The 70,996-nt window shown below is 45.6% G+C and overlaps 4 protein-coding genes across 7 annotated transcripts in view; 1 reads left to right on the top strand and 3 right to left on the bottom strand.

The window, feature by feature from the left end:
- Window positions 1–186, bottom strand: part of LOC133445775 (E3 ubiquitin-protein ligase TRIM21-like) — a 40,288-nt gene extending 40,102 nt beyond the window's left edge. For 3 of the 4 annotated variants that reach the window (XM_061723207.1, XM_061723232.1, XM_061723224.1), the window contains exon 1: window positions 1–164. This exon is cut by the window's left edge and continues 347 nt beyond it. The gene's annotated coding sequence lies outside the window, so the exon portion shown is untranslated. The other variant, XR_009782786.1, reaches the window with a different exon arrangement.
- Window positions 187–7,866: 7,680 nt separating this feature from the next.
- mrps28 (mitochondrial ribosomal protein S28) lies at window positions 7,867–8,671 on the top strand. The gene has a single exon (XM_061732872.1). It carries the CDS (start codon window positions 7,889–7,891, stop codon window positions 8,435–8,437), a length of 549 nt encoding a protein of 182 aa, XP_061588856.1. The 5' UTR covers window positions 7,867–7,888; the 3' UTR covers window positions 8,438–8,671.
- A 4,987-nt stretch (window positions 8,672–13,658) lies between these two features.
- Window positions 13,659–37,247, bottom strand: LOC133445772 (calpain-1 catalytic subunit-like). Its single transcript, XM_061723193.1, has 22 exons — window positions 37,172–37,247; window positions 31,810–32,062; window positions 31,634–31,703; window positions 28,847–28,965; window positions 27,903–28,036; window positions 24,398–24,566; window positions 24,165–24,248; window positions 22,398–22,483; window positions 22,247–22,321; window positions 22,011–22,171; window positions 20,255–20,424; window positions 19,484–19,495; window positions 19,172–19,383; window positions 19,044–19,083; window positions 18,886–18,951; window positions 18,722–18,779; window positions 17,431–17,495; window positions 15,249–15,317; window positions 15,061–15,139; window positions 14,864–14,977; window positions 14,346–14,404; window positions 13,659–14,263 (listed from the first exon to the last, which is right to left on the bottom strand). The coding sequence occupies exons 2-22, from the start codon at window positions 32,047–32,049 to the stop codon at window positions 14,237–14,239; spliced, it is 2,109 nt and encodes a 702-aa protein (XP_061579177.1). The 5' UTR covers window positions 32,050–32,062; window positions 37,172–37,247; the 3' UTR covers window positions 13,659–14,236.
- Window positions 37,248–41,249: 4,002 nt separating this feature from the next.
- On the bottom strand, window positions 41,250–70,758 carry LOC133445763 (calpain-2 catalytic subunit-like). Its single transcript, XM_061723179.1, has 21 exons — window positions 70,457–70,758; window positions 67,960–68,029; window positions 62,263–62,381; window positions 61,818–61,951; window positions 59,858–60,026; window positions 58,971–59,054; window positions 58,817–58,902; window positions 58,672–58,737; window positions 58,434–58,594; window positions 56,860–57,029; window positions 56,769–56,780; window positions 55,049–55,260; window positions 54,761–54,797; window positions 49,093–49,158; window positions 48,928–48,985; window positions 48,784–48,848; window positions 47,482–47,550; window positions 47,311–47,389; window positions 42,891–43,007; window positions 41,487–41,545; window positions 41,250–41,409 (listed from the first exon to the last, which is right to left on the bottom strand). The coding sequence occupies exons 1-21, from the start codon at window positions 70,691–70,693 to the stop codon at window positions 41,386–41,388; spliced, it is 2,094 nt and encodes a 697-aa protein (XP_061579163.1). The 5' UTR covers window positions 70,694–70,758; the 3' UTR covers window positions 41,250–41,385.
- Window positions 70,759–70,996: the final 238 nt, after the last annotated feature.

Below are 70,996 nucleotides of genomic sequence, written 5' to 3'. Positions count from 1 at the left end.
AACTATATTCCTCCTCATTCCTGCTGCTTTACAGTTCGGACGCTTCCTCTGCTTGCTCTCTGCTTGATTTGCTTGTGTTATTGATTTTATGCTGATTTTTCCCAGATGTCTTCCTTCTTTCCGTGTGAACTTACCTGTGATAGATTTTGGACACAAGAGCAAGCTAACACAAACCCTGATTCAAATGTCTGACGGCCCCGCCCCCCGACCAATCACTGGCGCGGAGGGTGGTGACGTCGGAAATAGTCCCTGCTCAGCCCTGATAGAACCTCGCTAGAATGGTTACAGAAAAATGTATCGGCTTGGAGCGGCTCTACCCGTCTCAGCCCTAGTGCAAAAGGGCAAAACGGGGCCGTGGCGGGTAGAACCGAGTTAAAGCGAGACTAGTGCAAAAGGGCCATTTGTGACTATTGTGAACTAATTCAGCCCCAAACTACCAGAGGAGGGCAGTAATACGCCTGGATGCGTTGAAACTGCCAGAAACACAAAAGAAGAAGAAGAAGAACCCAGAGTAATGGTATTGTGGAGGTTATACAGAACTGGAATTACTGTGCAGTTTTGTTGGGTTCCTGCCCACATGGGTGTTGATGGCAATGAGAAAGCAGACAATATTGCTAAAAGAGCATTGAAATTGAGTAGTGAGGCAATTGTGGAAATTTCTTTTGGTAAAGGTGAAGCAAAATCATTAATTAGAAAGGCAGTGAGGGACTCATGGCAAAAGGTGTGGGACAACGGTGTAAAAGGGAGACATTTTTATAGCATACAGAAGTCAATTAAGAAGTCAACCACTGACCAAAACACCTGCAGAAATACTGCAAGAATGACATAGCAGCAGTTAAATGCAGCCTTCTGTAAGCTTTAAATATCCACTGGGCTTACCTACATCAAGTACATCAAAACACAACAATAAAAAACAGTTATCTGAACTTATCAATATGATTCTGTCCTTCACAGGATAAGTAAAATGGATCACTGCAAAAATTCAAAATCTTAACAAGAATATTTGTCTTATTTCTAGTTAAAGCGGCACTATGTAACTTTTCCACCTTAATATCATATTTCCAGAGTCATTGTGATGGTACATCAACTTCCAACAGGTTTAATGACACCTCTGTCATGGTCTGAGGGGTCTGTATCGCCTTCACTGGCACTATGTAACTTTGAGGAGCATGGTAGGAACCCTGCCACACTAAAAAACTACAAATATTTACGACTTTGACTGCTTTACGACATACGTCACTTCCCCCTCCTTCCCGATTCGCAGTCGAGATGAAAATGGGCGGGGCGTGGAGCGAGAGCTCAGGAGAAGCTGGTAACCCGTTGCTGTGTTGTGGCTGCAGCAGCTCCACACAACAGACGTGGGGAAAAGATCGCTAATGGTTTAACTTTTCACCGCTTTCCTGCTCGGAGGCAGAACCACGCAGGCCAAGTATCTGATATAACAGAGTAAAAGAGTGAAAGAGTCGTCGGTTCGGTTGGATCGCGGCTGTAACGACCAAACACCTTCCACACAGTAAACCACAAACACTCACACAGACCGGGTCGGATCAAAACACGGGTTTTATTCCCCACTTCTCCAGCTAAACGCAGTTGCTGGCCAGCTCTCTGCGGTGCAATCAACCCCAATCTTCAGATAAAACTAGTTTGTTGAGGAAAAAATATTAACTCTTATTTGTAGCTACAGAGGAAAAAAATAATCTCAAGAGGAAAACAAAAATATTGCTCACGCCTCGGAGCCTCTTCAGCATAATATTCATCGATTTCATGTGACGTCACACAGTACTCGCAGCGCCATCTTTAGGACCGACTTTCAGCATGCCGTCTATCTGTTGTGCCGTGGGATGCGACAATAATAAGTCTAAAAAAACGGGATTGACCTTTTATCAGTGCTTTAAGTGGGCCGTGGGATATTGTGATGTTTAAATGTTCTTTTATTTTCTTCCTTTCACTCGTGTTGAAAGCCGGTTGAAAGCGCTGTAGGAAACAGTCACGGATGAGGAACGGCTGATCCAGTTAGTTGAAATGAGAAGTTATCTATGATTCCTCCTCATTTCACCACAAAAACCACAATAAAGTGGCAGAAATAAATAATATCCTATTATTATATAGGTCCCAGAACATCGGACGGGAGGGAGAGAAAAGGTCCTGTAAGTGGGGGGTGGGGGGGAAACAATTAATAACTGCGTGTGGTGACGCAATCAAACAGCGAACAGCGTGGAATGAGCGGCGTGTTCGTGGTGTTAAATGCAGCCAGCATGTCAGATCATTACTGAGATGTGGGGAAAAAGCAGAGGACACGAGAAATGATCCAGGCTGAGTTGGATTTGGGAGAGCCGCTTGGTGATGGAGACGTCACGGGACGCACCGCGCAGGAGATCGGGAGCGCAAGATGAACATTTGCATTAATAATATAATAAATCATATTTTATATTTTATGTTTTAATAAAGTTTTATGGTGACATGATGATATGCTTTTACTTTCTAGAGTAGTAACGTTACTGAAAAAGTGAACTGCCTTCTTACTTTTCATTACATAAACGTATCCTGTGCAGGCAATTCAATGCTGATGCTCTTCATCAACAGACTGTCACTTACCTTTCCTGTTACCACCAACATTTTTTTGGCCTCCACATGATGAAGTTTGGCATCTTTAACCCATCATGATGTGAAGTAGCGGTAAGCTTTGGTACTTTAAAAGCTTTGAGAGCTTTGCCGGTGTATGGAGAAGGATTGTGGACCAGGTAGATATATATGTCCGCAAACGACAAATCTGGCAGGTTTTTGGCAGACTGGAGTGGAGTCAGTAATTGATTAGATATTAGATACGGATCGAAACCTAAAGTGTCAATTTTCTGTAGATACCGTTGCTGTTCTTCGGGAGTTAAGTGAGTTATTAGGTGAGACGTCATATTGGCTGCACGACGGAAAGGTCCGCGGTCGGTCCTCAAGATGGCGCTGACAACAAAAAATGTCACGTGACTGAAACCCATGAATAGCAGTCAAAAAAGAAAAGAAAAGAGAAGTAAGAGGGATACAAAACATACTGTATGTTGTACTATTATACAAATTTATTGAAACACATGGCGAGTCAAACATTTACCAAAGCAGCTGCCAAACACTCCTAAACAAGGTAGTAAGACGTGGGTTGTGCAGAACTGCGGCAGTAAATCCTTTCTAAAGAGTGCAGCTCCGACGAGGAGCTCCATTCTTTAGTAGGGATTTAATATGGATCCAAAGCACTTTGGTTTACATGTACCATCAGGTCTGGCTCCTATTTACCGCAATCATTGTTTTGTCCCTTCTTACTCAGATCCAACATTTCGGGATTGGCATGAGAAAGGTCTACATTCTGTCAGTAGCCTATACATTGATGGGATTTTCCCTCAATTTTCTGATCTGGCTGCTAAATTCACTCTTCCAAACTCCCATCGGTTTCGTTATTTTCAGGTTAGACATTTTGTTCAGAAACAATACCCGCAATTCCCTAGTCAGCCCCCAAACTCTAGTTTAGACCCGTTTCTATCTCTGAAGACAGACTCTAAGAGGTTGATTTCTATCATTTATAGAAACATTTTTGCGGTTAATCCAACCAGACTGGACTCACTTCGAACTGTGTGGAGTCAGGACTTTGGGACTGATATCACTGATGATCAGTGGGATCATATGTTAGATCTGGTACACGCATCTTCTATATGTGCAAGACACTGTCTACTTCAATGCAAAATCCTACACAGGAGCCGAGCCACTACACCAATGCAAGATTAGCGAAGATTTACCCAGATAGGGCTGACTCATGTAACAGATGTAAATTATCACCGGCAGATTACATGCATATGTTTTGGTCATGTCCGAAATTGTCTTTATTTTGGTTGGGGTTGTTTGATACGCTGGGGAGGGTTTTGGGTAGCACAATTGACCCCGACCCCCTCACTGCCCTCTTTGGAGTACCACGACCAGTGTTGGGGGTAACGCGTTACAAAAGTAACGCAATTACAGTAATGTATTACTATTTGCTGTAACGCAGTAATATAACGCATTACTAATAAATTTTCGGTAATATTTTACTCGTTACAATCTAAGTAACGCGCGTTACAACGCATTTTAACCCGTTTAGCTGTTGTTTTTTAAAGAATTCACCAACACCGCGTCCGCGAGACATCCCGACAACAGAAAAAGCGTTGGGAACGCGGCGCGGCGGAACGTAGCGCCGCTGGACACTGTTTGTGTGGGGACTGTTTAGCCAGTGAGCAGAGCCGGCAGGGAAAAGTCAACAGTGCGGCGTGTCCGCGTGTAACTTAAATCTACCATGGTCTCAGCGTTAGAGCTCGGCCAAGTGAGGCTTTATTAATATATGGGCTTTATACATTTATGAAATATATATGAGCGCGGAGTCGGCGAGGAGCTGCGCCCGGCGAGGAGCAGGAGCCGGGCTCACAGTCAGTCGCGCTGTGAGAGCGGATTTATGGTTCCGCGTTAAATCGACGCAGGGCTTTCGCCGTAGGGTACGCAGTAGTTCGCGTAACCCACGGCGTATGGCCTGCGTTGGTGTAACGCGGAACCATAAATCAGCCTTAAACCACACCTGCAGCCCATCAGGAGGAGAGGTTAAAACAGCTGCGAGTTGTTGATTGCTGGTACGTTTTGTTAACTCTGAGAGAAATATTGGTTTGTTTGTTAGCTTGCTGGTGTTTTTTTTCTCTCTGGGAGTTATTTATGAAGAAGTTCTGAGTTCCGTGTGAGCAGTATTCGAGTTGAGGGGGGATGAGGGGTGATGTGATGGCACCCCCCCTGAAATTAAAACGGTCCAAATCACCCCCTCCCCCTGAAATAAAAACGGTCCAAATCATCCCCCCCTGAAATAAAAACAGTCCAAATCATCCCCCCTGAAATAAAAACGGTCCAAATCATCCCCCCTGAAATAAAAACGGTCCAAATCATCCCCCCTGAAATAAAAACGGTCCAAATCATCCCCCCTGAAATAAAAACAGTCCAAATCATCCCCCCTGAAATAAAAACAGTCCAAATCATCCCCCCTGAAATAAAAACGGTCCAAATCATCCCCCTGTAAAACTGTCATCCCTCCTTTCCATCCCTTATGTCATTTCATCAATGAATGTGGTTTTACTGCTATTTCAACATTTAGAGTCATCACCAGAAAAATAACACCAGAAAAATAACTTATTTGACAATTTTCACCTGTTTCAAGTAAATTTTCACTTGAAATAAGTAGAAAAATCTGCCAGTGGGACAAGATTTATCTTTTTTTGCTATTTTGTTGAAAGTAACTCAAAAGTAATACACAAGTAGTGTAACGCATTACAATTCAGATATAGTAATATTGTAATGTAACTAATTACTTTCAAATGACAGTAACTAGTAATATATAATGTATTATATTTTGGATGTAACTTGCCCAACACTGACCACGACACACTGGGATGCCTAACACTGCAAAACGAGTCATAGCCTTCACAACTTTACTCGCTAGAAGGCTCATCCTCCTCAAATGGACACATACGCTTCCGCCCACACACAATAGATGGATACATGAAATCCTCAGTGGTGGACAGTAACGGAGTAAATTTACTTGAGTACTGTACTTAAGTACATATCCAGAGGATTTGTACTTTACTTGAGTATTAGATTTCTTTGGTACTTATTACTCTTACTTGAATACATTTCCAAGACAAATATTTTTACTTTTACTCGAGTAAATTTCTAGGAAGGCTGAAAAGTACTCGTTACTTTCAGGTCTGCTCTTTTTTCTTCTTCCCTAAAATCCTATTGGACACAAGCTGTTTTTGTCAAAGGAGGAGACCTATCACAGTGCACGCTCTCCACTGGGATGTACGTAAAGCGGAAATACATCAAGCCTCCTCAAAACGATTCCGCCAAAGTAGCCTGCGTTTGTCAAGACAGAGCTGCAACAATGGCTACGCCTGCGTCAGGAGAAGAAAGACAATCCGCTGAGTCGTCTGAGTCTGATAATGAGCCGGACTCGGAGCAGGGACTTTCACAAAATCCTTGGCCGTATCTTAACTCAATGTTTGAGTTCGACCGAGTAAAAAACGAGGGCACAGACAAACCACAGACATTTACAACTTAAACTTTACAACTTAAATTAATTTCGAAAAAATATAGTAATTTACTGATGTGGAAAATAAGAAATGTACTCTTACTCTTACTTTTACTTAAAGTAAATTTAAAAGCATTTACTTTTGGATACTTAAGTACCTTTAAAAGCAAGTACTTTTCTACTCTTACTCGAGTAATATTTTGACTGAGCTACTTTTACTTGTAACGGAGTAAATTTTGACCAGTAGTATTTGTACTCTTACTCAAGTACTGGGGTCAAGTACTCTGTCCACCTCTGGAAATCCTATACTGCATTAAGCTGGAGAAGATTGGGTTCTCCCGTCGGGGTTCCTTGGAAGCCTTTAACAAAACTTGCCAACCTTTTGTTGACCACATTCACTCACTCAGCATTGATGAAGAACCTGAGGACTGATTAGAAACGCTGTGAGCAGAATACCCCCCCCCCACCTTCCCCGAGTGAATGAGTGTGTTTGTATGTATGTGTATTTTTGTATATATGTAATGTCTGTGTCTGGGATGGATTATTGCTTATTTATCCCCCGTCTTTTTTTTATTTTTTTTTTATTTATCTTTTCTCAAGTGGAACCTAGATTTAACTCTGATACTAATAATACTTTGAGTTCTCATGTCTTATTCTGTTACGCTTTGTCTTGTATTCCGTCCTTCTCTGTTTGTATGTCTATTTGTTTTTGCTCGTCTTGTATTAAAAAAAAAAAAAAAAAACGCAGACCACTGTAAATACCACCTGTGAAATTGTATCATCCCATCTGCGAGTTACTAATAAACAAAGTTGGAAAAAAAAAAAAAAAAAATATGGATCCAGACCGTTAATAATCATTATTTTCTCCATATACCGCTCCCTGGCTTCCTTGTTTAAGGTATCCCGGTAAATTCCAGTTCCTTTCCAGCAGTTTAACATCTTTTTTTTGCGTTCCGTCTGTTCACTTGGTGAAACAGAAGTCCGTCCCGTCTTCTCTCAAAACAAATGCAGCGACGGGACAGGATCTTTCCGGCAGTACGCGCTGGTGCTCATGGGAAACGTAGTGTTCTTTCTGGTAAAGCACTACCGCTTTTGTCCAAAAGATGCCGCCAAACTCAACAAAAGCTGAAAGTTCCGTTGTGCTGCTTTAAAATGTCTCATTTTAGTAAACACTTAAAACAAGACTCATCACTGGAAAAAACAACAATTTTCACCTGTTTCAAGTAGATTTTCACTTAAAATAAGTAGAAAAATCTGCCAGTGGAACAAGATTTTATTTTTCTTGGAATGAGAAGATAAATCTTGTCCCACTGGCAGATTTTTCCTACTTATTTCAAATGAAAATGTACTTGAAACAGTGAAAATTGTCAAATAAGTTATTTTTCTGGTGTTATTTTTCTGGTGATGACTCTAAATGTTGAAATAGCAGTAAAACCACATTCATTGAAGAAATGACATAAGGGATGGAAAGGGGGGATGGCAGTTTCACAGGGGGGATGATTTTGACCATTTTTATTTCAGGGGGGGATGCCATCCCCCCTCATCCCCCCTCAACTCCAGTACTGGTTATAAGGCAATCCTAGTCTTTCTCAAAGATGAAGGGATAGACAATAGGATATAAATGTGGTTATCTTATTTTACTTAGGTAGGCTATTTCCTTTTTTTAATGTTTTTTTATTTCCCCCCTTTTAGATTGTAACCTGATGTACTAATTATCCTGATGTTACACACTCCGGTACAGCAGGTGGCGGTATGCACCTAATAACGTTGGTTGTGATCCGCCATTAAACCTAGAGAAGAAGAAGCATCATCATGGCGACCTTGTGCAGGACGGTGCTGCGGGTCCGCGGGTCTGCTCGGCTGGCCCCCTGCGGGGCCACCAGGACCTTCTGCAGCGCGGAGCCGGGCGGCGGGCCGCCCCCCGCGGACAGGGCCGGCAGGTCCGGCTTCGCCGCCGCCTTCCAGCAGCAGACGGAGCTCCGGGAGGCGGGCGGAGCCCCCGCCGGCCCCGCGGCCGCCTCCCCCGGGCAGGAGGAGAGCTTCGCCGCGCTGCTGCGCAGGTCTCCGCTGCTGCAGATGGGACCCGCCAAGGACAAGGTCGTGGTCGGCAGGGTCTTCCACGTGGTCGGGGACGACCTGTACATCGACTTCGGCGGTAAATTCCCCTGCGTGTGCCGGCGGCCCGAGGCGGGGGAGCGGCTACAGCGGGGCAGCAGGGTGAAGCTGCGGCTGCAGGACCTGGAGCTCACCTCCCGCTTCCTGGGGGCCAACACCCACACCACGCTGCTGGAGGCCCAGGCCCTGCTGCTGGGGGCCCTGGAGCCCAAGGACGGGAGGGAGGGCCGGGACGGGAGCTCCTGAACCCAGACTCTCAAACTGTCCGTGTGGAAATAAATACATGTGAGGATTTCTGAAAGGACTCTGGTGGAGGAACCAGACTGAACTGAAGAGACTGCAGATGAAACAGTAAAGTGTTTACTGGATGGAGGTGTAACTGTGGAAACACTTGATCATGTGAAGTGCACTAATCAGTGTTTTTCATAAGAAGTAAACGTTTCTGTTTTCAGTTTCACTGGGATTAAAGTGTGTAATTGTAATTGTTGCTGATGTTTGTGGCGCTTCCTCTCTGAATCCCAGGACCATGCAAAAATCCTTTAAAAATAATTATTTCATAAATAATTGAGGAAAATATAAGTCTAAATTCATAAAATTAATTTTATCTTCAGGAGTAGGCAATTCAACTTATTATCCTAAAACCGCAGAGTATCCCCCACACCAGGATGGTTCCACCTAACCTGTCAATCACCTGGCTTCACCTGTCAATCACTTGGACCAACGATGAAGTCGTGGTTGAAGCGTAGCAGCAATATTTTTATGTTTGATAAATCAGTTACTGATGGCACACTGCTCTGTCTTAGGTCTTTTTTTTTACAACCAAAAGTGTTTTCCGCTGGTTAGGGGGTACTTGGCTGAAAAAATATTTCACAGGGGGAACATCACTGAAAAAAGGTTGAGGACCACTGGGTTAAATAGTATAAGCACCCCCCTGGATTCCATCGTGAGTCTTGCGTACACAAAAAAAATCAGATGTTCAAAACTGTGCTTAAGCCTAAATCCACGCACGTTTCTTTAAACATCACAATCGACGTGGAATTGAGTGTATATGCGCACAACACACTTCTCTGTCTCCTTCCCCAAGTAGATCAATTTGAATATGATGAGTAAGTAAGTAAAGTTTATCCATATGGCACCTTTCACAGTCAAGGGAATGTCACAAGGTGCTTCACGAAGAATAAAAACAATACAATACATCTAAAAATACAATAAAAACAAGACGATACAGATAAAAAGCTCCTAGAATAAAATTACATAAAATAAACATGATGGTCATAAAACAACTGTCTTACTACTTATGTTTAAAAGCTTGGAGAAACAGGTGGGTTTTTAGTTTGCTATTAGAAGCATGGATGGAGTCCAGAGAACGTAGAGACAGCTGGAGATCGTTCCAGAGCCTCGGTGCGACGGCCTGGAAGGAGCGACCTCACGTCTTAAAGCGGGTACGAGGGACCATGAGCAGGCTCTGGTTGAATGATCTCAGCCTCCGAGATGGAGTGTAGGTGCATAGTAGGTCCTGGATGTGGGAGGGGCCTGACCATGCAGAGTTCTACAAGTCAGCACCAAGATTTTAAAGTTGAAACAAAAAGGAACAGGGAGCCAGTGAAGAGTTTTTAAAATTGGGCTGATGTGAGTCCTCCTTTCAGAGCAGGTCAGCAGCCGTGCTGCAGAAGTTTGGACTTGCTGAGGACGTGACAGTTGCAGTAGTCCAAATGAGATGACATAAAAGTGTGAATAATTAGATCAAGGTAATGTTTGGAAACAACTGTTCTTAATTTTGCAATATTCCTTAAATGGTAAAAACAGTTCGTCAGCTGCTTGGAGTGCTGTTCTAATGACATGTCTTTGTCAAAGAACACACCAAGATTTCTTAGGCTGGACTTAAAAGAGACACTCAAATCCCCTAGAAATGGTTGAGAGCTGAAATGACACCATCAGGGCCGATGACCAGCACCTCAGTTTTATCTGAGTTCAGCTGCAGAGAATTTACTCCGAGCCACTATTTTATCTGCACAAGGCACTCCTTCAAGGAGAAACACTTTCCGGAGTCCTGCAGCACCTGCAGCCCACTCGATATCAGATCAGATCTGAAAGTTGCCTAAACATTCAATAAAAACTTTATTCATTCATTGCTGAGTCACATCAGTTCGTACCAACCAACCTTTCAGTGACATCTTCGTTTTATTTTAAAAGACAACTTTACAGAACCGGTTTATCGCTGCAAATTGTGTTTTAATGTTTTTCTGATCAGACACATTTATGGCACGTTTTAATCTGCAGTACTCGTCCCATACGGTCGTCATGGTGACAGAGATGTCCGACCTGTAGCAGCTCCAGCTGAAAGAACATGTTGGTCTGAACCGGAGCAGCTGGTCCAGATCAGGGCAGAGATCCAGATCCTCTTGGTACCTGAACCAGCTGATGGTCCAGTCTTAGTCCTGAACCAGCAGATCGGTGTGATCTGATGCATCAGCAGGTTCCTCTAACGGAGCCAAGGCTGACATTGTGATTGACAGGTTCCACCGTTGAGCTCCTACCTTTATATGTTCATGTGGTTGATTGTGAGATTGTTGCAGCTCCACTCTCGTGTGTAACTTATCTGGTGATGTGAGGACTGTCGTGTCCTTATTGTTGACGTCACGTTTCCTCATATTTTGGAGTGTGGAAAAAGTGGCGTACACACATTTTTTGTGCGCGGCTCTCTTTGGACCTGAGGACGCCTGATCCCAACTGAAAGTCCGACCTCTTAGCTGGAGATTTCAATCGATCAGGCGAAAGAAGAGACCCGGGTTAAGCTGCCATTTTCTGAACGGTGGGTTAGCCACGCCTTTGTTCATGTCATCTGTTGGCTGCACAGTTCAAGTTCCTATGGAATGGTTCATAGATGACCCGGGTCCACACGGCTGCCGGGCAGCTTCGATAGGTACGACCCCTTTTTGTTATTATGTCTCCGGGCAGAGTTGCAGATCTGACAAAACACGATTTGCTTCTAAAGAATATGCTGAATATCTAGTGTAAAATTCAGGGTTTTACAACCTGACGTTTATCCTGGACTTCAATCCTTTGCTGACTGGAAGAAGAACAAAGGTATGGAAGTTGTTGGAGACATTAATTAAAAAGACGGCAGTTATTGAAGTATTTGGGAGATTTAAATATTAACTCCAGAGTTCATATAAGTTTTCTGTCCAACATGGAGGTTAAATAAAGGAAGAACCTCCCTGAACAGTCTGTTTGGAATGTCTAAAACACGAGTTGATGGTTTGGAAGAAGCTCAGAGAGCTCAACTGGACAGAAACAGCTACAAACCAGGTTCTACCGTTGAGGCTGCTAAACCTGGTACACAGGCGCGTCATCTCCGCCGGGGACGGTGGGGACGCGTCCCTACCACTTTGTCTGAGGAGCAGATTTGTCCCCACCAATGAGAGGGCCCCGTTTTGTGTGATACGTTCATATATAATCGTAAAATTTGTAGGTTATAATAACGATAAAATGTGCATTGTGCGGCCAGTGTAGGTTAATTCTTACTTTACAACTGTCCTGAACGCATCAGGGCTGTGAGCCAACCTGATTGGCTGGAACTTAACTTGTTTCGTTTTTTTTACATTTGAACTAACTCGTCTTGTTGTAGGCTATGTGCGACTGCGGCATTTTGGAGGGAACTTTGAAAGAGGAAAAATAAAAAAATAAAAAGCACCAGTCTGGATCGTTAAAAAGAAAGGTAAAAGAGAGAAAGGAGAGGCTAGTTGCTTCCTGTCCGCCGCTCTCCTCATATTTTGCAACGGCGCCGGTGGCTGATGAGGAGGCTAGTGTTAGCTGTAGTGCAGAAAGAAGTTTCAGCCGCCTGAAGCTCATAAAAACCTGTTTACGTTCGTGCATGGATGAGGCCAGGCTGTCGAACCTCACTTTGCTGAGTGTTGAGCGGGACATTAACATCGATAAGGAGAAAGTGGTTGGCAAGTTCGCCGCCATGAAGGAGAGGAGGGTAAAACTTTAAGAAGACCACACAGCATGTACATAGTTCTGAACCGTTACATTGTTTTCCACGTTACTTGGAATATATTGTTGGAACCGAGGATGATGTTCTGGAGTTCGGAGTCTGTGAATTGGTGCAGCGGCAACAAGCGCAGAGACAGCGATCGGTGAGTACATAAATAATGATCAGAATGTTGTTATTGCCTTGACCACCTTAATGTACCTTGTGTTGTTGTCAACTGTAATAGACCGGCAAGTCTATTTTCTAATTGAATGCATATTGTGTGCAGTTGATACATTTTTAATAGGCTATGCGTTTTGTTGTGTTTAGAGCGCCGTGTCTATTTTCTATTTATAGAACTCATTAATGGCTTATAGACAATTGTGTCCATATTCTATCTGAATAGATTGTGTAATTGTAGTTTACATTTTATGTTTTAAGTTATATTAAAGATGGTTTGGTTGGTTCAGACCCTGTGAGTCACTGTCGACCAGCACCAAGGACAGCGATGCTCTCAGATTGACGGCTGTCAGGCTGCGTGTGTGTGTGTGTGAACTGGTTTGTGGCACCTAGGCTTGCTTGGCTCAGTAAACGTGAGCATTTGTGTTGTTTGCTGGGTATGATGAGGTGTCCGTTATCTTTAAGTTGTTGAATAGTAAAATAATTATCATAAGGGCCCATTGAGAATGCTCCGCCCCCTCTGTGCTGAAACCCACGCTCCGACACTGAAGACCGCGCAGACGGCTTTTAATATGGGGACAATATCGCGTCAATACGCATCATCTAATGCAATGCCTATTATTTATCATGAAACCTCAATTCGGAAGTAATGGGCCTAGCTCGTACCCAGCACTTTTCAAACCTTACTCAGGTTTATGGTAAATGTCCCCAGCACTTCTGAAATCAAACTGATGCCCATGCTGGTACACTGGTACCAGTCGCGGGAGGAGTTTCACGAATCTCAACTTGACTTTATTCATACAGCTTCTGACAACACAACACAAGTTGTCTCCAGGTGGTCTCCAGAGACCAGAACTTGACCCCTGATCAATTATTACGTAAACAATGGAGGGTAAAAACTGCCCATAGGAGGGGAAAAAAAACCTGGATCAGGACCTGGATCATAAGGAGGGGCTCTACTCCTCAAGACCAGCCGGGTAGAGCAGGAGAAGAGAGACAGGAAAGAGACGGTGAAGAAGAGAGAAATGAGGGACACAGATATATTGTCAAAGGTACAAAAGAGCAAATATATTAGTATTAATGATTTGTTAACTGGAAAATTAGAGTTCTATGTACATATGACTGACTGATACCTGGTTAGTTTGTGGACTACAGAGACGACTATATACACAGGTGTAGACAGCAGACAGAAGTGGTCAGAGGGGGGTCTGCAGGTCTGCAGGTCTGCAGTGTAACGATCATCAGATGAAGACGTGACCAACAATGTTCCCTACTCCATGTTTCTGAGACTCCCGTTTATTTAGAGAAACCACGTCTGGAACAGATTTTATTTGGTAGTTTTCACAAAAACAACAATAAATAAAAAGATCCAGGGAATAAAGAATCAAGAACAAATAAATGTGCGGATGACCTGATGCAGTTGAATAAATACAGGCTTTTATTGTGAAGTACCATATTTGTTTCTCATATTCAAAGGAAGTCCTGAGGTAAATAAACAACTTTAATTAAAAATAAGGCAGTTATTGAAGCACTTGGGAGAGTAAATATTGACTCCATAGTTCATACAAGTTTTCTGATTTACTTCATAAATATTCAGCATTAAGGGGCTTCATGCAGCAGTGACTGGAACCACAACTAGGACCTACTGATCCAGATTCTCTCTGTGACTTTATTTCTGTTTTAAATGAATGCTGCCACGCACCTGCACAGGTGTGTTGGCATACATGCAGCACGCGTTAGTGGTATGTTATGTTAAGTTATGAGTTATGAAGTGATTAATACGGCGGTCTATGTCACTCTGCTGATCCACAACACAAACAGTGGTCTGGTTGGGCCGAAGATTTGTCTGTTGTTTGTCCCGTCGGAGACGCTCTGACCGGGCCGGTGCTTCTTCAGCTGCACATGGTCACCAGCAGCCACTGAGGAGAGAAAACACACAGCTGAGAACACGACAGAAACACAAGATGACCAGGAAACAAGAGCGGTGCCAACATCTCGCACCTCCATGATGTTTATCTCCACAGTTCCGGTCTTGTCTTGGTCCAGCCCCTGGAAGGTTCCTAAAAGAAACACGGAGACCAGATCAGTCCAGGTCTACACTAAAGCTCTCCTGTCAGCATATACAGGACTGTCTCAGAAAATTAGAATATTGTGATAAAGTTCTTTATTTTCTGTAATGCAATTAAAAAAACAAAAATGTCGCACATTCTGGATTCATTACAAATCAACGAAATATTGCAAACCTTTTATTATTTTAATATTGCTGATTATGGCTTACAGTTTAAGATTAAGATTCCCAGAATATTCTAATTTTTTGAGATAGGATATTTGAGTTTTCTTAAGCTGTAAGCCATGATCAGCAATATTAAAATAATAAAAGGCTTACAATATTTCAGTTGATTTAAAATGAATCCAGAATGTATGACATTTTTGCATTACAGAAAATAAAGGACTTTATCACAATATTCTAATTTTCTGAGACAGTCCTGTATGGTCCTCAGAGGACAGGTTGCACATACTGAACATGGTTTCCAGTTTGACCAGACAGCAGATGAAGTTGTCGAAGTCAATGATCTCGTTGTCGGCGTATCGGGCAACCAGCATCTGGTAGAGCTTGTTGTTGAGTTTGAAGCCTGAAGACAGAAGATCAGTGTTGCTTTGAAAAAACAGAGAAGCTCAGAAAAGATCCTCAGAACTCAGAATCAACACGACTCACCGCCGTTTTCCATCGCAAGACGCATCTCGTACGAGTTCATGCTGCCGGACTTGTCCAGATCAAACTCTCTGAAGATTCCCTAAAGGACAATGGCGTCATGTCAGAAGGAGCGGTTTTTCAGGCCTAGATCAGGGATCTAACTGGGATCATGGTGCCATGTGAGGCAGGTCCATGAACAGCTCACTCACCAGCCACTTCCTGATCTTGTTCCAAAGGACCTGAAACTCCAGCAGGCCGAGCCGAGCGCTGCCGTCTTTCTGAGGTCCAGTAAAGGTTCACGCCACTTCAGTGAATCATAGACCAGGACCAGCAGTAGAAACCCAGAAATACATGTGGAGGAACTGATCTGGAACCCAGACCTGTTGGATCTCTCCTGAACCTGCTAACATCTGTCCTGAACCTGCTAACATCTGTCCTGAACCTGCTAACATCTGTCCTGAACCTGCTAACATCTGTCCTGAACCTGCTAACATCTGTCCTGAACCTGCTAACATCTGTCCTGAACCTGCTAACATCTGTCCTGAACCTGTTAACATCTGTCCTGAACCTGTTAACATCTGTCCTGAACCTGCTAACATCTGTCCTGAACCTGTTAACATCTGTCCTAAACCTGTTAACATCTGTCCTGAACCTGCTAACATCTGTCCTAAACTTGTTAACATCTGTCCTAAACCTGTTAACATCTGTCCTGAACCTGTTAACATCTGTCCTAAACCTGTTAACATCTGTCCTGAACCTGCTAACATCTGTCCTAAACCTGTTAACATCTGTCCTGAACCTGCTAACATCTGTCCTGAACCTGCTAACATCTGTCCTGAACCTGCTAACATCTGTCCTGAACCTGCTAACATCTGTCCTGAACCTGCTAACATCTGTCCTGAACCTGTTAACATCTGTCCTGAACCTGTTAACATCTGTCCTGAACCTGCTAACATCTGTCCTGAACCTGTTAACATCTGTCCTAAACCTGTTAACATCTGTCCTGAACCTGTTAACATCTGTCCTGAACCTGTTAACATCTGTCCTGAACCTGCTAACATCTGTCCTGAACCTGCTAACATCTGTCCTGAACCTGTTAACATCTGTCCTGAACCTGTTACATCTGTCCTGAACCTGCTAACATCTGTCCTGAACCTGCTAACATCTGTCCTGAACCTGCTAACATCTGTCCTGAACCTGCTAACATCTGTCCTGAACCTGCTAACATCTGTCCTGAACCTGCTAACATCTGTCCTGAACCTGCTAACATCTGTCCTGAACCTGCTAACATCTGTCCTAAACCTGTTAACATCTGTCCTGAACCTGCTAACATCTGTCCTAAACTTGTTAACATCTGTCCTAAACCTGTTAACATCTGTCCTGAACCTGTTAACATCTGTCCTAAACCTGTTAACATCTGTCCTGAACCTGCTAACATCTGTCCTAAACCTGTTAACATCTGTCCTGAACCTGCTAACATCTGTCCTGAACCTGCTAACATCTGTCCTGAACCTGCTAACATCTGTCCTGAACCTGCTAACATCTGTCCTGAACCTGCTAACATCTGTCCTAAACCTGTTAACATCTGTCCTGAACCTGCTAACATCTGTCCTAAACTTGTTAACATCTGTCCTAAACCTGTTAACATCTGTCCTGAACCTGTTAACATCTGTCCTAAACCTGTTAACATCTGTCCTGAACCTGCTAACATCTGTCATAAACCTGTTAACATCTGTCCTGAACCTGCTAACATCTGTCCTAAACCTGTTAACATCTGTCCTGAACCTGCTAACATCTGTCCTGAACCTGCTAACATCTGTCCTAAACCTGCTAACATCTGTCCTGAACCTGCTAACATCTGTCCTGAACCTGCTAACATCTGTCCTAAACCTGTTAACATCTGTCCTGAACCTGCTAACATCTGTCCTGAACCTGCTAACATCTGTCCTAAACCTGTTAACATCTGTCCTGAACCTGCTAACATCTGTCCTAAACCTGTTAACATCTGTCCTGAACCTGCTAACATCTGTCCTGAACCTGTTAACATCTGTCCTGAACCTGCTAACATCTGTCCTGAACCTGCTAACATCTGTCCTGAACCTGCTAACATCTGTCCTAAACCTGTTAACATCTGTCCTGAACCTGCTAACATCTGTCCTAAACCTGTTAACATCTGTCCTGAACCTGCTAACATCTGTCCTGAACCTGTTAACATCTGTCCTGAACCTGCTAACATCTGTCCTGAACCTGCTAACATCTGTCCTGAACCTGCTAACATCTGTCCTGAACCTGCTAACTCAGTCAGGACCATGGTCTGGCTGATATCCTGAAGCAGGCTCTAAGTGAACAAGGTTCTAACGAGCTCTGTTGGCTGCACCGTGGGGAGGATACATCCATGAGGCAGACCATGGCTCTGCAGGACTCCAGGCTGAAGCCGTCGGTCTGAAGATCTCTGTCTGTAAAGACAACAACCATGTGAAGCTCAATAATCCTGAGATCCTTCAAAAATATCAGTGTTGCTGACTGATGGATAGAAGGAAGGATGAATGAAGCAAGTGAGGGATGGATTAATGGAGAAATAGAAATATGGATGGAGGGGGAAAGATGTACAAATGGATGGATGCACTGACAGACTGAAGGACAGTTGGACATTGCTTCAAAGTCTGAAATTTAATGTGATGCTACAAGGCCTTCAGCCTTCCGTCCATGCCAGAAAAGTGAGTAGAAGAAAACATCCCCATAGTGATGTGAAAGACTTATAATCAGGTATCACAAACAACTGACAGCAGCTCTCTCCAAGAACCAGCAACCAGTTATCAGGGTTAGGAGGAAAACTCTGATTTAGATACTGGTGGATGGATGGAAGAATGGACTGGGGTGTGGAGGGATGGTGGATGATGGATAAACACATACAGATGGATGGATGGACGTGTGGATGGACGGATGGGTGGATGGATGGATGGATGGATGGGTGTGATTCTGAGATGGTCGGAGGTGAAATTATAACATTTAATTGAATGTCTTGAGCTGCAGGAACCACAGTACCAGAATGGAGCCAGAGAGGTTCTGCTCAGCTGGGCCTCGGCCCACCAGGACCAGGAACACCACGGTCTGGTTCTGCACCGGTTGTCAGACGCACCAGGAGCGTTTCAGAAGCAGAGCTCTTCAGAGAGCAGTCTCTTCGGCTGAAGGTTTCAACAACACGTGAGAATCATGGGTAATCGTTTAGGGATGCGCCATGACGATGAGTTTTTCTACATCTAAACTGAACCTCTCCTCGTCTGAAACTCTCTGAGCTGCTTCTAGTTTGACTAGAGATGGGTTTAATGCAGAGGAAGAATTTCCCCATTGTGGGATTACTAAGGGAAAAATGTATTTTATTTTTTTATTTATTTTAACCAACGCCCTCCACTGACGAACGTCTATTTATACGTCAGAGCTGCTGGTGGGCTTTTATTTTGAAAATCTAGTGTTTTCTCCATGAGATTCACGCGTCTGACTTCCTGCCAGCTCCATCTGCTGGATGGACACAAACATGGATTGGACTATGAATGGGCGACTGGGACTCATCTCTGCGATCCTTCTGAAGCGCCCGGCGGAGGTCTGGTGAGACCAGAGAACAACCGGGCTTGACTTTACCGTGGTGGTTCTGAGCCTGGCAGGACACTGGGCTAAGACTCACGCTTGGACACGACTCTGTTGAGGATGGTCCGGAGCTCCGGCACTGAGATCTCCATGTCCTGGAGAGAGAACACACTTCCCTCAACTCTGGGGTCACACTAGGAGCGGTTTCAGAGATCCACCTGGTGGACCAGATATGACTGCAGCTTCGGTGACTGAACTCACGTTTCCGGACAGCTGGGCGAACATGGACCTGAAGGAGTCGTCGATGTCGCTCTCTGAGACTTCCTCCTGCAGAGGAAGAAGAGCAGCAAGGTTGTCGTGAGAAAAAATAATAAAACATCTTTACATCTGATCTTCAACAGAGGAAATGGGCTTCAGACCTCTTCGTCCATGTTTGCCACCACGTTGTTGTCCATGTCCCTGCAATAGTCACACTATTCACTCAGCAGCATTTTACTTTGGAAGGACTGAATCATAGAATAAAGCTCCCTGTTGGTTTCAGACTCACTCAGTTTCACTCTGCTTCTCGGTGAAGACCCTCAGGACAAAATCTGCCTCCCTCGAGGGTTCGAAGGTGGACGGGACGATCAGGTACTCGCCCGGCGGGAGGCGGAGCCTGGTGCTCACCTCTCGTAGGTTGATGAAGCTGTCAGAGCGAGCGCAGGAAGACTGGCGCAGGAAGAAGTCCTTCTTCATGTGGATGCTAGGAGCACCTCGGTACTGCCGTGCAGAGGGACGGACGGAGGGACGGAGGTAGGGACGCCAGCGTCAATCATCACAAAGATACAGAGACGTAGAGCAGTTTGACTGAAGAACTCACCTCCTCAGGTATCTGCCAACGACACACCAGGAGAAGGTGTTACACTCTCAGTGAGCAGTGAACCAGTACCAGGAGGCTGCATGTGGTAGCTAAGGTGTCACTGGGGGGTCAATATGGTTACTGCATTTATAAGTACCACACTTTTAATCCTGGTTGTTGTGTTAAAAGATCATTAAAATTAGTTTTTCATTATTCTGGTGTAAAAGCTGTGTTTGGGATCACTTCCTGTCACATGACCCAGTTTCAGTCAGTCTTCAATTGTCTCTAGAAGACTCTGGTCACTGACAGGTGTCCAGGTCCAGACCAGCATCCCTCCACCACCGTGCTGGACAGGTGTCCAGGTGGTTCTGCTGGTTTCTTCCAAACATGGTTCTGGACATTAAGACCAAACATCTCCACGTTGGTCTCATGTGTCCAGAGGACATGGTTCCAGAAGTCTGCTGGTTTGTTCAGATGTAGTTTTGTGGACTTCAGTCCTGCTTCCAGATTTGTGTTGGACAGAACTGGGTTTAACCTGAAACTGAAGTCTGCTATCATCCAGAGATTTTACCCAGAAAAACACAGTTTTAAAAGAGGAGTAACTAACTTTGTCCACGGCTGTATGTGGTGCTTGCTAAGCTGCTTGGGATGGTTGCTATGGAGACTTTGGCTGATTATTTTGGGTGTTAGGGTGTCAGAAGCGTGAACTGATGTGGTTTCTGGTGGTTGTCTTGGTGAAGAGTTGCTTCAGCAGCTGAAGCATCATGACATTATGTGTGTGTGACGTCTGACCTCGTAGATGGCGAAGCCGATGGTGTGCATGTCCTGGCCCTGGCGGCGGAAGCGGCGGCGGTCCTTCTGCATCAGAGCCACCAGGAAGCTGCAGGCGGCCTCATCATCCTCTGGGTCGTCATCTTCCTCTAGCAGAGAGATCTTGTACTGAGGGTTGATCCAGAATGTGTCTGCAGGGAGGCATCATGGGAAATGGAGTCATTAGAACCAAGATGGATCAGCAGCATTCAGGTAACCATGTGACCCGTTACCTACAAGAGTGCTGAGCCTGATCCACAGGGTGACGTTATCTCTATTCAAATGACTTTTTAAGCACTTGAGCTTTATCATAACAAATATCGTGAAACAAGGACTGTAGGTATGTACACAGGCCCGGCCACGGGTCGGGTCTCTACCTACTCTCCAGGTGAGCAGCAGAGATCCCCAGATTCCGTCATGTTATCATCATGTGTTGTCATGGTAACAGAGCAGTTGAAGCTAAGTTTGTCTGTAGGCCATAAATGTTCTTGTCTTTTCTGACTTGGTCCAACAGAACCGACAGAAACGCGCGTTGGTCCGAGAAGACGAACCGCTGAGCAGTGAGGTCTTCTGAGGAGTTGAACAGGACCAACTGAAGACATCTAAACAGACGTGAACAGCATCCAGATATCAGGATGTGTTTCTACGCTGATGACAAATTAATTTACGTTCAAGTTGAACCCAACACTCCCGGGTAACTGTCATTACATAGAAAACAGGGATTTAAAGATGAAGTTCCCAGATCAGTTTGTCTTTCCACCGTCCCCTAGCTCAGGACAGGTGATTGTACCCAGAAAAGGTTTTGATGCAATATCTTGGTTTCCTTAGTTAAAGTAATCCATCCATACATACATTTTCTATACCCGTTTTATCCTTTGCAGGGTCACAGGGGTCTTCTGGAGCCTCTCCCAGCTTATTACAGGCGAGAGGCAGGGGTTCACCCTGGACAGGTCGCAGGTCTATCACGGGGCCACATATACAGACCAACAAGCCATACTCACACTTACACCTACGGGCAATTTATAATCATCAATTAACCTAGCATGCATGTTTTTAGACTGTGGGAGGAAGCCCTTTTCATGTATTAATTATAAGTATCTCATAACCATCATTGTTGTCCATTGTTCTTGTAGTTTGTTGTGCTGGTCTGCCCCCTCCTTTTCTCTTCTGTGAATGTTTGCAGGCCGGAGCTTCAGGAGCTGCAGTCCCACCCTCTGATCATCCCACTGCTTAATTCCACCTGTCTGTATGGATGTCGGGTAGATGCCTGCTGACATCCTGACCTGCAGTCCCCCCTCTGACCACCTCAGTGTCTGCTGTCTACATCTGCTTGTGTAGTCATCCCTGTACTGCACCAGTTGGCCATTGTGTCTGTGTCTCTCCTTTCTCTGTCCTTCATTCTCTCTGTCTGTTTTCTCTTTTCCTGCTCTGCCCAGCTGCCCCCCCCCTCAAAGCTTCTTCCCTCCAAATGGGGAGTTTTTCCTTGCCACTGTTTGGCTGAAGGTTTTTCTCCAACTAGGGGAGTTTTTTACCTGCCAGTGTTTATGTTATGTTAATGTAATAATTGCTCTGGGGTCATGTTTTAGGTCTCTAGAAAGATCCTAGAGACAACTTCTATTGTAATAGACGCTATATAAATAAAATTTAATTGAATTGACACACATCAGAGTTCATCCTGGGGGAACATGAAATCACACATGACCACATCTGTATCTGCCCCCCCCCCCCCCGTCCTCACTGGGGTGGTTCCTGCAGCCCCCAGCGGTGCTGCCCCTCCTCCAGCTGCCCTCAAACGTGGCGGTGGTCCAGAAGCTGGTGGACTCCTGACTCAGAGCGTCTGGGGTCAGATTGCAGATCTCCAGCCGTGAGAACTGACGCAGAAACTCCTGGAAAGACATCCTGACAAACACGGACACATCTTACTGGTTTCTGACTGTTCCGGGACTGTCAGCTTCCCACCCAGCACCAACCTACCAGAACTCTCCATCCTCCATCTTACACAGCATATCGTCCTTCTCTGCAGAATCGATGTTGTTCCACTCCGAGGAGCTGGAACACAAAGAACCATCTCAATGTCCCACATATTTAGCCCTGCCTACCAGCTATTTTACTATGCGGTACTGACCTGTCGCTCCAGGCTCCGGTCCATTCCACCTGACCCCAGGGGTTCCTGATCCGGATCAGACGCTCCTTCCGGCCACGGTACTCCACCTGCAGGACAATCATCCAGTGTGGGTCTGTGTGGGTGTGTATGGTTCCACTGAGCTGACTATCCCCACCAGGAACTGGTTATCTTATCTGCTACAGATCAATAATTAGGTCTGCCCTGCTGGATGTGGATCAAAGTCACAGCTCCTCCACACTGACAGAAGCCAGTTGAAATGGCTCTTCTGGTTAGAAAGCCTTGTGGGCACCATGTGCAGATGTTTTGGAGATTTCCACCAGGGAGGAGACCCTGGGACAGACTCAGGACACACTGGAGAAATTAGATCTGTCAACTGTCTGGAAACACTTCAGTATTCCCCAAGAAGATCTGGAGAGGGTGGATCATCTGTTGGATGGATGATGGATGGCTGGATGGATGATGATAATGGGTGGTTTCATAGACTGATTTCAGTCAGGGTTCAGAATGCATCATAGCACAGAGACAGCACTGGTTCGAGTCACGAATGACCTTCTTATGGCCTCAGATAAGGGATTAGTGTCCATACTGGTTCTACTGGACCTCAGTGCTGCTTTTGACTCTGTAGATCAGCATCTTACTGCACAGGTTAGAGCATGTTGTTGGGATAAAAGGGACAGCTCTACGTTGGTTTAAATCATATCTATCTGACAGATTCCAGTTTGTTCATGTACATGAGGCCTTGACGAGTTAATGACTGCAGAGGAGATATTCACATTAACTCTGAGTCAGAGGGTGCTAACACAGCAGAGCAAACTGGACTATAGCTGGTGCACCCCTGGTATATCTTTTTTTTAAATATATTTTCATCCCGATTCTTTTCCCCTTTTTGCACTGAGCTCAAGTCTCCTCAAGTCTCCTCCTTACTTGAGGAGTGAGCAGGCCGCTTCTTTTGAGCGGACAGGATGGGGCTTCTCTGCCTGGACGTGGCGTGTGGAAGGATCACGTTATTCCCAAGCGTCCCCGGGGAGAATTGAACTGAGGACCTTCTAGCTGTGAGACGGCTGCACTCAATCAGCTGCGCCAGTCACCCTCGGTATATCTGATGAAGTACTGAGTTTGTTCTTTTAATTTTAGGCATGCATATACTTTAGGATGCCCGCAAATTTGTTTCTGTATAATTTTTTTTATCTTAAACAATGACTGTAGAACCTCATGACTTAGGAATTATTCCTCCACAAGACACATCCTCCAACTGTCTCTGTTGCCACGACAATGTGACCAACAGTAAAATGTCCAATTGGTATAGAACAGTAACCAGCAATAGCAGGGTGAGCAGGGAGCAGGGGGAGGAGGATTAACAGGGTGCTGACTGGAGCTCACCAGAAGTAGACGACTTAGGTTGACCCAGAGAATTTAAGCGTTGTGATCAAAGTAAAACCACTGTTGTCAGTGCTGATCAATATAATTATGGATTGGGGCGTGTGGCTTTGGGTATGGAGAGAGCCTTAGTTTTTTGGTTGTTTCTATTAATCATGATGCTGTTGTTTTCAGGTTTGGGTTTTGGTGTTCTTTCTGGGCTTCGATTAGTTGTTTTAACCTGAATAAACATCTCCTTGTCTTCACCCGGCGGTTCTACTGGTATCATTTCCTCAGACCCGGGTCACATTAATGTTACCTCATAACAATCACTGACACTGAAGCTCCCCCCCAGACGGAATCTCCATGGTAGTTCTGACAGTCCACTGTCACAGAAACACCTGAGCTCACCTGTCTGAGGCCAGTCACGGAGTAGGCGTGGCCCTTCACCAGCTTCTTGAAGGTGATGGCCTCCATGTCGAAGGCACTGGTGATCTGAGGATGGAGACAGTTTAATTATCGTTGCTGTCATCGTGAAATACAAGATCCTAGAAAACATTCACGTCTTGGATTGTAAACAATGAAAACTGAGATTCTGTCTGTGTTGTCTGGTTTACGATCACGGGGCTGGAACCCGGACTGACATCTATGGAGCATCCCAGCAGTGATCCACGCTCCAGAGCTTTGGTGATGATACGGTGAAGATCTCTGGGAGCTTTCTTCAGCTCGTACATCTCCGACACGCCCCCCGTGAAGTCCTCGAAGCCTTCAGTGGTGCTGCCGCCAGACAACGCCTCATACGATCCGTTCAACCTCCGAAGACACACGGGGACAGCAGTGAACATGATAAAACAACCAGAACAGATCTGACACACATCAGGAATGTTAAGCTGGAGTCTAACCATCACTACATTGTATTACAGACCGAACAGGTGATCAGGATTACACAAACCACATGAGCTGCTTTAAGTCAGGTTTATCTGGTAGATTAATGAATGAGAAAGATGTATTGGTAAAGAACTTTTCACATGCTTCACAGGACATTTTAAAGTATAAAACAAAAAGTGAGTTGGCTCTGATGGTGGGGGAGGATACCAGTCAGACCTAACTCTGTCCGATCTGCAGGGTCTGTACTACTTTTAAGAGCAAGTTAAAGGCTTTAAAGGAGCTTGAGGCTCCTTTTAAGAAATGAGACTCTCTAGCGCCACCCTTCACCACGACGGCCGTTGGGGGTACTGCAGCCAACAGTGAAGCCGGCACGGGAGAACGGGGAGAACGCACATGCAGCGTCATGTGACGTCACATCCGCAGCCCAGCGCGGGAAATTCGGGACCGAATTGCAGCACATTTTGCAGCACACAGCCTGTTCAAGGCAAAGGAGAGATACACTAGAGGGCTCATTCCTTTTGGTTTGGAACGCTTCATCTGACATTATTACTAGAAAACTTAAAATGTATACGGATTTTTTTCATAAATCTTGCCACAATCCGGCCTCAAGCTCCTTTAAGGAGCACTTCGGCATCTAATAAGATGCATGCACTTACGAAAAGATGGTGTCTTCTTAGACGTAGCTTTCTTATTTAAAAGAAAAAACATATATTCTAGCACTAGCGTGACAGCACCCGTGTCCAACTGGACTCTCAGCAGTCTGACCAGCACTTATCCAGCTGTACCCTCCTATGTGGTTCTGTGCTTGTGTTTTTCTCTCAGATGTAAGTCGCTTTGGATAAAAGCGTCTGGTAAATGACAGTAGTAGTAGTGGTAGTAGTAGTAGTAGTAGTAGTAGTAGTAGTAGACCTGATAGGCTCTTCTGGTTGGAAAGGTTGGAATTCATTCCAGCACATGTTAGAAATGCGAAAAAGTTAGAATATCTGGGAATCTGGATTACATATAGCTTCAAAGGCAAATTTCTTGCCCCAGTTAGACAATCTGAAACAGGGTGGAAGGATCAATATCATCAAAATGAATGTATTGCCTAAGTTCCTTTACCTATTACAACCCCCCCCCCCCCCCCCCATAATTTCTGACTAAATTCTTCTTCAGCTCCGTATATAAACTCATATCAACTTTTATCTGGAACAATAAAAAAACATGCATACAGAAATGCATATTGCGAAGACCGTGTCTCCAGGGTGGCATAGCACTTCCCAGTTTTTGGTTTTATTATTGGGCAGCCAGCGTTAGAGCGCTGCTGTTCTGGATGTCAGATGTTGACTACTCAAATACCCCTAAATTGTTAACCTGACAGCCTTTTCTGACATTTGTGGATCAAATGGAAACCGAAAATGTAACCCTGTAATTCAGAACCTCTTATTTGAGTTGGTACAGATGTACTTTTTGTCCCTGTCATATTTGTTTGCCCTATCAACAAATATGCTAAATAACAGTGTTTGATTTCATGGTACAGCTCTGGTGGGTGGAGGGTGTTGACTAGGGTTTAGTTTTTGTTTGTATTGTGTTTGTGGTCTGTTTGTTGTGAAAATCTTAAATAAAAAGACCTTTGTTCAAATAAAAATTTAATTAAAAAGATTCCAGTTGGTTGATGTAAATGAGGAGTGTTTATACAGCAGAGTTGGTCCTGGTGTTCCACAGGGCTCTGGATGTGGACCATTACTGTTCTCTCAACACAAGTCACCATTAGCTGCTATTATCAGATGATACTCAGACATACATGACACTTTTGAACTAACTGGACTACAAACATGTCTGAACGACATTAAGATCTGGATTCTAACTTCTGCTACTAAACTCAGATCAGACTGAGGTCTTTGTGTTTGGACCTGAATTATTCAGAAATAGACCGTCTAATCATTTACTAACTCTGGATGGTTTTACTTTAACACCGAGCCTGTTCCACTCCAGGTCCATCCCAGCAGAGCTGTGGTCCCTCAGACTGGTGGTTCCTAGCACTCCAACAGTAGAATGGGAGGCAGGGCCTTCAGTTATCAGGCTCATGAACTTTGTGTTTCTCTCTTGTGCCTCATAGAACCAGAACCCTCCCTGGTTCTGGTTCTGATGGAGGTTTTTTTTTTTGTTTAGAAGACAATTCTTCCTCTCACTTCCAAATCCAAAAGTGAATCCAAAGTTTTTATGAGCTGCTCTTGTGACTTCTGAACGTGGACTCAACTGGAACAAATTTGATTCATAAACATAACTAAATGGGTTGGACTGGGCCGTATTTACCTGTTTGCTTTCCGAGAAAAGTGCCTTGAAATTTCAATTTTTTTCATTAACCTCCATTCATCCCTCAAGGGGAAATTAGTCCTGTGCTTTTAACCCATCTCTAGTTGGACTAGGAGCAGTGGGCTGCCATTTCTTCCGGCATCTGAGGAGAAACTAGGGTTAAGGGTCTTGCTCAGGGGCCCAAAGTGGCTTCAGATATAGTGGACTCATAAATGATACAAGAGGGCTCAATAGGAAGAAGAAAAGGTCCCATGCAGGTTCAGGAACATAAGCCCCAGCTGGGCCCACCTAAAATCCAGGTAGATCCCACTCAGGGTCCATGTGAAACCAGGAAAGAATCATCATAGAACCTGAAAACAAACGCAGCTGGGACTATTTTTTTGCTCATTTGCGGATGATATAGAGTAACGTGGAAATGCTGTGTGTGGGTACAGGCCAGTGTTTATGGTTTCTCTATTGTACACAAGAGGGCAATTAGCTTCACAGCCAGCAGAACACGCAAACATCAGTAAACAATGTAAATAAACAGATATAACCATAACCATGAACTAAAAGTAATTGTTCAAGAGCATTATTCAGCCGAAGAAATGAAGTTTTTGTTCTGCACTTCAGTAAACTGTATCTGACTGGAGGCTGCAGGTTAAAATCTCCATGGAGGAAGTCTTGGTTCAGCCTGTACGGCCTGGGCTTTCTACTAAAGTCAGACTTTGTGAAGTTCTTGAAGGTCATTGGGAGGTATTCCAGCAATCTCACTGCAAATCTTAACCATCCCTTGCAGACAATATTTAACTTTAACAGAAAGTGACCCATGAGTACACAAAGCAATGATAGAACGTTCTCAGTTAAGTGTTGGTGGTTGTAGATGGGTGTAGATAGTGTAGGTTGGTGCAGGTGCAGATGGCTGTTGGTCAGGTAGATGGGTGAAGATGGGTTTTGGTGAGTGGAGACGGGTGTAGGTGGTCTTACTTGGCATAGGCTTTCTCCAGCAGCGCGCTCCAGAACTCACTGCCTTCCGCCGAGTGGACGAACATCAGCTCTCCATCTTTGACCGGCAGCCGGTCATCAATCACGATGTCCACCCACTCACCAAACTGCCAGAACTGCAGACGGACAGATGGATGAATACAGGTCTACAGGTAAGCTGATTCAACTCTTTATTTGATAACTGTTTCCAACAATTTATACCATCTACTAGGGCTGGGCGATATGGACCAAAAGTCATATCTCGATATTTTCTAGCTAAATGGCGATACTCGATATATATCAATATTTTTTCTGTGACATAATTGGGGTTTCCCCCAAAGCATTATAGCATAGCATCTCTGTTAGCTTCATTTTTTTTCTGAGTCAAACCCTTAAAAAAACAGTCAGTTTTAATACAAAGCCTCGTGCCAAATGTGCCAAATGTCACACATTTCAAAACAAATGAAATAAAAATAAACTGCCTGCATATATAGAATAAAATGCTTCTTGAATAAAATAAAACAAATATCCCTTTCCTGCATAACAATTAAATTAAAATACACTGTGCAATTAATACAATGTAGACAGTAACAGGCAGACTTTTCCACTGAGGTTGACAGTTGTGCAAATAACAAAACATTTGTGCAAATCTCAAATAAAACATTCAAGTCAATTTGTCACAAAATAAGCTATATCAAAATCATAAAAAAATACAAATTAATTTTTAAAAATTTTTTTTTAAAATCGATATAAACGATATTGTCTCGTACCATATCTCGTTTGAATATATATCAATATATATTAAAATCTCGATATATCGCCCAGCCCTACCATCTACCTACAATTTCTACCAACTTGAAGCTAGAGCTCACTCACAAATGAGTCCCTACTCCCACACTGTTATTGTGCAGGATAGTAGGTGTGGCCTGTGGACGGTGACATCTCACCTGGAAGTGGAAGATACCGGCGTACTGGGGGTTGAAGGTCTGGCCATGAGGAACCACACGGTGCAGCAGCCTTTCGTTCAGAGTCAGAGAGCCGATCGCGGCCAGCAGCCAGCAGTCTCCTGGAAAACCAGAGTCATTCAGACACCACCTGACAGTCACCTGATAACCTCCAATTAAACCATTAAACAATTCAGAACCTGCACGCCCTCCACCTCTACTAGGGTCTGGATACAAATGTGAAACTCTGCTGATCTTAGCAAAGCAGCCATCTTCACGTGGTTGACGGCTGTTAACCAGGACTAACCAGAGACACTGCTGAACTTCCTATAGATCAGTGGTCTTCATTCCTGATCCTCGAGAGCCACAGTCCTGCATGTTTTAGGTGTTTCTCTGCTTCAACACACCTTTATACAAACGACTGTGTCACCAACAGAGCTGTGCAGACCCTGATGACACATTGGTGACGACCGTTAATTAGAATCAGGTCTGTTGATGCAGGTAAACATCTAAGACATGCAGATCCATGCAGCAGCTGGATCTGCTGGCTCTTTACTCTGATCATTTCAGAACCCTTCTGACCAATATTCAACGCTGCTCGGTCGCCTGGACCGGTAGGTTTGGTTGACCGATGGTGGATGATGAACCACCGGTGCTCCTGGACTCCTGGTGGAGCTCTGCTACTCTTTGGTTTAAACTCTGACAGCACCTGTTTCAGATATCGCTTCAGTAACGCCGTCTGAGATGCAGATGTTTGAACAGGTTTGATCAGAGTCCATGTAACGTTAGTTACCATTGTAGGTTAGCGTGAGCTGAAGCTATGATAGCTAACTTGTGGTAACAGCACTGAGGTAGGCATGTTGCTACCAGGGTCCACCTTAGCTTCTTGTTTTGGATTAACAAAGGGGTGGGCGAAGTCACTTCATCAAGATGGTGTCCCTCAGAGATCAGAAGCCCTCCTCAGAAACCTGCGAGTGACATCACAGAGGGGTGTGTCCAGCTCTGCGTCCAGCAGTGGTGGTTTTTCTCCTACTGGTCACTCGTGCCGCCTGTCGTAGTCTTGTGTTCCTGCACCAGTGCTGGACTGGTGCTCATCCTTCACAATGTTCTTCTCCAGACATCAGTAACATGGTTCTAAGAGCTTCTCCAGGTTGTAATTGGTTAAAAGATTAATTAAAAGGTTGATGAGTTCCTGTTCCAGTAAATGATTGTGCTGCAGACTGAAGATCAGCTGACTCCATTAGCCTGCAGTCTGTGGGGACACCTTAATGCTAAGCTAAAAGCTAACAGCAGCAACAAAAACATCAGCTGATGTAATTTCCTGCTAATGGAGTTTCCATCCGGCAGATGTCCATTTAAGGATCAATTAACTGATCAATACAAGTTAAAGTGCTTCTCTCAGGTGTTTTTTTATCTTCTTCTGAGATGCTTGCTGTTGGTGGGAGCTGGAAGCTGACTTTTCAAACATGGACAGCATTATGGGAAGTATTAGTTTATACACAGCGCTTCTGAAAGTTACCAATGACCTTTTGATGGCAGCCGACTCCGGTCTTCTCCCCATTCTCGTCCTCCCAGTGCAGCCTTTGATACCATGTTGATCACCTTCCTAAACAGACGGGCATCCTCTTCTCTCACACACCTCTCACTCCTCATATCTCTCCGGCCGCACATACAAGTCAAGTCTCACCCTTCAAGTTCATTCCCCATCACTGCCGGTGTGTCCCAGGGCTCAGTCTTAGGGCCCCTTCTGTTCACCGTCTACATGCTGCCCCTTAGACACATACCGGTATTCTATAAATATAACAAACTTTCATTTTTATGCAGACAACACCCAGCTCTACATCTTCACTAAACCCTACACATCTTTCTGACTGCCTTCAGGAAATCAAAGCATGGTTCTCCTTGAACTTTCTTAAACTAAACAGTAATACAACAGAGGATCTACTTGTTGGTACGACCTCCACTCAATCCAGATCATACAGTTCCGATCAGCATTGACGGCTCCTCCGTCGTCTCATCAGGTTAACAGTCTGGGCGTGATCCTCAACAGCACACAATCATTTCACACTGACATCAACAGCATCAACCGGTCTGCTTGTTTTCCACCTCCAAAACATCAACCGACAGCGTTCAACCCTCACTCCGTATGCTGCCACCATCCTCATCCACAGTCTCGTCACTTCTCGAACTGATTACTGTAACTCAGTCCCCAACAAATCCCTTCATCAGCTGTAGGTCCGGCAGAACTCTGCTGCTCGGATCAGAACCAGAACCTCTTCCACTGAACACATCAGCCCTGTCCTTGACCCCTGCTCCACTGGCTCCCAATAAAACACAGAATCAACTTCAACATACTGTTTCTCATCTTCAAATGTCTCCAAATGTCTCTCTGACTTTCTCCACGTGGCCACTCCGTCCCGTACCCTCAGGTCTCACCACCCTGGGCAGCAGAGCCTTCAGGCCCTACTCCCCGGCTAGATAACCTACTCCCATCTGAACTTCAGAACATCAACCCACTTCCATCATTCAAACCTGAACTTAAAACCCACCAGTTCAATTTGACCATGGACCCTGACATCTATTTGCTTGAGCAATGTTTTTCCTTTATTTGATTTGATCCTGGAGGTCAGTGGAGATGGACTTACTTTTGCAGCCTCTAGAGGCCAGTCAAGGAACTGGAACCCATCTTGTTTCCACATGATACTCAACCCAGAAATTAAATGTTTGGCACTGGCAGCTGACCCGAGAGACGGGTCACATGGCCTATGAGAAGCCTTTGGACAAACTCACCCAGTGCTCCCTGACAAATGTCTGTCCTGGTGGCTCCGCCCACAATGAACTGAGGGTCTGGTGTCAGCTCCTGGAACAGCCAATCAAAAAGAGGTGTATATCAGTCACCTCGTACACAACCTAATGTTGTTGAAGATGTCTGAGAGTCCTGGTTCTGGTCTGATTCTGGTGCTCACCGTGGGTCTCTTCCACTCCACCCCTTGGGTTTTGGATGAGAGCGGCCCAAGTTCCTTAAACCCCAGCGAGGTGGATTCTGCAGGGAATGCTGGGTCCTCGAACAGGGTGCTGTTAAGAAGACACTCTTCCTTCAGGTTCTGGAAGTCCTGGTTCAGGTAGCGTACAGCCTGTTGGACTGAGCCCAGACCGCCAGCTCGGTCCCGCTCCTTCTGGATCCGCTCTGACAGCCCGCCAGACATTGTGACCTGAAACCTGACAGAGAGACAGTCAGGGACAGATCAAGAGGTCCTGCAAGAACCAGAACAAAACACCTGAACATTTGTCTTGAGCATCTCGACTGATTTTTCAAGATAATCAACATTAAGGTAGAGAGAAGTAAGAGCAGAGGAAGAACCACAGACAGAGCACCTGTTTTTAATCAGTTTCCCCTCTGCACTTAAAACTGCAGTAACATCATTTTGATTTTGATATTAATATGTTTTTTTCAATCGAAATCAACCAGGCATCATCACCACCATCATCATCATCATCATCATCATCATCATCATCATCATCATCATCATCACCAACATCATCATCATCACCACCATCATCATCATCACCACCATCATCATCAACATCATCCTCACCTCCATCATCATCATCATCACCACCACCACCACCACCACCACCATCATCATCATCATCATCATCATCATCATCATCATCATCATCATCATCATCACCACCACCACCACCACCACCACCACCACCACCATCATCATCATCATCATCATCATCATCATCATCATCATCATCATCATCATCATCATCATCATCATCATCACCACCACCATCACACAGCTAGACTACAAGAGTAAATTTATTATTATTTTCTCACAGCGGGGAAATTCATATTGATAAAGCAGTGTTAAAAATTTCATCAGGAAATAAGGAAGAGCATCTAAAAATGCATCTCAGAGGAAGATGTGACATGTTCAACAGACTGAAAAATTTTAAAACAATGCAGAAACAAAAATGAACAAGTTGAAAAATTTTAAAACAATGCAGAAACAAAAATGAACAAGTTGAAACATTTTAAAACAATGCAGAAACAAAAATGAACAAGTTGAACATGAATAAATGGAGACACAACTGCTGCTGCAGTGAAATTCCTTTGACAGAGGAACAAACAACTCTGTTCTTGAAAACTGCTGACTCATCCCTGGAACCACAGACTGGAATGTGGCTGGTTCTGTTCCAGTATGAAAACCAGCAGATCACTGACCAACAGCTTAATTGATCCAGTTTTCAAACAGATGGGAGCTGAGCTGTCACCTGATCAATACCTGGTAGATCAGACAGTGGGGGGTGATGACGGACTGACACGGTAGGCCCAAACATATGGTGAGGGTTTGGTGGGAACGTCTGAAGCTTCCACCTCTGGCAGAGCTTCAACCACATCTGGAAGGTGGTGGGGATGTAAATGAGACAATTGTGCCATGTTGGTGCCTACATTGTTGGGGTGGAAGACTAGAGCCCAGGTACTGACACAGGTACTGACGACTGAGGTCGTCAGTACCTGTCTCAGCAGTACTTCTTGAACCCGGTGGTGGACATTCCAGGGGAGGGGGGCAAGCTGAAGAAGAAGACCTATAGGACTTGGTAAGTCTGAAAGACTCCAGAGGGATCTGTCAGGTACAAGCAGGCCAAGTGGGCTCAGTGCTGTGGGAGTGGTTAAGAGAGGCCACGGAGAGGGATTTTCAATTCTCATCGAGAAGATTCTAGTAAACAGGAGGTGGGGTGCTGTGACCTCCAATTGAGATGTAATTGGATGGTGGAAAAAATACTTCCAGGATCTTCTCCATCCCACCAACACGTCCTCCCTAAAGGAGGCCAGGCCTATGGACTCTGGGATGGCCTGTCCTATTACCAAGGCTGAGGTCACCGGGGTCAATGTCGAATGTCAAGGGTCTCTGGATCGGCAGACTGGGGTGATGGTTCCCCTTTTTAAGACGGGGGACCGGAGGGTGTGTTCCAGTTATAGGGGTATCACACTCCTCAGCCTCCCTGGTAAGACCTTTGCAGAGGTGGCCTGAGGTGGAGAGGAGAATCTGATCAACTGTCAGAGCTCAGATTCAGGAGGAAGAATGTGGGTTCCACCTTGCTCGTGGAACACTGGACCACCTCTATCCTTGCTAGGGTCCTGGAGGGATCATGGGAGTTTGACCAACCAGCTCACATGTGTTCTGGGGATTTGGAGAAGGCATTGAACTGTGTCCTTCAGAGTTCTTTTTAAGAGTACTTAATATCTGCTTCATGCAGATGACCTCCTCCTCTTGGCTTCTTCAGTCTGTGATCTTCAGCTCTCTCTGGAGCAGATCCCCAACCATGGTTCCCAGTCAGAAGGGTGGAGTGTCTTCTTCAGGTCAGGAGTGAGGTGCAGCCTCAAAAAGAGGAGTTGTCTCTGGGTCTTGTTCATGTCTGAGGACCGCAGCAGGAGACTGACAAATGGATGCAGTAACATGGACTCTGTTCTGGTCTGAGCCCGTTTACTGGTGGATCTACGCTCCTACCCTCACCTACGGTCACTAACCATGGGTTAGTTGGCTGAAATTAGTTTCTTCAGGGTGGCTGGACCTTATTGACGGGAGGAGAAGTTCTAGTGGGAAATCTGGGGTAGAGTTCTTGCTCGTCCACATCGAGAGGAGCCGAGTGGAGTGGTTTGGGCCTCCTGGACGTCTAGTCAGGTGGTATTTTGGGCATGTCCCACTGTGAGGAGGCCCTGGGAAGACCCACGTCATGCCAGTGATATAACTTTTCTCTGCTTCCCCGGGAACGCTACTGTTTCCCAGGAAAAGTAGCTAGCTGGGGAGCTGGAGGTCTGGACCTCTCAGCTTAGACTGCTGACCCTGTGACTCAACTTTAAAAAAGCAGATCAATGAATGGATGGACTTTCAAATTAAAAGCTCAGATCGATAGAACCACAAATCCCCACCAGACTTCTTAAGTCCTCCCTTCAGTGCTTCTCGATGTCCCAACTCCATTAGACTAACTGGAACCAACCAAAGGCCAGGTCACATGACTGCCGTCTGACGTCTCAAACTGGAACCAAACTAGAACCAAATCTTTGCGATAGTTTGGTTCTACGTGGGTTTGAGCCTCAATCAGAAATCATCCCTTGTGACTAGAGATCCGAGATGAATGTACAGACTGATGGAAATATCCAAGCCTGCTGAGTTATACTGAACCAGCAGTTTTATTTACACCGTTTTCATACTCCTCACATTTCTAGTCACAAAACCTGGTCGTATCAATGAAGAGTCTAGCTGCTGTATTACAAGTTACATGCCTTGCCTACTATTGTGAGAGCACGCTCAGATCCTGGAGCAGAAAGTCAGGCTTTAATAAACCAGTCGATGATCGCCCTATTAGTCCAGACAATCTCTGATCTGGACAGACCTGGATCCTCCAAAGAGATCCTGTTTTTGTTGAACTTGGTTGGTCGTAAGCCCTCCTGGTTACCTATGGTTACCTGGTTACTCGGTTACCTGTGGTAAACCCACCTGGTTACCTGTGGTAAACCCACCTGGTTACCCGTGGTAAGTCCTCCTGTTTACCTCTGGTTACCTGTGGTTAACCCACCTTGTTCCCTGTGGCAAATCCACCTGGTTACCCCTGATTACCTGTGGCAAATCCACCTGGTTACCCCTGGTTACCTGTGGGCTCACACGTACACACTAGAAGCATCTGAGCATCACTTCCCGTTTACTTCATCTTGGATAACTGTGTCGTCAGACGTTGCTGAACTGCTGTTTCCGTGACAACTCCGAGCGTTTCAACTCTCGGTGCATCATTACGATGGTGGGCTGCTAACGTTGAAGCTACAGGTAGTATGAGCCGATGAGATCGTACACTGGGACAGGACCGTCTCAAAGTACGCAGATGTGCGGAGTCTGATTGGCTGTTGACGGTATGAAGGCGTGTATGAAGGTGTGTCAGAAAACTAGCAACAGTACAGCTATAGTGCACCATCTCTATTAATGTGAGTTTGTTTGAATTTTACTGAGTTGAATTAATCTCATGCCCTTTTTGTTAATCTGTTCAATTATTTATTCATGTTTTTAGTTTCACTGTTGCCTCATGCTAACATCACTTCTGGTTTATTAACTGGTATAATTAAAGGGGACCTATTATGAAAAACATGTTTTCTCTTGCTTTAACATATATTAAGTGGTCTCCCCTCAGCCTGCCAACAACGAAAGCAACCAAATTCTGCAGTGTCTGTACAGCCGCCCGGATGAGCCATCCAGTGTGATGTGGCTTCTACGAGCCGTTCAGATTCTGCTCCCGCCGTTACGTAACGATGCGTGAAACCACACCCACAACTAACTCTGGCCGGTGTTCTGACAATCCTTGCTACCTGCCGAGAAATGCTACTTTGAGGTTCTGCGCACGCGCACAGTCGTTTTTTTAAAGTTTGATTGCCACGCCCATCATTTCTTGCACGATGTTAAAATGATAATATGGGATGTTGAGTATTTGATCCTTCAAAATACACTACCCATGACATGAATTGTATTACACTTTGTGAACATTATACGATAAAGAGAAAAAAGACCTAATTCTATCGCTTTATTTGATATTCATTCAGTCATTCACCTTTATTTAACCAGGCAGGTCATTAAGAACACATTTTTATTTACAATAACGGCCTGGCAAGCAACAAGGACCACTTGGGGGAAAAGGAAGTGGGCTGGGGAGTAAAACACAGTAAAATTGTAGCTCTACAAAGGTAGAAAACCATTAGGTAGCATTTTTTGGCAAAGCAGCAGAAATTGGCAGAACACCGGAACAACAACAACAACTCCCGCCCACTCAGAATCCCACATAGATAATGAGGTTAGAGACTGGGATTATAAAGGCATGGCTCAGAGGCTGAATTTCTAATTTATTTAGCAAAAACAATCAAAAGCTTGTTTTTAAGACATTCAAGGCCTGTTTAAAATAGGTATTAGATGCCATAATAGGTCCCCTTTAAGCTTAGGACCTTTTATTGTCATTTACAACATCCCTTAGTGACAGTCACAGCAGTACAAGTACTCCACACGGATGAATGCCAGTAAGGTTTTGTAGAAGCCGTCTGGACCAGCTCCAGGAGGGTTCTGGTCACTCACGGTCCAGTAAGCCAGAACCGTTCGCAGGTAAATAACACCTGAGCCGCCTCCTGTGACGCTGCAGCCCGCCAGGCTGCGCGAGGACGGCTCTGATTGGTCAACAAATAGTCGACGCAGTTAACCAGAGCTTCTGCTGAATCAGAGGCGGACTCCAGAAACCACCAGACCAGCTGGACTGGAGCTGCTCCCCGACGCCCGCACTCACCTGCTGTATCCCGAGTTCCGCTCAGTGGAGTCCTGGTCCGCGTCTGGTTCTGGTGTGGATGCTGAGGAAGGAGATGCTGTTGTGCAGCAGTGAGCCCCGCCCGAGGAGGGCGGAGCCGCAGGACGCCCTGCTGGGGGGGGCTGATGCGCGTCTCCATAATATATTATAATATTTCCTGATTTTTTTTAATTTTATTTATTTTTCCTCCTTAAACCTCAAGCCTTCTATTTTATTTTTATATATAATTTACTATCCTTAATTTGTATCTGCGTTTTGTACCTTTTCTGTATATATCTATCTATAAAAAAAAAACAAAAAAAACTAAATGCGCGTCTCATCCTCCAGCTCTGAAGGACAACGCTGACGTCATCTGAGGAAGTTCAAACCAAAACGTGGACGTGTCTTTAATCATGATGTGACTTCAGACAAACAGTAACATAGCAGAGTAATTCCTGTTATTATTTATTTAAGAAAAATAAAGCCAGAAACGGAAGAAAGGACGTGGGCAATACTGGGTATCCCCATGATCCAGCAGGAACCCTCAGTACATGTTTCCTTCTGCAGCAGGAAGCATCAGTAGATGGATGCTTCAGCAGGAACTCTCAGTAGATGTTTCCTTCAGCAGGAACTCTCAGTAGATGTTTCCTTCAGCAAGAACTCTCAGTAGATGTTTCCTTCAGCAGGAACTCTCAGTAGATGTTTCCTTCAGCAGGAACTCCCAGTAGATGTTTCCTTCAGCAGGAACCCTCAGTAGATGTTTCCTTCAACAGGAACCCTCAGTAGATGTTTCCTTCAGCAGAAACTCTCAGTAGATGTTTCCTTCAGCAGAAACTCTCAGTAGATGTTTCCTTCAGCAGGAACCCTCAGTAGATCGCTGCATCCGAAATTGCATACTTCCACCCTAATGAGTATGCAAAATGAGTAGTCTATGTGAGATTTTTTAGTGCGTCCGAAACATTAGTACGTACTCAATATTATGCGCATTCCATATATATATATATATATATATATATATATATATATATATATATATATATATATATATATATATGTGTGTGTGTGTGTGTGTGTGTGTGTGTCATGACTTGGAGATATAGGACCCAGATGCAAGAGACAGAGGCACTAGGAGTTCCAAACAAAAAGTATTTATTAACTAAAAACGCTGTTGAGCAGGGTACAAAACAAAAAAAAGAGCCCAAACTTCACAGAAATGACAGGAAATAGGACAGACCAGGAGGGAGCACAGGAAACACATGACAAGATATACAGCAGGACTTGATGAGACACAGGTTCAAACAACCTGGACATTGAAAGATGGAAAGTCAAGACAGAAATAAAACACAAGGACCTTAGTGTATACTAGTTTAGGCTAGTGTCTGCCAGTGTCTGCTAGTGCCTGCTAGTGTAGTCTAGTGTCTGCCAGTGTCTGCTAGTGCCTGCTAGTGTAGTCTAGTGTCTGCCAGTGTCTGCTAGTGTAGTCTAGTGTATGCCAGTGTCTGCTAGTGTATGTATGAGCAGTGCTTTAAGTGGAAAAAAGTAAGTGGTGGTACTATTGTACAGAACCAGACACAGAGAAGCTGCATTCAGCTTCTATGCACCACATGTCTGGCTATGTGATGTTTTAAAGTCTCTGCAAAGCACTTTGAATCCCATTGTTGCTGAATTGTATTATACAAATAAACATGCCTTGCTTTGCCTTGCTATTGACAGTCTTATCAAGCCTGATTTAATCAACACAGACGTTTTACTAATGACCTCTTATGTGAAGAATTTGCAGACCACTTCAGGAGCAAAAGTGACTGTACTGATATATAAACCAGATAGGAAATCTGAAAGCTCAGACAGAAATTCTAGATAAGCACCAGCAAGGGGCCGGTACACTAACAAAACTGGCTTCTCTGATTTCCAGCTCGGGAGTATTAGACTAAGCATGAGAATGTATTATAATCAGATTAAGCTTTAGATTTTATTTTAACTGGAGTTATAGATCGCCACGACTTCTCCACTTCCCGGGGTGGGATGAAGGCCGTCTCTTCTAATCAGACCGTGCTTTCCCCAAAACGTCTTCCAATTGTCAATAAAGGCCACAACGTTTTCTGAACACCACCACGACAGCCAGCGGCGGAGCGATGAAATGCAGCTAAACATATCATCACTGATCATATTGGGGAGGGGACCAGAGAAACCTACGGAGTCCCACGTGGTTTTGTCGTAGTTACACACCGACACAATATTAATTTTATTGACTTCCAACTGGCTTGGAGGGGTGTCATTAGCGCCGACATGTATGATAACGTCACCAAATTTACGATTACTCTAACTCTAACCTATTATTAGGTTGGAACTGTCCTTGTTGGTATCGCTGTCCTCCATGAAAAGTGTCTATTTAGATATCAGAGGTACTCGGTTCGTTCAACAAGAATCTTTCATCTATGTGTCCTCGTCGTCTGCTCGCATTTCCTCTGCTGCAGTTGGAAACACCCGAGTCTCGTCAACGTGGGTGATGGGCAGCATGGCAACATACAGCATCCTGTACACGATTCCCAGCACCTCCACAAACCCGTCTTCTCCACCTCCGAAGAGAAATCCTCACAAATGTGAACAGGAGCTCCACTTTGGCTGATATCTCCGATCTGACGTGTGCTGTGCATCATCTTCTGCTCGTCTGCGACGTATTTAATTGGGTCTCGTTGCAGGGCTACGGCGTTACTGTGGTCCATCTTAATACTGGGGTAGGGGGCTCAGTTGGTAGAGCGTTCGCCCATGAACCTGAAGGTCAGTGGTTCGAGCCCTAGTGTCTTCCTGTGTCCACTTAAGGTGTTTGGGCAAGACACTGAATCCCCAGTTGCTCCCGGTATGACAGCTCAACTGGTGTGTGTGTGTCTACAGCAGAGGTGTCAAGTAACAAAGTACAAATACTTCGTTACCTTACTTAAGTAGAAATTTTGGTTATCTATACTTCACTGGAGTAATTATTTTTCAGACCACTTTTTACTTTTACTTCTTACATTTTCACGCAATTATCTGTACTTTTTACTCGTTACATTTTAAAAACAGCCTCGTTACTCTATTTCATTTCGGCCTTTAAAAAAAAAACTATCTAGTTAAATTGCTCCATCCGATAGAGTGAATTTGGTTGTGGTTGTTTCAGATGTTCTTGTCCAGTTTTGTTCTTACATCCGTTCCCTCAGATTCCTGCAACTAAACTTGGATGTACATTCCAATAAAGGTTAGGATAAATGATAACATGCCTCTGAAGTATGTTTTTGTACCATTACAATACTTATAGGCAACTAGTCATCATATCTCCTGCTCTCTGAAACACATGTTAATGCTCAATAGTACACATATATGGTTCTTTAACATATTTGCATTATACTAAGATGCATTCATTTTCAATGGCTTTTGTCCTTAATGGCTTTATTCCCCCATACATTACTTTTACTTTTATACTTTAAGTAGTTTTAAAACCAGTACTTTTATACTTTTACTTGAGTGAAAAACTTGAGATGATACTTCAACTTCTACAGGAGTATTTTTAAACTCTAGTATCTATACTTCTACCTGAGTAATGAATGTGAATACTGAAGACACCTCTGGTCTAAGTAAGTAAGTGTAACCCATTTACCATTAATACTGTTGTTGATAGTTTGAAATATTTTTGAGTTGTAACCCTCTAAAAGCTTTATGTCATTACGTCTGGCCCTGTTCTCTTGGTCCTTCCCTCTCTCAATCCGGCCTCCGCTTGGTCACGTCTCCTCGCTGGAGCCACCAGGGGTGAAGAAACGTAGCTGGAGTGAGAGAAGAGCATGCAGAAGACGGTGGTAGACGGAGACAGTTGATTGGCCGTGGCCACCTCTGAAGGGAACAGCCAAACATGAGAGGGACGTTTCTCCCTGTTATCCTCTCAGTGTGAACTGAGGTAAGCTGACATCAGCGTCTGAGCTCGCTAAACTCAAATTAGCCTCTGATGTCAGCGTTGATGTCAGGCTTAGCTGATGGGAGAGTTTGAGCTAACAGCCAGTTAAGACATGCAGACATGAATCTGAAGCTCTGATATCAATGATTCACACAGATAAAGGTTTAGTGGGTAAATTTATTGACTTTTGTGACATCACTTAGATACTGAAACAGGTAAATACATATAAAACTGTAAGAGAAGCGGCGGCTGTAACCGGTAAAGTGGCTTGCTGCAGAACGGCTGAGGCTTCCTCTCAGATCATGGCGAAATTCAACCACTGGGGGAAGACAGAAACACAGTCAGTATCAGTCTCTAACATCTCTGACATCACTGCTGGAGGGATTTTGTTCTCACCTGGGTGAAGTCGAGCTCGATGAAGCCGCTGTCGTGGGCGTCAAGCTTCTTAAAGATCTCTGAGGAGGAACATGGATCAAGAGTCAGTAGTGTCTTTTGCATCAGCGAATACCCCGCGATTAACGTGCAGATTTAGTGTGTTTTATAAAAATAAGGAAACAGCTGATGAAAGTAACAGCAGCAGCATAGAGTCACAGGTAGGTCATAAACCGGCGTATGTCCAGAACCACGTAGGATTGCCATTATTTGAACAAGTGGCCAGAAATTTGACAAATCGGGTCTTTGCAAGAAGCAGAACCCGACCAAGAAACACTCATCCTGACGTTCATCCATCCTCATTATGAAAACTACACCTGCCTGACAGCTATTTCATCCTGCTGATGTGGGGATAATACGTCATTCTACACGCCCACACAGGTTACGTTATGTTAGAGGTTAACGCCCTCTGACCAACCTTCCCTCCCCTCAACCCGCCTTCAGGCCCGAGGTGATCAATAACATGCCTTGTGTTTACATTACCAACATACGTTAAACATGTGTTCATCATCCAGCGATAATAGCGGCATTCAATCTAAAAACGCATGATGATTCGGACGATGAAGATGCTCATCAAAGTAACCTTTACATCGTCAGAGACACATTTTCATCAACTGAACACACAAGGGAACATGAGACAACCTTTAGTTGTTGGGTTTGATGTGTCATTGGGTTTGATGTGTTGTTGTGTCGTTGTGTTGTTGGGTCTGCAGCCTGTATACTTGCAGTCAACTACGCGTAACCTGTGCTTGTATGGCACATCAGTAGTGAACGCCCCTAAAGAAATACATGACTCATACGTGACCTGCAATGTATCGTTGACCACTAGTGATGCTAGTTCACGGCAACAATCTGCCGTGAACTAGCATAACAGTCAGCAGTCAGCAGCTCTGCAGTTTGCTGCACTGGTGTAGCGCTGATCAGGTCGATCCATCTGATGCAACAGTTGGTCAGATTTTACCGTCTACTCAACATCTGTTTAGTCAAGTTAAATATAGTGTTTAATGTCATCAGTTTCCTACATCTGAAAACGAGATAAACCAGATAATAAAACTAGAGAAACAGAAAACAACCCCAACGGTGGTGAGTTAATGTTCCAACAACCATCTCTGATGCACTGCTGGTTTCTCTGGCGCCCGCTCAACCACCTGAGCTATCTAGGACCCACAGTTGTATCTCCTAAACTGAGGTTGCACTCCACCCCCTGGTGGAGGCCGCCAGTATCACAGCCACCAGTATAGACGTGTACCAAGAAACACCCACAACGCAGCTGGTTGTGAACGCCAACAGACCAGAACGCGACAAACTGCAAGGTTATTCCAGAGGGTCGTTGTGGATTCAGTGAACTGATGAGACGTCTGAACTTACTGAACATCATCTCCAGTCTCATCAGACAGCCCACGAAGTTGTCGAAGTCGATGGTCATGTCCGGGTCGGAGTAGCGGGCCACCAGCAGCTGGTAGATGGTGTTGTTGAGGGTAAAACCTGCAGGACGGCAGCACGTACAGGTGAGAAACAAGAGGCTTTCATGTGAAACAAGAGGAGGACTTTCAGACACAAACCGAACCAGGACACGCTTGAAACTTTCATTTCTACTTCCGGTTCACAAACGTTATAAAGTACGATTCCAACCTCCTCCGGAGGCTGGAATCGTACTTTATAACGTCTGCAGTTATTATCACACGCTTAGAAGGTGTTCTGTAATTGAGGAGACCACGTGATGAAGAGCTGCAGGTCTTATTTTCTCCCAGCCCTCCATCCGAGAACATCTCACCATCTACTGGACCAGGACTGACGTTGCTGTTGTGGAACTGAGAGGTTTTAGGAGGTTCTTGATGACGAATGTTTAGATGGACTTGTGTCATACGTGTGTCACTGAGGTTTTTCAGGAACTAAACTATAAACCTGCTAATATTTGATATAAATGTTTTCAACCTTTCAACCAGAGCAGTTCTGGTTTGTTTGTATCAGTGATGTCTTCGGGAGGTTCTAGCGCCTCCATGTGGAGCAGCTGCTAAGCTGTGGGTGTTGGTACGAGGACCTGGATGATTATCACCACTGTGGATTCTTCACAGCTGACAGAATCAACGACAGCTCGTGGATCCACATCACTGTCCAATCAGAGCAGAGGAAGCAGAAACGCTTGTTTCCTGAGATGGAGACGTGGTGCAGCGACTTCAAAGTCCCGCCAACAGGAAGTGTAACAGGTTTGTCTCGGAGTCTTGTGATGCCATGAGTCTCCTGGAGTTTTCCACTGGAACCTGGGACGTCCTCATCTTTTCACTTGAAGTGAAATCTTGTTTTGGCGCGCTACATGTGGATTCTGATTCCTGGTTTGCATGATTACAAACGTTTTACATCAGCCGTGTGCCGTCTGCCTCCGGTACCGGTACTGCTGGCACCGAGCAGCAGATTTTAAGGAACGGCTGAAATAAAACGGGAATGCTGTTGGGTTTACTTTGTCTACAAACCAAAGTCCAGGATAAGGGAGGATCCGCTACAGTTTCACGGGTGGGTGGTTCCCTCTCATGCGTGATGGCAGGTATGAATTGTACGCTACCAAACACTTGCTTTATTGTTTTCTGCATTACAGCAAAATGTTTGTGTTCTGACTTATTTTAGTAAATAAATTAATACAAGCAACATAAATAAATCTCAACACGGGGCTCCATCCTCTTGTCAAACTAGCCTTTGTGATTAAAGTTAAAGTTGTGGTTAATCATTAAAGTAAAAGACGCAGATGGAGCTTTGCTGAGGTCACGTGACTGTGAGGTTGGACAATCGCATGACTCAGTTGGGACCAAAGTGTGTCTCAGGAAGGGTGTAGAAGGAGAAGCTGACGTACCATCTCCATCAGGTTACTGACAGACAGTCCCAGACAGCAGCAGAAACAGACGTTAGAAGAGAGGAAGAAACACAAAGGTCTGCAGGAGCAAAAGAAGAAGAGCATTAGTGAGCAGAGAAGAAGAAAACATTCAGACTCATTCTATGCTTGATCTTCATGGAGTAGCAACTCATCCACCCTGGGTGATGATGGGTGGAGAACACATTCTTCTGCTCTTTACTCTGAGTCTCTCTGGAAAACTGGATTCGTCAGCTGTGAGTCAGCAGGGAAGCACCATGACTCACACTCTGCCCTCAACGACACTAAATAACCCCAATTCAGTCAGCTGCTTCCAGGTCACCTTCAGCAGAGCCACAAATTCAATTCAACTTTATTTATACAGCGTCTTTTACTACACAAGTCATCTCCATGTGGTCTCCAGAGACCAGATCATGACCCCGATCAATTATTATATAAACAACAGCAGGTAAAAACTGCCCTTTAGGAGGGAAGAAACCTGAATCAGGACCTGGATCATAAGGGGGGACGTCCTGCTGAAGACCAGCTGGGTAGAGCAGGAAAAGAGAGATAGTAAAGAGAGGATGAAGAACAGAGAAAGGAGAGACACAGATATATTGTAAAAGGTACAAAAAAGCAGATATATTAGTATTAATGATTCATTAACTGGAGAACTAAGAGTTCTATGTACAGATGACTGATACCTGGTTAGTTGGTGGACTACAGAGACCACTATATAAAGAGGTGTAAACAGCAGACACTGAGGGGGTCAGAGGGGGGACTGCAGGGTAGTTGGTGTCCCCCTGCAGCTTAGCTCTATAGCAGCATATCCAGCATGATCCAGCTCTAGTCTTTTCCTGCAGCTGCAGCTATGACTACTGGCCCTAACACACTAATGTTTACACTAACTAGAGGCTTAACTAAACACTAACTATAGGCTTTACTAAACAGAAACGTTTGAAGTTTGGTTTTAAAGGTGGAGGTGGTGTCAGCCTCCTTAACCTAAACTGGAAGTTTGTTCCATAGTAACGGTTCCTGATAGCAGAAGACCCGTCCTCCAGATCTGGAGTCAGTGGAGGGAGGCTAACACTGGAGAGACGTGGTCTCGCTTGCTGATTCCTGTCAGCACATGCAGCTAATAACACATTACAGTAATCTAGTGTAGAAGATACAAATGCATGAATTAGTTTTTCTGCATCACTCTGGGAGAGGATAAATTCTAATGTTTGTGATATTACGGAGATGGAAAAACGCTGTTTTACAAACCTGATTAATATGCTTTTTACACCACAAATCCTGATTAAAATAACTCCAAAATAACCAGTATGGACACTAATCCCTTATCTGAGGCCATAAGAAGGTCATTCGTGACTCTAACCAGTGCTGTCTCTGTGCTATGATGCATTCTGAACCCTGACTGAAAAACTTCAAAACAGATAATTTCTATACAAATGGTCACATAACTGGCTGCAACTAGCTTTTCCAGGATTTTAGATACAAATAGAAGGTTGGAAATTGGTCTATAATTAGCAAAAATGTTTGGGTCAAGAGAAGGTTTTTAAGTAAAGGTTTAATTACTGCAATTATAAAAACCTGTGGTACACATCCTAAGTTTAGGGATAAGTTGATCTGGTCCAGTATTGTCGTGCCAATAAGAGAAAAAACATTTTTGAGTAGTCGAGTCAGGATGGGGTCTAACATACACGTGGTTGATTTAGCTCTATTGACGACTGAGGTCAGCTCAGGGAGGTCTATAGGATCAAAACAGTCTAGAGTCAGAGCCTAAGGAAGTCACTAAAGCTGAAGAAACGCCCACAACCGACTGGTTGATTTCTTATCTAAACCTGATCATTTTACTGTTAAAGAAACTCAAAGTCTTCACAACTGAGAGCTGCAGGAATGCACGGCTGACTCTGTCAGCCTGGCTACAGTGCTAAAACAGAAAACGTGGGTTATTTTTATTATCCTCTAATGTGTGGTCGGATATGAGGGACTTTACAGGCGACACTAACAGATTATCGGCTTCAACACCGTAGGCGAGGACGAGATCGAGGGTTTGATTAAAACGGTGCGTCGGTTTCTTTACTTTTGGTGAAATGCCCCTTGATTCTAGAAGAAAATGAAAAGATAACTTAAACCTATCGCTGTCAACATCCATATGAATGTTAAAGTCACCCACTATGATGACTTTATCTGTACTGATCAATAAACCAGATAGGAAATCTGAAAATTCAGACAAAAACTCCAGATCAGCACCAGCAGGGGGCCGGTACACTACCACTAATAAAACTGGTTTCTCTGATTTCCAGCCTGGGAGTTTTAGATGAAGCGTAAGGCTTTCAAATGTATTATAATCGCATTTAGGTTTATATTTTGTTTGAAGACTGGAGTTATAAATTGCTGCCACTCCTCCACCTTGGCCCGTGCTTCGAGGAATATGATGATTAAAGTAGCCGGGCGGAGTCGATTCATTCAAACTAACATACTCTTCCTCCTTTAGCCACGTTTCTGTTAAACAGAAAATATCACTCCTGTTCTCTGTAATTAGATATTTTACTAATAGAGAGAGACTTGGAGCTTAACGATTGTATATCTAGTAGTCCGCATCTTATTTTTCGGTCTTTAATTGGTACCAAATCTAGAAAGGTTTTTAATGTTACATGGTTAACACAAAATTAGACACAAACAAAAGAAACATCGACAAAACACCTGAGAATGTCTGAGAAAATAAATAAACCAATAAAACTTATTGGAGAAAAACATGACATGGTATCAGAAATCTGAAGAAATGTGAACACAAAGATCAGACGTCTTCTTTAAAGTTTCTGCACCAAACCTCACTGAAGAAGCACAGACTGTAAGGAACAGCAGACCGGAAACAGCTTACAGTTTCTGGTCACATGGCCAGAGAGTCAGTCCTGACAGGAAGAAGAGAATGAGACTGACCTGCATCTTTGAAGGCGACTCTCATCTCTGGGGTGCTCATCGTTCCAGAGTTATCGGAGTCGTTCTTCTTGTAGATGGACTGCAAACACAAAACACGTTCACACAATCAGGGCTTCAGCTACAGCGCGGCAGCGCGGGTGCGAGCGGCTGCTCCGGGGTGTTCAGACTCACCAGGTATCGCTGAACCTTCTTCCACAGCGTGGCGAATTCTCCGAGGCCCAGCTTCCCGTTACCGCTGTCCTGCTGCACGTTAAAGACGTCAACATCCACAAATGAAGAAGAGACTGACATGAGCAGATGAAGAAACCAGTCAGGTGGACTGGTTTAACCAAAACTTCAAACAGTGGACATCAAGTCCTGACAAAAAGGTTTGAAAGTCTAAAAACAGGAATTATGACAAACCAAGAGTCCAACGGCAACACTCCAGGAACTCCAGGAGTTCTGGAATGTTCTGGTCATTCTTACATGTGAACACCATCAACCCTGCTGAAGGCTGGGCTGTGGGGTGGGGGGCCAGGACACGTTTCTGACCAGCAGGATATGTAAACCCAAATATATGCCAGAGGATTCAAACAATGAGGGAACAAGTGTTCTCGGTCCAATAGAAAGCATGATGGGAAGACCACCGCAGCAACAGTGAAGCATGATGGGAAGACCACCGCAGCAACAGTGAAGCATGATGGGAGGAGCAGCATGAGCCCGACCCCTGGAATGACCACAGATCTGCTCTCACAGTCCGAAGAAGAGTGGGATAAAACTCCAACGTCCAGACGTGGGGGTCAGAAGAGACTTCCTCACAACGATGAAACTAAATAAACGGTTAGGCTGCTTCTACAAAGTTGTAGTTTGGAGGGGTGTCCATATTTCTGCAGTTAAAACTGTGGCCGCTCCAAAGAAAGAAATATTCCTGCCTGTTGTATTTCAGATCCAGGATCTCATTGATGTTGTTATTTGTGGCTTTAAAGACGAAGCGCCGCCAACAGGTAGTTCTCCGCGTTTAAACACGGCTTTTCTACTGATTCCTTTAAACTTTTTCATCTACGGACGCTCTATATCAGAGTTCTCCAACCCTGGTCCACAGGAACCACTGCCCTGCATGTGTTGGTCCTGGACTCCAACACACTACTGATTCTAATAATGGGAACACAGTCGACTTGCCATCAAGGTCTACACAGGTCTGTCACAGGTCCACGCAGGACACTGGGTCCCGAGGACCAGGGTTGGAGAACACTGGTCTAGAAGATCCAGCAGCTGGAGAAGCTCCAGAAGAACTTCTCCTCAGAGCATCACTGAAGGTGAGCAATCTGCAGTTTTCCTCTCTGAAGACGATGTTCCTTCTGCTCATTAGAAGAACCGCAGGTCTGGATCAGAGACCATTGTGGTCAGCAGAAGAAACGCAGGTCTGGATCCGGACCCTAGTGGTCCGTAGAGGAACCGCAGGCAAACACACAAAAGGAAGGTGTAGAAGGATACGTCCATCAGGTTGACCATGATCCTGCAGGTGTCCAGGCTGAAACCGTCTGTCTTGATGTCGGTTCCTGTAAAACAGAAAAACAGCACAGTAAGTCTCACCTGCAGCTTCTGGGTTTCATTCTCAGTGTTGCAGGTAACACTCACGTTTGGCAACGATCTTGTTCATGATGGTCCTCAGCTCCGTCCCAGAGATCTCCATGTCCTGAAACAGAAGAAGCCATCAGAGAAGAGACTTGGTGGATGGAGCTGCTGACAGAGTGGCTGTTGCTCGTGTGCAGTTGTGTTCAGTAACGACAAACACAAACTTACGTCTCCGGCGAGTTTAGTGAAAAGGTTCCTGAATCCTGAATCCACCTCATCGTCCGACACCGTCTCCTGGACACAAACACCATGACAACGCTCAGAACATCACAGCAGTCTCACAGCTGACATGTCTGTAACCCACTAACACACCCACAACCTGTTAGGATGCACCTGCAGCCAGGTAACACACACCTGCAGCCAGGTAACACACACCTGCAGCCAGGTAACACACACCTGCAGCCAGGTAACACACACCTGCAGCCAGGCAACACACACCTGCAGCCAGGTAACACACACCTGCAGCCAGGCAACACACACCTGCAGCCAGGTAACACACACCTGCAGCCTGCTAACACACACACACCTGCAGCCTGCTAACACACACACACCTGCAGCCTGCTAACACACACACACCTGCAGCCTGCTAACACACACCTGCAGCCAGGTAACACACACCTGCAGCCAGGTAACACACACCTGCAGCCAGGTAACACACACCTGCAGCCAGGCAACACACACCTGCAGCCAGGCAACACACACCTGCAGCCAGGCAACACACACCTGCAGCCAGGCAACACACACCTGCAGCCAGGTAACACACACCTGCAGCCTGCTAACACACACACACCTGCAGCCTGCTAACACACACACACCTGCAGCCAGGTAACACACACCTGCAGCCAGGTAACACACACCTGCAGCCAGGTAACACACACCTGCAGCCAGGCAACACACACCTGCAGCCAGGCAACACACACCTGCAGCCAGGTAACACACACCTGCAGCCAGGCAACACACACCTGCAGCCAGGTAACACACACCTGCAGCCTGCTAACACACACACACCTGCAGCCAGCCAACACACACCTGCAGCCAGGTAACACACACCTGCAGCCAGGTAACACACACCTGCAGCCAGGCAACACACACCTGCAGCCAGGTAACACACACTTACAGCCAGGTAACACACACCTGCAGCCAGGTAACACACACTTACAGCCAGGTAACACACACCTGCAGCCAGGTAAAACACACCTGCAGCCAGGTAACACACACTTACAGCCAGGTAACACACGCCTGCAGTAGCTTGTGTGTTTGTCTCTACAAGTACACTGTACACTGTATATACTATATATTTAGATGCTCTTTGTTTTGGTTTATGCTACAGTCTGATCTTTTTATCATATTTTTTAAGATGTCTATTTTAACTATTATTTAATTATCTTGGGATTTTTTTTTCTAAAGTATTTTTTGTTTTACTGTTTAAAGTGTATCATAAAGGGGAGGTCACTCGATAAGCCCTCTCAGGTTTCTGACCTCTCCAGCATGTCCATGTTTTTTTTTATTTGTTTTTAATTTTCTCTAAACACACTCCATGAGTCGAGTCCATGAGAATGAGTCAATGTTCCTGAGTTGGGGTGGTAGAGAGTTCCAGAGATGGGGAGCAGAGCGGCTGAATGCTCTGCTCCCCATGGTGGTGAGACGGGCGGAGGGGGCAGACAGTTGTAGGGAGGAAGAGGATCTTAGAGCTCGGGAGGGAGTGTGGACGTGGAGGAGATCAGACAGATATGGGGGGGCGAGGTTGTGGATGGCCTTGAATGCAAACAGGAGGACCTTGAACTGGATGCGGAACTGAACCGGGAGCCAGTGGCCAGTTGGAGGACAGGAGTGATGTGATGCATGGAGGGGGTCCGAGTTATGATGCGGGCAGCTGAATTCTGGACCAGTTGGAGTTTATGGAGGGATTTGTGAGGGAGGCCGAAGAGGAGAGAGTTGCAATAGTCCAAGCGGGAAGTGATGAGGCTGTGAACAAGGATGGCGGCAGTGTTGGGGGTAAGGGAGGGGCGGAGGCGATTGATGTTATGTAGATGGAAGTAGGCAGACCAGGTAATGTTATTGATGTGAGATTGGAAAGATAGTGTGCTGTCCAGGATGACACCCAGGCTCTTAGCTTGGGGGGAGGGTGAAACAATGGAGTTGTCTATAGTGAGAGAAAAACTGTCGGTTTTGGATAAGGTGGATTTGGTGCCAATGAGGAGAACCTGTGTTTTATTGCTGTTTAATTTAAGGAAGTTTTGGGTGAACCAGGTTTTTATTTCAGAAATGCAGTCAGTAAGGGAGGTGGGCGGGAGAGAGGATGAGGGTTTGGTGGTGAGGTAGAGCTGGGTGTCATCAGCATAGCAATGGAAGTGGACGTTGAATTTGCGGAAGATATTGCCGAGGGGAAGGAGGTAGATGATGAAGAGTAGGGGCCCCAGGACAGAGCCCTGGGGCACACCAGAAGTGACGGAGGAGGGGATGGATTTCAGGGACTTGAGTTGAATGAACTGAGTGCGGACAGAGAGGTACGATGTGAACCAGTCCAGTGGAGTGTGGGTGATGCCGATGGAAGATAACCTGTTGAGGAGGGTTGTGTGACGGATGGTGTCGAAGGCCGCACTCAGGTCAAGGAGGATGAAGATGGTGAGGAGTCCAGAATCAGCTGCCATGAGAAGGTCGTTGGTGATTTTGATGAGTGCTGTTTCGGTGCTGTGAAGTGGGCGGAAACCGGACTGGAACTGTTCATACAGGTTGTTATGGGACAGGTGAGAATGGAGTTGGGAAGCAACTGTTTTTTTGAGAATTTTGGAGATGAAAGGTAGATTGGATATTGGACGGAAGTTGTTGAAGTTGGAGGGGTCGGCACCAGGTTTTTTCAGGATTGGAGTAATGGCAGCAGTTTTAAAGGATGCGGGGACAGTTCCAGTGGTGAGAGAGGAGTGGATGATGGCAGAGATGAGGGGAACCAAGGAGGGGGAGCAGGCTTTAACAAGATGTGTGGGCAGGGGGTCCAGTTGGCAGGTGGATGGCTTGGATTTCTGTAGTTCTGTGATTTCTGAGAGAGTGGGAAGATGGAAGTTGGAGAATGGGTGTGTGGACAGATGAAAGTTGGCTGAGGCGCTGGGGTGGGGGATTGATCCGAGGTGCTCGTGGATGATCTTGATTTTTTCATTGAAAAATGACATGATGGAGTTGCAGAAGGAGGTTGTGTGGAGGTGGGAGGGGAGAGAGTCCTGGGGTTGGGTCATATTGTTGAGTAGGGAGAAGAGTGACTTGGAGTTTCCTTTATTGGCAGTGATTATAGCGGAGTAGTAGTGGGTTTTGGTGCTGACAATGGCGTCCTTATAGCATAGTATGTGATTATTGTACATTTCCTTGTGGATAGTGAGACCAGTTTTTTTATGGAGGCGTTCCAGTTGCCAACCTTTGGCTTTCAGGAGATGGAGATCGGGGGTGAACCAAGGGACGGAGACAGAAAAAGAAACGGATCTGGTTTTTAACGGAGCAAGGGAGTTAAGAATATTATGGAGTCCAGAGTTGTAATGAGAGACCAGATCATCAGGGGTGGATAGACTGTGGATGTCAGGGAGGCAGGATGAGTGGATACATGAAGTGAGAGTGGCAGGGTTAATATTTTTTAAATTCCGGAATGAAATGAGGCGTGGTTTTTTAGTGGTGGAAAGAGTGAGTTTCCCTGTAAATGAAAGGAGAAAGTGGTCGGTTATGGGAAGTTCATCAGCTGTAAGATCGGAGGCAGTGACACCAGAGCAGCAGATTAAATCAATAATGTGTCCTTTCGAATGCGTGGGAAAAGTAGTGTGTTGCTGACATCCAAAACTCTCTAAACAGGAGGTGAAGTCTTTGGGGAGAGGCAGATTAATATTGTCCATGTGGATATTGAAATCAGTATTATGATGTTTGGTGAGAGGGATGATAAATGGGTGAGAAAGGCAGCAAAGTCATTTAAAAATTGATTATTGGGTTTGGGGGGGCGGTAGACTGTGGCGATAATGGTTGGAGTGGGACCAGACAGCTCGCACACAGTGGACTCAAACGAGCTGGACACAGGCACAGACACCGGCGAGACTTTCCAGTTCTCGCGGTGAATTACCGCGAGACCTCCTCCCCGGCCGGAGCCACGGGGTTGACAGATGTAAACAAACCCACGCGGAGTGGATTCATTCAGCTGGGAGAAGTCGTTGGGCTGTTGCCATGTCTCGGTTAAACAAAGAAAGTCAAGCTTACGGTCTGTGATGAGGTCCTGGATGAGATGTCCTTTGCTTGTCAGTGAACGGATGTTGAGTAGAGCAAAGTTGAGTGAAGTGTTGTCGCAGCTGGTGGTGGTGTTAGCCGACCGAGCTAGGCGGGCTAACACACTGTGATTGACAGCTCGGCTGGTGGAGCGTGGAGGGCGACGAAAGCTGGACCAGATGGACTTTATTGCTGTAGAGCTGTTATGGTGGAAATGCCGGCGGGGCCCTCGGGGCCCTCGGTGGATATATCTCCGGCGGGGCTGAAAGGCGATGTCCGGGTGTTACATCCCTGTAAATTTGCTATTTTTATTTACTATTTTTGTTTATTTATTACTTGTGAGTATCTGGTACTGGGGTGCAGAGGTTTGGTTGGGCGAGTGTGTTTCCTGTTGGAGGTGGCCTTTACTAATTCACCTGTCAGCTCAGGTCCACTGGTGTGGGAGGAGCTGGAGCTGCTGCAGGTGTGCTGATGGAGAGCGACGCCCACCTCTACCGGGAGCCAACCAGAGGAAACTTCTCCCCTACAAAACTGCTGCTGGAGCAGTGCGATTTGTCAGTCGTCTCACACCACCCATGTGTGAAGACGTGCTGTCCATTCTGTCTGCCTGTTGTGAGGGCTTTGGGGCCAAATGTTTGGTTTCCCTCAGCTGATCTGCCCAAGCAGTTTGTGGCCCTGCTAAATCTTGTTGGTTCCTGCTAAATCTTGTTGGTTGATTAACTTGTGAAAGTAATGGAGGCAGTAAAGTAAACATTAGATGGCTCCAACGCCTGAGTTATGTACAAGCCTAATTTGTGAGGATTGGTTTAGAGTAGTTAGTTTAGTATAGTTAATATTATTGTAATTTTGTTTTGGTTAACGGTTAGGTTTAGTTAGTGGATTTATTATTTTAAGGTTAGGGTCCAGTTCTTTATGCTTATTTCTTTGGTTTACGTTGGAGTTATTTTCTTTATATAAACTTTAGTTTTTGGGGCATAATTTGTAAACTGCTTTCCATACTGTTGTAAACAATCAACTGCATTTTGACTTGAACAAAAGAACCAGTGGTCAAATAAAAACATATTTTTACTCGCAAAACCTGCCTTTCATTTACGCATTCTGTGATCCCTAGTAAACAGAGTACGTAATACCGGGTGAAGGTGGAGAGCCTCCGGCGCAGGTCCAGGCAGGTGAAACCGCAGCCGGAGCAGGTCAGCGGCCGGGTATTGCAGCAGACCCGTCACTGGCAGGTGAACAGGCAGTAGAAAGAGCCAGGCACAGACAAGCAGGATGTATGTCCTACCGGCCCACATTGTGGATACAGACTTGGAAACGTCAACAGCCGGAAAAAAGACGGAAAAAAGACGCCAGGTGAGCGGTGAGCAGCGGCACCAGGTTGCGCCAGCGTTCACCCACAGCGTTCACCCACAGCGTTCACTCACAGCGTTCACCCACAGCGTTCACCCACAGCGTTCACCCACAGCGTTCACCCACAGCGTTCACCCACAGCGTTCACCCACAGCGTTCACCCACAGCGTTCACCCACAGCGTTCACCCACAGCGTTCACCCACAGCGTTCACTCACAGCTCTATAGTAGGCACGTGTGGTTGGAGCTTTACTCACCTCTTCGAGCTCAGCGCTGACCGGGTCGTCACATGGCCTGTCAGACATTAGAAAACACGTTAGAAAGTGTCCCATCAGTCCTTTAGAAGAAACAACCCCAATAACAGAAACCAGAGTTCTGAATGCTCTCTTCCAGCACTCCGAGGGGGGTTCAAGGTCATGATCTGGGCTGAAGAATCTGGACCATTTCAGACCTCCTCAACCCCCCCAGGACTGAGGACAGAGGACGACTCATTCTCCCGCCCACACACACACACACCAGACAAAGCAGCACATTTCAGCTCTTACAGCGTCTCCGACTGCTTCTCAGAGAAAACCCGGATGCAGAAGTCTCCGTTCAGGTGGGGCTCGAAGGTGGACGGGACGATCAGGTACTCGCCCGGCGGCATCTTGAAGCGGGTGCTGACCTCACGCAGGTTGACGAAGGTTTCTGAGCGGGCAGTCTGAGCGTGGGTCAGGAAGAAGTTCTTGTCCAGGTGCACCTCCCTCTGTCCGTGGAACTGCAGGGAGACAGCCAATCAGGACAGGTCTGACCCAGACAGGTGGAAACGTGACGGTGGAGCGCTGTGGCTTCTTATGTGTTACTTTTAGAATTAGTCAGAATAAATATATTCATATATCTTTTAATACCGTTTTAATTTGTATTTTTAATTAAGAGCACTGCAATACAACAACCTCCCGAGAGGATAGGGCTGTTTGATTTTGCCCAAAAATAAAATCTCGATTTTTTTCTCTCAAAATCCGATTTTCGATTACGATTACGATTATTTTGTGAATTGACAAAAGGCAAAGAAATGATTTCAAATATGCTGTTTTTTTATTGAACATTTGCCCCATTGGGCTTTAAGTGCAAACTTTGCTCTTATTAAACCAAAAATGAATGAATAAAGTGCAAAACTCTGTAAAATAAGTTGTTGCAAACATACAGTAAGTTATATTTCCAATTAAATAAAACAAGACATTTTCTAATTAAACTAAACTGGGTCTTTGCATGCTAAATAATAATGCAACCCATGAAGGAGGTAGAGGTGTGTAATGTCAGTCATTACATTTGCTATTCACATTTGCAAGTTTTTTGCAAGGAACACGAGCCGGTCTACCACATCTGGCTTGAGGGATGCCCGGTGGCATGTTCCAACGCCCCCTCCTACACTAAAGAGCCTCTCCGATGGGGCACTTGTCGCAGGTATTGAGAGGTATTTCCATCAATCATTAATACGGTATCAATCATTAATATGTGTGCACACAAGGTAAAAAAAAAAAAAAAAGTGAAAAATCAATTTTACGATTTTCACGTTTTAACATCGTTCTAATTACATAATCGCGATTACGATTTAAAATCGATTAATCGAACAGCCCTACGAGAGGATGAAATAAAGTATTCTAGTTCTGATTGAGTTGTTAATTCACTAACAGAACACGGGTTCTGGGTTGGTCTGGAAGGTTTTAGGTTGGTCTAAGTTGGTCTGGAAGGGTCCAAGTGTCTAACTGAGTTGGTTGGACACATCGTTATTCCTGACTTCACCACCAAGCAACACGTGAAACAGTTCTGCAACTCCTCAGCTGAAGGAACCGGGAGTGACGGAGGACTGTTTTGTACTGGGAGAAGTGTGCCGGACCTGCAGTTTATCAGGTAACGCCGCTGTGAGCAGGAGTTGAGCAGTGGCGAGGTGGGCGTGTTCCAGACAGCTTCCAGACCTGTAAGCCCCGCCCACTGACATGACAGCGCTGCTCAGGCTAAAGAGAGGCTTCAAAACTATTCTTCAGCATCGTGTGGATCATGTGGACATCTCGGGGTGTGTCCTGTAAATATCCAGTGTACTGGGATGAGTCAGACCATGTGACTCTGGTGTGAAGGCGGAGTCAGAGATGGATGACAAGCGCGATTTGAAGGTGGTTCAGCAGCTGTGGTCCAGGACAGGTTTGTGTTGGAGTTTAGGGGCCATTCAGCGGTTCTCTAACTCTCTAAACAGACCAATGTTGAAGGTCTCTGAGTCTCAGGTCTCACCTGCTCTGGAACCTGCAATGAAACAGAAGAAAGCGTTTGATGATGGATTCGTGTGTGAACCGCTCTGAAACTCAGACTGAACGTCTCCTACCTCGTAGATGGCGAAGCCGACGGTGTGCATGTCCTCCCCCTTTTTACGCAGCATCCTGCGGTTCTTCTGGATCAGACCGACCACGAAGCTGCAGCCCACCTCCCCGTCATCGGGGTCGTCGTCCTCCTCGTCCAGCTTGACGACGAACTGTGGGTTCGTCCAGAACGTGTCTGCGGAGAAACAGCGGTTGCCTGTTACATCAGGAAGATCAGAGTCCAACTACAGGTCCAGTTTGGGGGGCGGGGACGCCCACTGCACCTAAAGGTGTCATCACTGAAGCTCCAGATAGAATATTTCCATGGAACTTAAAACAAACTCCAGGTTGGTTAATAGCGATGAACTCAGAAGTAGCTTTTTAGCAGTTTAGTCAGATTTAACGTGAACTCTTTGAAAGTTGTATCCTGGTCACATGCAGAGAGTTCCTGGACTCCTGGTCCCAGAGAGCCGCTGAAGACCCACCTCATCAAGTCACTGAAGTCTGATGTTCCAACAAGAACATGTTGGATCTGTGCTGTTAAAGGTTCACTAACTAATGCTGAAGGGTTCATACAGGAGCTAGTTGGTACACGTTACTACTGGTTGGTACTAGTTAGTACTGGTTGGTACTAGGGCTGGGCGATATATCGAGATTTTAATATATATCGATATATTTTCAAACGCGATATGGTACGAGACAATATCGTTTATATCGATTTAAATTTTTTTAAATTTTTTTTTATGATTTTGATATAGCTTATTTTATGACAAATTGACTTGAATGTTTTATTTGAGATTTGCACAAATGTTTTGTTATTTGCACAACTGTCAGCCTCAGTGGAAAAGTTTGCCTGTTACTGTCTACATTGTATTAATTACACAGTGTATTTTAATTTAATTGTTATGCAGGAAAGGGATATTTGTTTTATTTTATTCAAGAAGCATTTTTATTCTATATATGCAGGCAGTTTATTTTTATTTCATTTGTTTTATACATGTTGATATTGTGCAGACCTCTGTTAATAAAGGTACCTGTGTGACATTTGGCACGAGGCTTTGTATTAAAACTGACTGTTTTTTTAAGGGTTTGCCTCAGAAAAAAAATGAAGCTAACAGAGATGCTATGCTATAATGCTTTGGGGGAAACCCCAATTAAGGCACAGAAAAAATATCGATATATATCGAGTATCGCCATTCAGCTAGAGAGATATGACTTTTGGTCCATATAGCCCAGCCCTAGTTGGTACTAGTTAGCACTGGTTGGCACTAGTTGGTACTGGCTGGTACTAGTTAGTACTAGTCCCAGTTATCAACCGTACCTGGTCAACACCACCTCCTTTATAGTTAAGAAGGCTGCTTGGTGTTTGTAGATTATATAATTCATACAAATCTCAATTAATTACCTTAAAACTTCGATTCATTCCAGCTGAACTAATATTTTCCGATTCCCAGGTGAATCTGCCATAAAACATTTCAGGAAGTTCACCGGGAATGTTCTGCTCTCACAGCCTCGGTTATCACACGCATGACACCAGGACAGTCTGGCGTTTCTACAGCAACATTTCTGGTGCAGTTCCACCCCCTCCAGTCCTACTCACATGGGTGGTTCCTGCAGCCTCCAGCCGTGGAGCCCCTCCTCCAGGTGCCGTCGAACTTGCAAACGCTCCAGTGTTTGACGGTGTCATCATCGATGGTGTCTGGGGTCAGTGTGCACAACTCGATGCGGGAGTAGTGACGCAGGAACTCGTTAAAGGACATCCTGCAGAGACAGGACAGAAACCAGCTCAGCTTGCGTTGGTGCAGAGGTGTGGCTACCTGGGACAGAGCTGGTCCTACCAGAACTCTCCGTCCTCGGCCTTGGCGTGAGGACACTCCCCCTCCACTTGGTTCCACTCAGACGACCTGCGAGAAAAAGAAAACGGGAAATGTTGGAGAAAAAGCGTGGCTGCAGAATCCCGGCCGTTGTGTTGCATTCAGGTACCCGTCGCTCCAGGCTCCGGTCCACTCGACCTGACCCCAGGGGTTCCTGACCCGCACCAGCTTCTCCTGACGGCCGCGGTAGCTCACCTGCAAGCAGAGCACAGCGTCTTGTTCCGCCCTACTAATGTGTCTCATCTTCAGGACCCAAACCTTACCTCCACGGCGCCGGTCAGTGAGTAGGCGTGGCCTTTCACCAGCTTCTGACGAGTGACAGCCTCAGAGTCTGAAGCGCTCGTGATCTGAAAACATAGATCCCACCATCAGTCCAGGAAAACAAACCGAAGTAACCAGTTAAGTTAAGTTTCAGACCACATCATAGTCCAGAAACACAACCTCCTCAGAGTACTGGTCCCAATACTGGTCCATACTGGTCCTGTTAGACCCCAGACTAGTGTTTATACTGGTCCTGCTAGACCTGAGACCAGTCTCTATACTGATCCCATTTGACCTGAGACCGGTTTTATACTGGTCCCATTAGACCTGAGACCTGTCTCTATACTGGTCCCATTAGACCTGAGAATGGTCTCTATACTGGTCCTATTAGACCTGAGACTGGTCTCTATACTGGTCCCATTAGACCACAGACTAGTGTCTATAATGGTCCCGGTATACATCAGACTGGCCTTTATACTGGTCGTGGTAGACTTGTCACTATACTGGTGCTGTTAAACCCCAGACTCGTCTCTTTACTGGTCCAATTACACCTCAGATTGGTGTCCATAGTGGTTCTGTAAGACATCAGATCGGTTGCCATACTGGTCCTGTTAGAATCCAACGTGTTTGTGTGAATTAGCATCTTCTTGGTCCTGGTGTTCTACAGGGACCTGGACTGGGGACTATTACTTTTCTCTCAGAACACGCATGTATTATCTCTTATTATAAGACAGGATTTCGAAGTAGATGATGCTCAGATGAACCTGTCCATAAAACTAGGTGAGACCTGGAAACTAGCTGGACCACAAACACGCCTGGTGACATCAATGATATAACATGTTACGGAAGGAAGTGACGACTTCAGAGCACATGAACATGGTAAACTCACATCGATGGAGCATCCCAGCAGCGCTCCTGCCTCCAGCGCCTTCTTGACGATCTGGAAGAGGTTGGAGGGCGGTTTACTGAGGTCGTAGCTCTCTGCGATGCCTCCAGTGAAGTCCTCGAAGCCCTCGGTGGTGCTACCTCCAGACAGAGCCTCGTAGCAGCCGTTCACTCTGAATAGAGAACACCAGAGACGAGCTGATGTCAGGTCTGTCAGAGTCTAAGAGGATGTAGTGGACTCAAATCCACCATTAAACCAGAACCTCCAGAAGGGTGGAACTGCCTCATCACACCTGAACACTCATTCAGGAAACCACAAGCAGATCCATCACACAGTCAAGTTTAGAAGATAGTAGACCTCCATTCAACTCACATTGTTTCAGGTAAAAACCAGACCACGTGAAAAGAACTGGAGACCATCTGTGATGTCATTTAGGTTTCTGAAAAGTGCTTTTGAAGCCTGAGAGATCTGGTTTATACCATGCTGGAAGAACTGACCAACGCATTTACGGAAGAACCGACCACCCCGGTTAGGGAATAAACCGAGCAACACGGTTAGGGAAGAAAACAACCAACACGGTTAGGGAATAAACCGAGCAACCCGGTTAGGGAAGAACCAACCAACACGGTTAGGGAATAAACCGAGCAACCCGGTTAGGGAATAAACCGACCAACCCGGTTAGGGAATAAACCGACCAACCCGGTTAGGGAATAAACCGACCAACCCGATTATGGAATAAACCGACCAACCCGGTTAGGGAAGAACCGACCACCCGAGTTAATCAAAAAAACGGGCAAAATAAACAGACCTGGAAGGTGGTTGGACCCAGTGGAGCTGCACCAGTCTTCAACTCTGGCAACACTGGCTTCAGGCTTGTTGGTAGTTGTGCATTTAGTCAACCGGAAATGATCCGAGGTGAAGGTCTCTGGACCACAGGATCCAGCTGTGCCAGAAGTAAAAGGTGATGATCCAGAGACAGTCCAGAGGTCGTCCTCTTGTAGATCAACCCAGTGTCTTCCAAAACAACACAGTCTTCCTGACCGACCTACCAGAACCTTCCAGAACAACCCAACAACATCTCAAACGAGTGCTGCCAGAGCTGAGACGAGGACTAGCAGACCTATTAGCAGACCTACTAGCAGACCTACCAGCAGACCTACCAGCAGACCTACCAGCAGACCTACCAGCAGACCTACTAGCAGACCTACCAGCAGACCTACCAGCAGACCTACCAGCAGACCTACTAGCAGACCTACCAGCAGACCTACCAACAGACCTACCAACAGACCTACCAGCAGACCTACCAGCAGACCTACCAACAGACCTACCAACAGACCTACCAGCAGACCTACCAACAGACCTACCAACAGACCTACCAACAGACCTACCAGCAGACCTACCAACAGACCTACCAACAGACCTACCAGCAGACCTACCAGCAGACCTACCAACAGACCTACCAACAGACCTACCAGCAGATCTACCAACAGACCTACAGTCCCTGGCCCAGGCTGGCAGCACTCATTTAAATGTTCAAGCAGAACATCTGGAACAAGGATTACTGGGAAGATTCAATCAGAATAAATTGAAAGTAACTGTAGGTTGCATCATGGGTTAGGTTAAGTGCAACCAACCAAGCTAAAATGGCTAACTAGTGGCTAGTGGACTAAAGTTGTTGTGTTCTTTTATGCCTGCTGGTTAACTCGGGTAAACTGGGTGGAGTTGGTTCCTTCTAAAATGAACAAAAGATGCTTCAAAAGCACTTTTCAGAAACATGTGGATGACATCAGAGCCCAGTTATTTTATTCAGTTCCTGGGCCTGATGTGATATGTGCTAAGCCGATGTGGACCAATAATAATGAAAGCAGGAGCTTCCAGCCGTTCCCAGATGAGAGCAGGCCCTTACTGCCCCCCCCCCCCTTCCCCTGCTGTGATTGGTGGTCTCACAAAGACAAAGTCTTACTTGGCGTAGGCCTTCTCCAGCAGGGCGCTCCAGAACTCCCTTCCTTCCGCCGAGTGGACGAACATCAGCTCTCCATCTTTCACGGGCAGCCGGTCATCGATGACCACGTCCACCCACTCACCATACTGCCAGAACTGCAGACAGACGGACAGAAAACACAAGACCGGGTTTCAGCACAGTCTCTGAAGGATTGTGGATCACGCGTCTCCAACATAAAGCATCACTTCCTGTTAAGTATTTAACAACAGACTTCTTTCTTGTTTGGTGGAGTTGAGGAGTTCCTCAGGGTTTTGGTGAAGACCTCCTTCTTATTCTAACATATTCATGACTAGTCTTACTGTTGAGCTCTGGATTGAAGGTAAACATGGAAACAGCTGCTCACATGTCCTCAGTCCGGACAAACGCAGCTGACAGGGAAACGTTTGGATGATAAAGCAGCTGTTACCTGGAAGTGGAAGATGCCTGCATAGTCGTCTCCGAAGCTCTGGTCAGAGGGAACCACTCTGGCCATCACATACTCGTTCAGCGTCAAGGAGGCAATGGCCGCCAACAGCCAGCAGTCACCTGGACAACAGGAAACAAACAGTAAGAGACGTTCACTGGAGAAAAAAGTATGTCAGAGGATCCCACACAGAGCAAACAATCCGTAAGGGACTCACACTAGTGGAACATTTGTAACACAAGCTCCTGCGTCAAATGAGGCCTCCGTGGCTCCTGGTCCTTCAGGACCAACTCAGGACCAGTGACGGGGGTCTGTTAGTAAAGCATGTTCTCTTTAAAACAGAGTGATGTTCTGGTACGTCTTTATTTACAGCTCACTCGTCCATATAGCACCAACTAGCTAAAGTGAGGACAGCTGGACATGTCAACTGTCAATCAAATGTCCACACGCCTACTTTTTACATATCCATGCTACAAATGTTCTTCTGAAGGTTCTCAGTTGTAGAAATTTCCATAAACGTGTGACACTTGTCCCTCCCTGTCCAGTTCACCCAGCAGGACGGCCCCAGCTCGTAGACAGTTTATATATTAATTATTTTATATAATACATAATAATTGTCCCGTACAGTCATCATGGATGTGAAATGTAACTGTAGCAAGGCTAGTGCTACGGGGGTCGACCGACAGGACAGAGGACACAGGGTTTCTTGCAGGAACTCTTTATTCTCTTCTTTCACCCAAGACATACGTGCCTTCAGCTTCAGCAGCTTCCTCCCAGCAGACCCTTGCTGGTGTGCAGCTGCTCTTTATGAAGGCAGGCAGGGTGGAGAGGCTGATTGGGCACAGGTGTGCCCAATCAACTGAGTGGCTGCTCCTCCACCCTGCCACAGTAACCATGGAGACCAAAACTGCCTTTTTACTAGCCTGTAAATGAGTTTATTTCTGCAGTTGGACATTTGAACGGAAGTTCATGAAGACAAAGAACTGGTTTTTGAGTCCAGCCGTGAGTCAGACATGTCTCAAATCCAGATTCGGACCAAACAAAGTTCCTGATGAGGTTTCTGAGCGCGAGTCCTTATCATCTCATAAACGTCATTCTCCATTTTATCAGAAACCATGGTAACAGTCTTCTGATGTTCGGGAATATTTCCGGTGAGGTCTGATACTAAAAGCTCTCCAGAAACCACGTATGTGATATCACAGGGTTGTGGACTTCTTCTTCTGCGGTCTGCAGCCTCAGAACAACGACCTGAAATCAAGTCACATGAACCCACCGGATGAAGAGTTGACGAGTCACGTCTACTCTCCGTCCCCAGCAGCTGAGGCCGATGAAGGGATGGACAATAAGATCACAAGATTTATCGCCATGACAACGCCTTTACAGGCGGGAGACCCTCAGTCTGTGGGCCATGAAAGAGGTCACATGACGGTTTGTGCTACTTCACGGTTGCTTGTAAAAGTCCCCATCACAGAGTGGTATTATCTCCCTGCTCCTGAATGCCTCGTCTTCTGTCTCCAGTCTGAGGACTTCCTGTTCGTCCCGTCCCAGAGAGCCTGCAGTTCAGCATAGGGGACAGTGCTCAAAGAACGGGAAGATGCCTGCAGATTCTGGCTGGTTCTACGCTGGGTCCACAGAACGTTTTAAACCAGTTAAACCCGACTAATCTGAAACCGATGATGTTAACCAACGTTACCGTCATTCAGTCTGAACAAATCTGTTCAAACCTCATTTCCGACGTCGCTACCGGGACGACATCTCAAACAAGGACAGCCAGAGCTCTGACGAAGCTCTGCTGGATCCAGTGCACCAACCATGAACCCAGAACCTGCCAGACCAACCAGAACAGGTCTCAGCGCTCTCCTAATACAGTTAGACTAAGCTCAAATAGGTAGCTTAGGGCATTTGAGGCGAGGTGGACCTGTTCCAACGACTACCAGACGTTGCCGTTAACGCCCTTTTGACCATTTTTGGATTAGCCATGGTCGGGTGGAGCTCTTCCAAGAGGGTTTAAACGTGCCCTTCAAAAACCTGCTGCTGATGTTGCTCAAGGATTGTCCAGTTCTTTTTATACAGTCCATGTTCACTGCTCTACACTTTGGTTTGTTTACATCGTTTCGATGCCTGTAGGTTACCATAGCAACCATTTGGATTGGGGAACAGGAACAAGGACACACAGAACAGCAGCCACGTTTCAAGCGCCGCCGTCGCGGCCGGAACAAGGAATCAATGCAGCACGTTCTTGTTTCTGATTAAGAGTCTGACCAGGTCACATGACCCCAGAACACCACAGCGTGTATGTGACCGGGAGGATTGAGGAAGCTCTAGAAGTTGAGAAGCTTTGTTCCTCGTGAAGGGGTGCTCAACTAAAGGCTGGAAAGTCCAACCACAACCGTTCGTCTACAGGAGGCGTGGCTCCGCCGCACATTCCTGAACTGGACTTGTTGCAGTTGGATTCACAAGTTTCTGCTTCTGAACAGCTCTTCTCTGTTGGGTTATGCAACTGTGGTGTGATGACTCATGCGCCGCAGGGCCGAGCGTGCGAGCGTGTGTGTGCGTGTGCGTGTGTGTTTGTGTGTGTGTGGACTGCTGGCAGCCTCTGGAATGCAGGGGCGTTGTGTGTTCTAGCTTCATGAGTCCTGGAGGATTGTCCTCACAAGGTTAGGAAGCCGTGTGCGTGTGTGTGAGCGTGTGCATGTGTGGGTGTGTCCTGATTGGCTGACAGCTCATACCGCTCTCTCTCTCTTTCTCTCTCAGATGCTTAACTTAATGCCCATCGTGCTCTAACAATAGCGGGCAGGCTTCTTCCTGCCCTGCTTCTTCCTGTCGCCCAATCAGAGCTCGGCACGGCAGCGGACTCCGATTACCGCTGATCCAGCTTCAGCTGCTTCACATTAACGTTAAAATTTGCAACAGAGACAAACAAAAAACAGTTTATGAGAACCGCTGCGCTGATGGAGGCTCCACCCAGCACGCCACAGAAATCCGGCAGGGCGGAGACGGTGTGTGCCCCGTCACCAGACTTCAGTGGAGGCTTTTACACTGACTTGTTTACAGCATTCAGCAACCACTTCCTGTTCTAAGTTACGGCTGAAGCGTCAAAACACCATCCATCCATCTTCTACACCCGTTTTAATCCTGTACACTGTACAGTGGTTCCCTGTACAGTGGTTCCCTGTACAGTGTTTCCCTGTACAGTGGTTCCCTGTACAGTGGTTCCCTGTACAGTGGTTCCCTGTACAGTGGTTCCCTGTACAGTCGTTCCCTGTACAGTCGTTCCCTGTACAGTGGTTCCCTGTACAGTGGTTCCCTGTACAGTGTACAGGGGCACAGGGTCTGCTGGAGCCTGTCCCAGCTCATTAAAAGCGACAGGGGAATGTCCACGTGGACAGGTCGTCAGTCTATCACAGGGAGGACATTCAAACTCCACACAGAAAGACGGCCTCCGGGCCCGGGAGTGGAACCAGGAACCTTCTTGCTGTGAGGCAACAGTGCCAACCACTAATCCACCATGCTGCCCAAAAACATCTATGAAACTGGAACTGAAACTGTAGAAGACGTCCTGCAGAAGATGCTGGGGCACAGATAAGATGGGATCTGGCAGATTCAACAGTCTTAGTTTGATAGAAACATCTATTCTGTTACCGAGGAGCCGGTCCTCCTGAACCACAGCAACCCACTCAGGAACGTGGTCTGGTACTTACAAGACCATCTGAGACCACCTGAGACCACCTGAGATCCTCTGGGACCTTCCTAACGAAGCCTGTTCTAGAGCTTCCTAATGTAAAACTTGAGTTCATCAGAAACTACAAGCTGCGAATAAATCTGACAGTAAAGAAACAAAAAGACATGAAAATGAGCAGCTCGATCAAGAACACTTGCAGGTGATTGATCACATAGTATCTATGACAACTGCCACAACTAGATCCAGCACTCCATCAGGATCACAAAGATCTACCAAGAAATAAAGGGGTGTGGCCAAAACTTGAGGAAACCCCGGCCCTTTTGGAGCTTTAAGTTTACCACAGAATCATATCTCAGGAATGGCTGGAACGGTCCCAGCCCACAGACGGTCCACAAATCCACATCACTGCAGGACTTATTTAGTCAGAATCAAGAAAAGATTGAATGTTTGCACAAGATACGTCTTAGCAGTCCTGTTTTTGTACATATCCACCAGTAACAGAAAACACTGATCCTCATTCATCTTAGTCTTGTGATTCCATGAATCCAGCAGAGTTTTCCACTGGAATCTGATTTATAATGTTAAGACGCCACAGATGAGGCTGAATTCAGAGCTGGACTGAAGAAAGTGAGGTGGGCTTTGTGTGTCAGGGTGGTCATCTTTACACTGTTACAATCACTGGAGTCTTTAGGAGCAGGAATAAACATGTTTACAGTCTGGTACAACAAACGTTTTGGTCTCACATCCATGAAGACTCTGAGGGGTAAATATTTTTTGTTTTTTTTAAATATTTTTTATCCCGGTTTTTTCCCCCATTTTATCACCCATTGCTCCTACCTAACAGTCCTGGGCATTGCCATCCTCTACCAACCCCGGGAGGGCCCTGCTCTGAGCTCAGGTCTCCTCCTTAACCTGAGGAGTGAGCAGGCCGCATCTTTTCACCAGACAGGGTGGGGTTTCTCCGGCCGGACGTAGCGCGTGGAAGGATCACGTTATTCCGGCCAGATCCTCCCCACCCTATCTTGTGCCCCGGTTGGCCAGAGGGGGCATGTAGAGCCCAGGACTGTTGCATGTTTTTGTGAGGGTAGCTCACATTAGCTACCCAAGGGAACACGGGGAGAACATGCAAACTCCACACAGAAAGGCCCTTTCGCCAACCCCACCCATGGTGTGGGCACTGAAGTCATGGGGGAACTAACATGCAGGGGTAAATGTTTTTGTACCACGGCAGGAGAGTTTATATAAAGCAATACATTTATTTCTAATATGATTGATTGACAAGCAGCTCAGCCAATGGCTAGCTATCACTTCCCCACTCGTAATCATCATGCTACCGCGCTTGGCGAAGCAACCACACGTTTGTATTAACCAGCGTCGGTGAGTTTGATTAAACCACCAGATCAACATGTTTAACGGTTTATCTGCTGGAAACGTCTGACGGCAGATCTGCAGGTAGTTGTGTTCGGCTGAAGGAGCTGGGTGACATGTGGTGGGCGTGTTCCATTGGCTCCATTAGAGTTGGAGGTATTGTCACCTGCACAGGTGGAATATTTGAAGATTCGTCACATGCACAAGCGGAGGTATCGTTTCTATTACTAAATATATAAATAGACAGAGGATTGAACCTCCTCTATTTAATGAGAAGAAAGAAGATCAAAACGCCTCCATCTGTTTGTTTTACATGTTGGCAGGATCCATCTTCCCCAGATGGACGTGAACTCCTGGATGGGTCTGAGTTGTTTGTGACAGTGAACAGCATGTGAGGCTGCTCTGCCACACCTGACCTCCACACCTGACCTCCACACCTGACCTCCACACCTGACCTCCACACCTGACCTCCACACCTGACCTCCACACCTGACCTCCACACCTGACCTCCACACCTGACCTCCACACCTGACCTCCACACCTGACCTCCACACCTGACCTCCACACCTGACCTCCACACCTGACCTCCTTCTACCTATCTGCACACAGCCCAATCCGGTGAGGCGTTCAGGGACAGCGAGGAGACTCACCCAGAGCTCCCTGGCAGATGTCAGTCCTGTTGGCTCCGCCCAAAATGAACTCCGGGTTTGAGACCAGTTCCTGATGGACGACAAAAGAAAACATGAGTAAATAAACAGAAACAAACATCAGCAGTCAGGGACACGCCCACATAACCACGTCCCATTGTTATCCAGCAGTGGAATCAAGAAAAATTATATACGGTAATAAATCTTCTTGTGTAGCTTCGTAAATAAATAAAACTATTAAGAACTGGAATTCGGACTCAGATATGACCCAGTTTGGACCTGATAAGCTGCTGTGTTAACCACACTAACCCCGCTAGCTCTGCCAGCTATGAGCCAGCCGTAACGTTAGTTTCATGTTTGCTAACTTACAGAGTTTGCCACCACTCAGCTGACATTGAAGCCTTATGGCACCTTCACCCTAAGAGACCTCCCGCCATGCTAGCCGGTGTCGGTGCTTTTTTTTCCCACCTGCTTTTTTTTACCGGCTCCCCGTACGTGATGACGTTTCGTATTGTGATTGGCTTTTGACCGTATGTGATGACGTTTTTGATGACGTTCCGTCTTGTGAAAACTGATGATTAATAAATGTAATAAAGCAAATCGATAATTTAAAATGTCTATTAAGATCAAAATATTTAACTGCTTACTGCTATGCAGCAAGCAAAAGATTGTTTACCCTGTACTGTACATAGTAGGCTATTATTGTTTCAGCTCACTGATGAATCTCCAATTATCTAATGAAAATAGTCCCTAATAAATATTTTAACTCTAATATTTTTTTAGCCTATGTCAGTAAGATCACTGATAATTCTGATAATTCCTTGTATATGTTTATTCTCCCTTTTACCTCCACTATGATCTGCTGCTTCTGACTAAAATACCATCGCGGGGAAAAAATGCACACTTCCGGGGAAAATATTGCAGCCCGATACAATCTGGTACCCACACCGGTTCAAGGATGAACCACATTGCTACAGCCCTGACTGAACGGTCAGAAATATATTTTTTTCTGGTTAACAATAATAATAATAATAATAGTAATAATAATAATGATAATACATTGTTCCTGTACATAATAGGGCCAGAGCACTGACAGTACGAAGGCCCTATTTTATTAGTAGTTTTTATCCTCGTTTTTCTTCTGACGAAATTAGGGCCTTTTTGCCCCCCTAAACGTGCCCCAAAAGTCACCAAATTTTGCACACAAGTCAGGCCTGGCAAAAAATGTGATATTTAATGGTTTGCATTAATGGGCGCGGCCTAATGGCTCAACAGCGCCCCCTAGAAAACTTTTTGCCTCAAGCCCCACAATACGGTTTGACGTACATGCACGAAAATCGGTACACACCTGTATCATGTCGCAACTTAAAGAAAAGTCTCTTGGAGCCATGGCCGAAACCGAACAAGAAGTCGGCCATTTTGAATGAATCGTGTAATTTTGGCGTAATTTATGCCATTTCTTCGGCAGTTAATATGGCCCGAACCGTAACGTGCACCCAGGTGTGTTATACATCAAAACGTGCGTCTCGATCCTGCGACGATGGGCATTACTTTTCTCAGTCAAAAGCGTTACCGTGGCGACGATAGACACCAAAAAGCGCGCCCCCCCTTCATCTGATTGGTCCATATTTGATAGTTCCTACTTTCTGCCATAACTTTTGAATGGTTTGACATAAAGACTCGTGTCATCAGACTCGATTTTGAGTCCTTGAACATAATTGGTGCAAATTAGCCCCACCCCTTCTTCAGATTGGTCCATATTTGATAGTTCCTATGTTCTGCCATATTCTTTTAATGGTTTGACATAAAAAGTCATGGGTGGTGTCATCGGACTTAGTTTTGAGTCCTTTTTTATTGGTGAAAATTGCACGCGTGAGGGCCCGTTCATCGCTGCTTAGAGCTTTAATTATTATTATTATTACTAACAATAATATTCATAATAATATTCATACATTCACATCCTTTCAGGGTTTTATTGAGTTCATGGTGGTAATCTGTTGGTAGTTTCTAAGCCAGATGTTCAGTTTTTTAAGTGCGTCTCCAGAACAAAAGTCTCAGTTCTTTATGCAAGTTTTTAAAGTAACACATTTTATGAAATCTAATTCACCCCAGCACACACACACACACACACACACACACACACACACACAGATACACTTCTATCTAACATCTGGAGCAGAACAGGATCCAGTGTGTGACTCAGACTGGCGTGCCACCAAACCCCCCCTCGCAAGTTCCACACACACGCATATAAACACAGCCGCCGCGCCCCTCCGACTCCAGCGCCTCAGACTGATTTATGGTCCCGCGTTACACCAACGCAGAGCTACGGCGTAGGGAACGCGGCGACACGCACCGTACAGTGTGCGTCGCCCCGTACCCTACGCCGTACCCTACGGCGTAGTTACGCGTCGATTAGACGCGGAACCATAAATCATGCTTCACACACACAGACAAGGTCCCGCAGACCCGGTACGGCCCGGTTCGGGCCGGCTCCTACCGTGGGCCTCTTCCAGCTGACTCCGCGGGTCTTGTAGGAGCTCCGGCCCAGCTCGTTGAAGCCCAGGGACTCGGGCTCGGCGGGGAACAGCGGGTCACAGAACAGCTGGCCGGACCCGCGGCACTGCGAGCGCAGCGCCTCGAAGCTCTGGTTCTGGTACCGGACCGCGTTGGCATTGGTTCCGAACCCGGCCGCCAGGGCCCGCTTCCGGGCCAGGGTGGATGCGACTCCGGACATGTTGGAGACGAGAGGAGAGGAGCTGCTCTGAGTGTGAGGAGGACAAGCTCGCAGATGTGCCACCTCCCCGAGGTCTGGGCGGGGAGGAGTCTGTAGCTGGACTCTCAGATCTATCTATCTATCTATCTATCTATCTATCTATCTATCTATCTATCTATCTATCTATCTATCTATCTATCTATCTATCTATCTATCTATCTATCTATCTATCTATCTATCTATCTATCTATCTATCTATCTATCTATCTATCTATCTATCTATCTATCTATCTATCTATCTATCTATCTATCTATCTATCTATC

Source organism: Cololabis saira, chromosome 1, assembly GCF_033807715.1.
Source record: "Cololabis saira isolate AMF1-May2022 chromosome 1, fColSai1.1, whole genome shotgun sequence".
In the NCBI taxonomy this organism is placed as follows: domain Eukaryota; kingdom Metazoa; phylum Chordata; class Actinopteri; order Beloniformes; family Belonidae; genus Cololabis; species Cololabis saira.
Note: the sequence above shows the minus strand (reverse complement) of the source record. Positions and strands in the feature narration are given on the sequence as shown.

Excerpts from the sequence above, each read along its gene's own strand:
- mrps28 (XM_061732872.1), top strand. The coding sequence starts at position 7,889 with ATGGCGACCTTGTGCAGGACGGTGCTGCGGGTCCGCGGGTCTGCTCGG.
- LOC133445763 (XM_061723179.1), bottom strand. The coding sequence starts at position 70,693 with ATGTCCGGAGTCGCATCCACCCTGGCCCGGAAGCGGGCCCTGGCGGCC. Across the intron at positions 60,027-61,817 it reads CTGGAGAAGGCCTACGCCAA|AGTGAACGGCTGCTACGAGG; the intron begins GTAAGACTTTGT and ends TTCTCTATTCAG. Across the intron at positions 41,410-41,486 it reads TCGAGCTCGACTTCACCCAG|TGGTTGAATTTCGCCATGAT; the intron begins GTGAGAACAAAA and ends GTCTTCCCCCAG.
- LOC133445772 (XM_061723193.1), bottom strand. The coding sequence starts at position 32,049 with ATGTCTGGCGGGCTGTCAGAGCGGATCCAGAAGGAGCGGGACCGAGCT. Across the intron at positions 28,037-28,846 it reads CCGGTATCTTCCACTTCCAG|TTCTGGCAGTTTGGTGAGTG; the intron begins GTGAGATGTCAC and ends GTCCGTCTGCAG. Across the intron at positions 14,978-15,060 it reads TCTTGCGATGGAAAACGGCG|GCTTCAAACTCAACAACAAG; the intron begins GTGAGTCGTGTT and ends TTCTGTCTTCAG.